Source organism: Callithrix jacchus, chromosome 5 (assembly GCF_049354715.1).
Source record: "Callithrix jacchus isolate 240 chromosome 5, calJac240_pri, whole genome shotgun sequence".
In the NCBI taxonomy this organism is placed as follows: Eukaryota; Metazoa; Chordata; class Mammalia; order Primates; family Cebidae; genus Callithrix; species Callithrix jacchus.
The window spans coordinates 70239913-70310534 of NC_133506.1; the positions used below are offsets into that span (position 1 = coordinate 70239913).

Sequence of the window (70622 nt, forward strand, 5' to 3'; positions counted from 1 at the left end):
TGGCTCACTGAGGCAGGGCAGAGCTTCAGCTGGGGGTAGGGCCTGGGGGCCAGACACCTGGGTTTCTGAGCTTCCCTGGCTCTGCCTCACTCTCTCGTGGCCTCAGGAGGGGCTGGAGCCTCGCTGAGCCTCTGTAACCTCCAGGAGAAGCCGGCTGCCCTAGGCATGAAGATACACAAGTTCTGATAAACACTGTATAGCTGATGTATATATAGACCCTCCCACCTGGTTTCCAAAAGGATTTGCAACAGCTTTCACAAGAGGCAAAGAAATGAGCATTGACAGTGAGCCAGGGTTTACACATGGGGCCCTCACGTCACAGGCCTGGGGGACTAGAACAGGGATAAGAAGATAGAACCCGGGGAGGACTCAAGATGGCACTGTGAGAACAACCCAGGATTGGAGCTCGCGTTGAATCCACAAACGGTGAGTCAGAGCTGCATTTACAGACTGATCTTTGTTGCCCACAGAACGGGGAAACTCCCAAGTATAAAAAGACAGGGGACGCCAGGCAGTAGGTCTGCCTGGCAAAGCCGGCAGCCAGGGCGGTGGCGGCCAGCCCTACCCAGCAATCCCCACAGGGCGTGCTTGTCCGGGTGCCCTGTTGAACTGGCAACCTGAGACTTGAGAGGGCTGGACTTGAGACTGAACGAGACTTGGACAGTGGCCCAGCCCAGGGGATTGCAGAGACAGATCGTTTGGGATACCCAGTGGGATGAACAAAACCGCGATTTCAAACTATCCCGAGCAGACGGTCCGAGACGCTCTGTGGGGGAGGGGCGTCCACCACTACCGAGGCAACCAGCCCCAACTGAGAGACACGCCCACTGCTGACGCAGCCAGCCGTTGCCGAGGCAACCCGTCCCTACTGAGATACACGCCCACTGCTGACGCAGCCTGCCGTTGCTGAGGCAACACGCTACAACGAAGAGACTCCACCGCAGGGCGTGGCGGAGACCACAGCAGAGCCTGCAGGAACAGGGCGAATCACAAAACAGCAGGGAGGAGCCTCGGCAGCCAAACAGTGGCTAGTCTGCCTTCCAGCTGGACAGGACACCTCATCGAACATCCAAAAATAAAGCCCAAACCCCTCAACACAGAGCATTTGAGAAAAAAAAAAGGGGGGTTTTTTAATGAGCTCTGTTGCAGCAGAATCAAACATAGCAGCCTAACAGCCCTGAATGAACAACAGAGCTCACAGCTCAGCAATTAAGCCCATATAAAGTACAAACTGTCTCCTCAAGCAGCTCCCTGACCCCTCTATATCCAAAAGACTGACATTAGGCAGGCATCATCCTGGGACAAAGATAGCAGAAAAAGAAACTGGTAGCATCCCTCACTGTGCCACAGCTGCTAGAGGTGCACCCCAGACAGGCAGGGCCTGGAGCGGACCTCAGCAGTCGTACAGCAAAGGGGCTAGACTGGTAGAAGGAAAACCAAGCAACAGAAACACTTCATCAACATTCCGGGTGTCCACTCAGAGACCCAATCGAAAAGTCAGCAACTACGCAAACGACCAGCGGACAAATCCGCAAAGATGGGAAGAAACCAGCGCAAAAAGGAGGAAAACACCCGAAACCAGAACACCTCGCCTCCTAGAAAGGACCAAAACTCCTCACCAGCAAGGGAACAAAGCTGGACGGAGAATGACTGTGACGAAATGACGGAATTAGACTTCAGAAGATGGATAATGAGAAACTTTTGTGAGCTAAAAGATCACGTATTAAATCAATGCAAAGAAACTAAGAACCTTGAAAAAGGATTTGAAAAAAGATTCGAGGAAATGATAACAAGAATGGATAACTTAGAGAGGAATATGAATGAATTAAAGGAGCTGAAAAACACAATACGAGAACTTCGAGAAGCAAACACAAGTTTCAATAGCCGAATCGACCAAGCAGAAGAAAGAATATCTGAAGTCAAAGACCAACTCAATGAAATAAAACGAGAAACCAAGATCAGAGAAAAAAGCGCAAAACGGAATGAACAAAGTCTCCAAGAAATGTGGGACTATGTGAAAAGACCTAACCTACGTTTGATAGGTGTACCAGAAGGGGACGAAGAGAATGAATCCAAGCTGGAAAATACTCTTCAGGACATCATCCAGGAAAATTTCCCCCACCTAGCAAGACAGGCCAACACTCAATTGCAGGAAATAGAGAGAACACCACAAAGATATTCCGCAAGAAGAGCAACCCCAAGGAACATAATCGTCAGATTCAACAGGGTTGAAATAAAGGAGAGAATACTAAGGGCAGCCAGAGAGAAAGGTCGGGTCACCCACAAAGGGAAGCCCATCAGACTCACAGCAGATCTCTCAGCAGAAACACAAGCCAGAAGAGAGTGGGGGCCAATATTCAACATTCTTAAAGAAAAGAACTTTCAACCCAGAATTTCATATCCAGCCAAACTGAGCTTCAGAAGTGAAGGAAAAATAAAATCCTTTGCGAACAAGCAAGTACTCAGAGATTTGTCACCACCAGGCCTGCTTTACAAGAGCTCCTAAAAGAGGCACTACACATAGAAAGGATCAACCAGTACCAGCCATTCCAAAATCACACTGAATGCCAAAGAGCTTCAACATAATGAAGAATCTACAACAACTAACAGGCAAAACAGCCACGTAGCATCAAAATGGCAGTATCAAATTCACACATAACAATATTAACCCTAAATGTAAATGGACTAAATGCACCAATCAAAAGACACAGACTGGCAAATTGGATAAAAAGCCAAAACCCATCAGTGTGCTGTATCCAGGAAACCCATCTCACATGCAAGGATACACAAAGCCTCAAAATAAAGGGATGGAGGAAGATTTACCAAGCTAATGGAAAGCAAAAAAAAGCAGGAGTTGCAATTCTCATCTCTGATAAAATAGACTTTAAAGCAACAAAGATCAAAAGAGACAAAGAAGGCCATTACATAATGGTAAAAGGATCCATACAACAAGAAGAGCTAACGATCCTAAACATATATGGACCCAATGCAGGAGCAACCAGATACATAAGGCAAGTTCTTAATGACTTACAAAAGGACTTAGACTCCCACACAATAATAGTGGGAGACTTTAACACTCCACTGTCAATACTAGACAGATCAACCAGACAGAAAATCAACAAGGATATCCAGGGCTTGAACTCAGACCTGAAACAAGCAAACCTGAGAGACATTTGCAGAACTCTCCACCCCAAATTCACAGTATATACATTTTTCTCAGCACAACATCACACCTATTCTAAAATTGACCGCATAATTGGAAGTAAAGCACTCCTCAGCAAATGCAAAACAACTGAAATCATAACAAACAGCCTCTCAGACCATAGTGCAATCAAGTTAGAACTCAGAATTCAGAAACAGACCCAGAACCGCACAGCTTCATGGAAACTGAACAACTGGCTCTTGAATGTTGACTGGGTAAACAACGAAATTAAGGCAGAAATAAAGAAGTTCTTCGAAACCAATGAGAACGAAGACACAACGTGCCAGAACCGCTGGGACACATTTAAAGCAGTCTCTAGAGGAAAGTATATAGCAATAAGTGCCCATATGAGGAGAATGGAGAGATCCAAAATTGACACCCTATCGTCAAAATTGAAAGAGCTAGAGGAGCAAGATCAAAAAAACTCAAAACCCAGCAGAAGACAAGAAATAACTAAGATCAGAGCTGAGCTGAAGGAGATTGAGACACAAAAAACCCTTCAAAAAATCAGTAAATCCAAGAGCTGGTTTTTTGAAAAGATCAACAAAATAGACAGACCACTAGCCAGATTGATTAAAAATAAAAGAGAGAACAACCAAATACATGCAATAAAAAATGACAAAGGGGAAATCACCACAGATTCCACAGAAATTCAAACCATCATCAGAGAATATTACAAACAACTCTATGCGCATAAACTAGTAAACCTGGAAGAAATGGATAAATTCCTGGACTCCTGTGTCCTCCCAAGCCTAAACCAGGAGGAAGCTGAAACTATGAATAGACCAACAACAAGGTCTGAAGTTGAGGCAGCAATTAAGAGCCTACCACACAAAAAAAGCCCAGGTCCAGATGGGTTCACAGCCGAGTTCTACCAGACACACAAGGAGGAGCTGGTACCATTCCTTCTAAAACTATTTCAAACAATCGAAAAAGAGGGAATCCTTCCCAAATCATTTTATGAGACCAACATCATCCTGATACCAAAACCCGGCAGAGACCCAACGAGAAAAGAAAACTTCAGGCCAATATCCATGATGAACATAGATGCAAAAATCTTCAATAAAATATTGCCAAGCCGATTGCAACAGCAAATCAAAAAACTTATTCATCATGATCAAGTAGGATTCATCCCAGGGATGCAAGGCTGGTTCAACATACGCAAGTCTATCAACGTAATTCATCACATAAACAGAACCAAAAACAAAAACCACATGATTATCTCAATTGACGCAGAGAAGGCATTTGACAAAATTCAACAGCCCTTTATGCTAAAAACCCTCAATAAACTCGGTATCGATGGAACGTATCTCAAAGTAATAAAAGCTATTTATGACAAACCAACAGCCAATATCATACTGAATGGGCAAAAACTGGAAGCATTCCCTTTGAAATCTGGCACTAGACAAGGATGCCCTCTCTCACCACTCCTATTCAATATAGTACTGGTAGTTCCAGCCAGAGCAATCAGGCAAAAAAAAGAAATAAAGGGTATTCAAATAGGAAAGGTGGAAGCCAAATTGTCTCTATTTGCAGACGACATGATAGTATACCTAGAAGACCCCATCGCCTCAGCCCAAAAACTCCTGAAACTGATAAGCAACTTCAGCAAAGTCTCAGGATATAAAATCAATGTGCAAAAATCACAAGCATTCGTCTACACCAATAACAGACTTAAAGAAAGCCAAATCAAGAGCGAACTGCCATTCGCAATTGCTACAAAAAGAATAAAATACCTTGGAATACAACTCACAAGGAACCTAAGGGACCTCTTCAAGGAGAACTACAAACCACTGCTCAACGAAATCAGAGAGGACACAAACAGATGGAGAAACATTCCATGTTCATGGTTAGGAAGAATTAACATCGTGAAAATGGCTATACTGCCCAAAGTAATTTACAGAATCAATGCTATACCCATCAAGCTACCATTGACTTTCTTCACAGAACTGGAAAAAACCACCATGAACTTCATATGGAACCAAAAGAGAGCCCGCATAGCCAAGTCAATTCTAAGCAAAAAGAACACAGCGGGGGGCATCACACTACCGGATTTCAAACTAGACTACAAGGCTACAGTAATCAAAACAGCATGGTACTGGTACCAAAACAGAGATATAGACCAATGGAACAAAACAGAGGCACCGGAGGCAACACAACATACATACAACTATACAATCTTTGATAAACCCGACAAAAACAAGCAATGGGGAAAGGATTCCATGTTTAACAAATGGTGTTGGGAAAACTGGCTAGCCATGTGCAGAAAGCAGAAACTGGACCCCTTCCTGACACCTTACACTAAAATTAACTCCAGATGGATTAAAGACTTAAACATAAGACCTGGCACCATAAAAACCCTAGAAGGAAATCTAGGCAAAACCATCCAGGACATAGGAGTAGGCAAGGACTTCATGAACAAAACACCAAAAGCATTGGCAACAAAAGCCAAAATAGACAAATGGGACCTAATGAAACTCCACAGCTTCTGCACGGCAAAAGAAACAGTCACTAGAGTGGATCGGCAACCAACAGAATGGGAAAAAATTTTTGCAGTCTACCCATCTGACAAAGGGCTGATATCCAGAATTTACAAAGAACTCAAACAGATTTACAGGAAAAAAACAAACAAGCCCATTCAAAAGTGGGCAAAGGATATGAACCGACACTTTACGAAAGAAGACATATATGAGGCCAACAATCATATGAAAAAATGCTCAGCGTCACTGGTCATCAGAGAGATGCAAATCAAAACCACATTGAGATACCATCTCACGCCAGTTAGAATGGCGATCATTAAAAAATCTGGAGACAACAGATGCTGGAGAGGATGTGGAGAAAAAGGAACACTTTTACACTGTTGGTGGGAGTGTAAATTAGTTCAACCATTGTGGAAGACGGTGTGGCGATTCCTCAAGGCCTTAGAAGTAGAAATTCCATTTGACCCAGCAATCCCATTACTGGGTATATATCCAAAAGACTATAAATCATTCTACTATAAGGACACATGTACACGAATGTTCATTGCAGCACTGTTTACAATAGCAAAGACCCGGAATCAACCCAAATGCCCATTGATAATAGACTGGATTGGAAAAATGTGGCACATATACACCATGGAATATTATGCAGCAATCAGAAATGATGAGTTCGTGTCGTTTGTAGGGACATGGATGAATCTGGAAAACATCATCCTCAGCAAACTGACACAAGAACAGAAAATGAAACACCGCATATTCTCACTCATAGGTGGGTGATGAAAAATGAGAACACATGGACACAGAAAGGGGAGTACTAAACAGTGGGGTCTATTGGGGGGAAAAGGGGAAGGCCAGTGGGAGGGGGAGGTGGGGAGGGATAGCCTGGGGAGAAATGCCAAATGAGGGTGAAGGGGAGAAGAAAAGCAAAGCACACTGCCATGTGTGTACCTACGCAACTGTCTTGCATGCTCTGGTCATGTACCCCAAAACCTATAATCCAATGAAAAATTAAAAAAAAAAAAAAAAAAAAGAAGATAGAACCCAGATCCCTCCAGGAATCGAATGTGTATGAGAGTGAGCTCCCCATCAGAGCAGCTATGCAAGCAGAGGCCAGCAGGCCCTGGTGGGGCTATGGTTGAGGGGACTGGTACATCAGGGAGAGGTGTGGTCAGATGTGAAGCCCATGTTGGAAGATGAGATGACTGGTCCTGCCTGCCCACCACAGCCCTTCTCCACAAGTAAGCCAGGATGAGATAATGCTGGCGTTGGGGACCTGTCTTCATCAGTTTCATTGTTGCTATAACAAAATACCACAAACTAGGTGATTTGTTCTTCTTTTTTCTTTTTTTGAATCAAGACAGGGTCTCAATCTGTCACCCAGGCTGGAGTGCAGTGGTGATCACCACTCATTGCAGCCTCAAACTCCTGGGCTCAAACTGTCCTCCCACTTCAGCTCCTGGTGTAGTTGGGACTACAGACATGCACGACCACACCTGGCTTTTTTGTAGAGATAGGGTGTCGCTATGTCACCCCAGCTGGTCTCAAGCTCCTGGGCTCAAGCGATCCTCCCACCTTGGCCTCCCAATGTGCTGTGATTACAAGTGTGAGCCACTCCCTCCCCTGAACACACCACCCTGGCCCTAGCCCAGAGGCAAGGGTCCCTCAAGGCACCACAACCTTCCCCGAGTAAGAGTGGGGCTCGCAGGTGTCACGTAGACTCACACAACCTTTAGTCCTTATCTTTTTTTAATTAAAACAGCAACCAGGTACCTGCCCCAACCCAACAGAAAAGGACCCGGGATGGGCAGTCCTTTTTTCAAAAAAATATATTTTCTTTTTTTTTAAAACACCACCAAAGCAAATCCATAGCCCCTATGGAGCCAGTCCTCAAGGAGAGTAAGCTGGAAGGCTCCCCTTGCACTTCGCTGAGCAGAGACTTGGGCCCCTCCCACTAGACCCCAGCTGGAGCAGTGTGAGGCTCTGCCTGCTGGTGCCTTAGGGGATGGGGGAGAATTGATCAGCTGCAAACCATGCAAGAAAAGCCAAACCCAGAAAGCAAAAGAAAAAAATCAACAGGATAAATTTTTAAAAATCAAAAGATGAAATGACACCCGTAAAGGTGGCGGGCAGGACTGGGTGTCCCAGTGTGCTCTGAGGAGGCCCTGTTCGCCCGTGCCAGGGGAAGGCCTTGGGCAGCTTGGGAGGCCGAGGCGGGTGGATCACTAGGTCAAGGGATCGAGACCATCCTGGTCAACATGGTGAAACCCCGTCTCTACTTAAAAAAAAAAAGAAAGAAAAAGAAAACCTTCCTGAGGCTGGCATAGTGGCTCTCTGGCTCTCGCCTGTAATCCCAGCACTTTGAGAGGCTGAGGCGGGTAGACCACTTGAGCCCAGAAGTTCAAGACCAGCCTGAGGAACATGGTGAAACCCCGCCTCTACTAAAAATACAAAAATTAGCTAAGCGTGGTGACAAGCGTCTGTATTAAGTCCCAGCTACTAGAGAGGCTGAGGCAGGAGAATAGCTTGAACCCGGGAGGCGGAGATTGCAGTGATCCAAGATCACACTACACTGGACTCCAGCTTCGGGGAGATTCACACTACACTGGCCTCTGTTTGCATAGCTGCTCTGATGGGGAGCTCACTCTCATACACATGCGATTCCTGGAGGGATCTGGATTCTATCTTCTTATCCCTGTTCTAGTCCCCCAGGCCTGTGACGTGAGGGCCCCATGTGTAAACCCTGGCTCACTGTCAATGCTCATTTCTTTGCCTCTTGTGAAAGCTGTTGCAAATCCTTTTGGAAACCAGGTGGGAGGGTCTATATATACATCGGCTATACAATGTTTATCAGAACTTGTGTATCTTCATGCCTAGGGCAGCGGGCTTCTCCTGGAGGTTACAGAGGCTCAGCGAGGCTCCAGCCCCTCCTGAGGCCACGAGAGAGTGAGGCAGAGCCAGGGAAGCTCAGAAACCCAGGTGTCTGGCCCCCAGGCCCTACCCCCAGCTGAAGCTCTGCCCTGCCTCAGTGAGCCACCTGCCAAGCCAGGTTTAGCTGCAGCCACCCTCTCTGTCCTCGAAGAAGCTGTGGGCCACTCTATTCCTGTTCTGGGCCAGCCTTATTGGGGACTAGAGTTGGAGAGGCCTGGGGAGGCAGCGGCAGCTGCAGACTCTGGTTGGGGATAGGGGAGTTACTTTGTGCACTAGCCGAGGAAGTTCATCCCTTCTCTGCCTCCCAAGCCCTCCATGGCTCCCTATTCTCACAACATCCAAGGAAAAGGAGATACAGCATGAACTTGACCGCAGGGCCCTGTCTGGGTGGTTCTCCACAGGGCTTGGCCCATGGCACGTATTGTCTGAGCCCCTCATATGTGCCAAGTTGTATTCCAGAACTGGAGCTGTCCAGTTGTATTTCTATTTTTCGTTGTTTATATTTTTGAGGGAGAAAAGTTACCCGGGCGCGGTGGTGCATGCCTGTAGTCCCAAGTAGTGGAGAGGCCGAGGCGGGAGAATAGCCTAAACCCGGGAACTGGAAGTTAGAATGAGCGGAGATCGCGCCACCTCCACTCGAGCTTGGGCAACAAAGCGAGACTTGACATGAAGAAAAAGGAGAGAAAAGAACCCTAAGAACAGAAGTAACCGGAACGTTAGATAACGGGGAAGACTAAAGAAAATCGCTTGCTACCTAAGTAATTTCTTTTCTTAACGTTTTAGCTGCATGAGTCCGAAACTGGTGTGTTACATTAACAGCAACGAATAGTTGAAGTCCAAAACAGAATAACACTGCAGCCTTTCCTCATCAGAGAACCTTCACTCACCGCCAAGCAGAAAAGTTTACTGGGGAAGAACTTAAAGACGTAACAGGAAGTAGTCTATTTTCAGGAACACAGCAGTTTACCCTCGAGGGGGTGCACCGTTCCTGGAAGTACTGCAATACCAGGTCGATGCGTGGAGAAGATGGAGCAAGCTCCTATTCCAATTCCTTGCGCCAAAAATCCATTTAATATGTTGTCCTCGGATAGAGGACGTATCAGATATTAAACTGATAAGAACAGATACTACACTTGATCTTAGCCAAAAGGCCGAGAAGCGATGCTGTCGTTCTCGTCCCCGCCGTCACCGTCCCGCCGTCATCCACATTACAGTCGCGGTGAGAGCCCCAGCCTCGCTCCTCGCCTCATTCTCGTTGTCACATCCACATCGCTATTCGCGCCATTACACACTCGGGCTGATTTTTTTATTCTCCACGTTTTAAAAGAGAAATCTTATACCCTTGCTATTCCCGCGTTTCCGGGCTTTCATTTCAAATTTGCATGCCCCGCCCTCTCCCCCAGGAGGCGTGATCACCTCGTTTCACTCCGCCCCCTGGCCGCCTCCGCATCAAGGGCCGGGGCTCCGCTGGGGGCGACTTCCTTGTTCGGGTCAATCCAGCCAAAAGACAGAACCCAAAGAGACTGCGGGGCGAAGGCAAGATGGGTCTGTGGAAAAGAGCTGTTGGCGGAGAGCGGTCCACGTTTTCCTGGAGAAAGACGAGGTCGCAAGGCATCATCATAAGAGACCAGGCTGCGCTGGGTCTTTAGTTCGTCACCATCGGGTGGGGAGACCAGCCTCGTACCTGCTGGACTGGGGGCTCATTTCCCTCTGCCAGGCAGAAGGCTGACCACCAGATACCGGATGTAGGGAGGCGGCGCGTGGACGGCGAGGGCCCAGCAAGGATTCTCCCCAGCGCCCGCGCCTCCCGTGGCATCTGTGCACGGACCGTGTCCCGTGCCGTGTAGGGAAAGCTGCCTCTTTTCTTGGGACGCGGATTCCTCTCACCGCCTCCTCGCCTGACGCAGGTCAGGACGGGGCGAGGGAGGGGCGGGGGCCTGGGCGGGAGGGGCAGGGGTCTGGGATGTGACCGCGGAGGGCGTCGGATCTGGCCGGGCCTCGTGGGCTCCCCTCCCTCGGAGGGGGCGCCCTGAGGATGGGCGGTTGCGCCGTGAGCGCGACCACCACCTCCCTGGGAACGCGAGAGTTCGGACCGGCTACTGGGGCCTGGGCAGAGAAACGGGAAGGCAGCGAGGGCCTGGGCCCGGGTGGGGCAGTGCGGGGGCCGAGAGGTGGCCAGATGCTGGCTGTACTCTGAAAGCAGAGCTGACGGCCTTTGCGGAGAGTTGGGATGGGGGTGAGAGAAAGGAGTGGAGGGTGGCTCCAAGGGTGTAGGCCAGAGCGACTGCCGCATTCAGAGTTGGGCGAGGACTAGGTTTGTGGCTTCGGGATTGGGGGACTGGGGGGTTGGGAGTAGGGAGTGGGGGAGGGCGCGGGATGTCCTGATCGGTTTTGGAGAGGACGAGCTAGAGAGGCGGGAAGCCAGACGGCCAAGCAGAGGTGTCAGCCAGGCCGCTGGATGTGCCATTCTGGACTCCAGGCTGGGACTCTTTGGAGACCATGAGTCTGGAGGAGTGCCTCCCAACCAGAAAGAATGTGTAGCCGGAAGGCAGCAGAGGGGTGAAGAATGAGCCCTGGGGCTCTCCAAATCAAGGAGGAACTGGCAGAAGGAAAACCAGGAGGGCTACGTGTTCCGGAAACCAAGCCCAGAAGGTATGTCTGGATCCAGGGAACGCTCAACTATGTGGAAAGCTGTTGATGGGTCAAGGAAGTTGAAGCTTGACAAGTAGCCATTGGATTTAGGAACCTTGACGAAAGCAGTGTCGTGGAGTGCCGGGAAAAAGAACAAGAGATTTTCTGGAGTGGGTTCAAAAGCGAACAAGACCCCAAACGAGGATCTTTCTACAGAATACCATCCTGGGCTCTGCCGTGAACGTGGATGGTGGCCGGGAGGGTGGTTCACACCTGTAATTCCAGCACTCAGCACTTTGGGGGGCCAAGGCCGGTAGATTGCCTGAGTCCAGGAGAGGAGTCTGGCAAACATGGTGGAACCTCATCTCTACTAAAAATATAAAAATAATTAGCTGGTTATGATGGCTCATGCCTGTAATCCTAGCTACTCAAGAGGCTGAGGCAGAATTGCTTGAACCCGGGAGGTGGAGGTTGCAGTGAGCCAAGATCACTGCATTCCAGCCTGTGTTACAGAGGGAGACTCCGTCTCAAAAAAAAAGAAAAAAGGAACCCCAGACTTCTGAAGTTATTCAAAGATTAAAATAATTGAGGCCAGGTGTGGTAGCTCAAGCCTGTAATCCGTCCCCCTCAAAAAAAGGTTCTAGTAGTTTATTTGCTTGGTTAGCCGAAATAGGGGCTAAATGATGGCAAATGATTGCCCACTGTGAGGAAGCTGGAAATGCCTGATCTCCCGAGGTTTAATGTTGAGGAAGAGATCCAAAGGCTTAGGGAGATTGGGATGGTGGAGTGGATTAGTCACTTTAGACCTACTCATCCCAGCTGGGAGGGTCCAGAAGCTATACCATTGATCAATGCCTTGTGAAATAGATTTGTGAGGGCAGCACCTGCATTTTTTTTTTTTAAATAGAAATGGGGTTTCACCATCTTGGTCAGGCTTGTCTTGAACTTCTGACCTCATGATCCACCCATCTTGTCCTCCCAAAGTGCTGGGATTACAGGCTTGAGCCACCGCGCCTGGCCTTAGCACCTGCATTTTTTTTTTTTTTTTTTGAGATGGAGTTTCACTCTTGTTACCCAGGCTGGAGTGCAATGGTGCAATCTCGGCTCACTGCAACCTCCGCCTCCTGGGTTCAGGCAATTCTCCTGCCTCAGCCTCCTGAGTAGCTGGGATTATAGGCGCGCACCACCATACCCAGCTAATTTTTTGTATTTTTAGTAGAGACAGGGTTTCACCATGTTGACCAGGATGGTCTCCATCTTTCGACCTCATGATCTGCCCACCCCAGCCTCCCAAAGTGTTTGGATTACAGGCATGAACTTCAGCACCCAGCCGTTTACTGACAATTTATCCAGTGAATCTTTCTCCCATTCTTCCATAAGAAGACCTCCAGCATTTTACCAGGGTAACTGTGCCCTGGGGAAAGAGAAATGATCAGACATTTCAGGGACTACTGGACACTGGCTCTGAACTGATGTTGATTCCAGGGGACCCAAAACGTCATTGTGGTCCTCCAGTTAAAAGTACGGCTTATGGAGGTCATCTGGAGTTTTAGCTCACGTCCAACTTACAGTGGGTCCAGTGGGTCCCCAGACTCATTCTGTGGTCATTCCCCCAGTACCAGAATGCATAATTGGCATAGGCATACTTAGCAGCTGGCAGAACCCCCACATTGGCTCCCTGACTGGTAGGGTGAGGGCTACTATGGTGGGAAAGGCCAAATGGAAGTCATTAGAGCTGCCTCTTTCTAGAAAAATACTAAATCAAAAACAATATCACATCCCTGGAGGGATTGCAGAGATTAGTGCCACCATCATGGACTTGAAAGACGCACCTCAGCCGGGCACGGTGGCTCACACCTATAATCCAAGCACTTTGGAGGCCAAGGCAGGCGGATCACCTGAGGTTGGGAGTTCAAGACCAGCCTGACCAACATGGTGAGACCCCGTCTTAAAAAAAAAAAGACACACCTCATCCCCGTTCAACTCTCCCGTTTGGCCTGTGCAAAAGACAGATGGATCCTGGAGAATGACAGTGGATTATCATAAGCTTAACCAAGTGGTGACTCTAATTACAGCTGCTGTACCAGATGTGGTTTCATTGCTTGAGCAAATTAACACATTTCCTGGTATCTGGTGTGCAGCCATTGACTTGGCAAATGCCTTTTTCTCCATTCCTGTCTGCAGTAAGGCCCACTAGAAGCAATTTGCCTTCAGCTGGCAAGGCCAGCAGTATATGTTTACTGTCCTACCTGAGGGATGTATCAACTCTCCAGCTGTATGTCATAATCTTAATTGAAGACACCTTGATCACTTTTCACTTCTGCAAGATATCACACTGGTCATTACATGATGACATCATGCTTATTGGATCCAGTGAGCAAGAAGTGGCAAAAACACTGGACTTATTGGTAAGAAATTTGCATGCCACAGGATGGGAGATAAGTCTAAAACTCAGAGACTTTCTACCTCAGTAAAATTTATTTTTATGTATTTGTTCATTTTTGACACAGAGTCTCCCTCTGTTGCCAGGCTGGAGTGCAGGGTGCAATCTCTGCTCACTGCAGCCTCCACCTCCCGGGTTCAAGTGATTCTCCTGCCTCAGCCTCCCAAATAGCTGGGGCTACAGGTGTGTGCCACCACGCCCACCTAATTTTTTTAAAATTTATTTTAGTTAGAGACAGGGTTTCACCATATTGGCCAGAATGGTCTCGATCTCTTGACCTCATAATCCACCCACCTCGGCCTCTCAAAATGCTGTGATTATAGGTGTGAGCCACCTTGCCCCGCCTACCTCAGTAAAATTTCTAGGCGTCCGCTGGTGTGGGGCCTTGGGAGATATTCCTTCTAAGGTAAAGAATAAGTTGCTTAATTTGGCCCCTCCTACAACCAAGAAAGAGGCACAACATCTAGTTTGCCTGTTTGTATTTTGGAGGAAACTGATTCCTCATGTGGGTGTGTTACTCCACCTTATTCACTGAGTGACCTGAAAGGCTGTCAGTTTCAAGTGGGGTTCAGAACAGAAGGCTCTGCAGCAGGTCCAGGCTGCTCTGCCACTGGGCCATGTGACCCAGCAGATCCAATGTACTTGAGGTGTCAGCAGCAGAGAGGGATGCTGTGTGGAGCCTTTGGCAGCCCCCATAGGTCAATCACAGCAGAGGCCTCTAGGATTTTGGAGGGAGGCCCGCCATCTTCTGCAGATAAATACCTTACTTTTGAGAAATAGCTTTTGGCCTGTTACTGGGCTTGGTGGAAACTGCACATTTAACTATGGGTCACGAAATCACCATGTGACCTTAACTGCTTATCATGAACTGGGTGCTTTCTGACCCATCTAGCCATAAAGTGGATCATGCACAGCAGCATTCCATCATCAAATGGAAGTGGTGCATGATATACAGGCACCACCCAAAAGTGGACAGCTGTAGCACCACAGCCCCTTTCTAGGACATCCCTGAAGGACAGTGGTAAAGGGAAATTTTTTTTCTTTTTAAAGAGATGGGGTTTCTCCATGTTGGCCAGGCTGGTCTCGAACTCCTGACCTCAGGTGATCCGCCCACCTCGTCCTCCCAAAGTGCTGGGATTACAGGCATGAGCCACCGCACCTGGCCCAAGGGAAATCTTAGTGGGCAGAACTTTGAGCAGTGTACTTGACTGTGCACTTTGCAGGGAAGGAGAAATGGCTAGATGTGCGATTACATATTGATTCATGGGCTATAGCCAATGGTTGACTAGATGGTCAGGGACTTGGAAGAAGCATGATTGGAAAATTGGTGACAAAGAAATTTGGGGAAGAGGTTTGTGGATGGACCTCTCTGAGTGGTCAGAAACTGTGAAGATATTTGTATCCCATGTGAGTGCTTGGTGACCTCAGCAGAGGAGAAGTTTAATAATCAAGTTGATAGCATGACCCGTTCTGTGGACATCACTCAGTTTCTTTCTCCAGCCACCTCTGTCATTGTCCAATGGGCTCAGGAACAAAGTGGCCATGGTGGCAGGGATGGAGATTACACATGGGCTCAGCAACATGGACTTCCACTCACCAAGGCTGACCTGGCTGTGGCCACTGCTGGATGCCCAATTTGCCAGCAGCAGAGACCAACACTGAGCCCTCAATATGACACCATTCCTTGGGGTGATCAGCCAGCTACCTGGTGGCAGGTTGATTATATTTGACCTCTTCCATCATAGAAAGGGCAGAGGTTTGTCCTCACTGGAATGGACACTTACTCCAGATATGGGTTTGCCTATCCTGCACCCAATGCTTCTGCCAAGACTCCCATCTGTGGGCTCACGGAATGCCTTATCCACCATCATGGATATGCCTTATCCACCATCATGGTATTCCACACAGCATTGCCTCTGACCAGGGCACCCACTTTATGGCTAAAGAAGTGCGACAGTGGGCTCATGCTCATGGAATTCACTGGTCTTACCATATTCCTCATCATCCTGAAGCAGATTGATAGAATGGTGGAATGGCCTTTTGAAGACACGATTACAATACCAACTAGGTGACAATACTTTGCAGAGCTGGAGCAAAGTTCTCCAGCAGACTGTGTATGCTCTGAATCAGCATCCAACATATGGTACTGTTTCTCCCATAGTCAGGATTCACGAGTCCAGGAGTAAAGGGTGGAAGTGGGAGTGGGAGTGGGCACCACTCACCATCATCCCTAGTGATCTACTAGCAAAATTTTTGCTTCCTTTTCCCACAAAAATTATGTTCTGCTGGCCTGGAGATCTTAGTTTCAGAGAGAGGAATGCTGCCACCAACAGACACAACAACGATTCCATTAAACTAGAAGTTAAGATGCTACCTGGACACTTTGGGCTCCGCCTACCTTTAAGTCAACAGGCTAAAATGGGAGTCACAGCGTTGGCTGGGGTGATTGGCCCAGAGTATCAAGATAAAGTCAACCTACTACTCCATAATGGAGGTAAGGAAGAGCATGCATGGAATACAGGAGAACCATCAGGGCATCTCTTAGAATTACCACACCCTGTGGTTAAGGTCAATGGGAAACTACATCAGCCCCATTCAGGCAGGACCACAAATGGTCCAGACCCTTCAGGAATGAAAGTTTGTGTCACTCCACCGGGAAAAAAACCCACAACCTGTTGAGGTGCTTGCTGAAGGCAATGGAAATACAGAATGGGTAGGAGAAGAAGGTAGTCAGTACTAGCTACAGCCACGTGACCAGCTACAGAAATGAGGAATGTAATTGTCATGAGTATTTCCTCCTTTTGTTAAAAACATGTTAGTGCATGTATACACTTGTACTAAGAAAATATCCTCATTTTATTTCCTTTATCATGTGACGTAAGATTTATTGACTTCATATCAGCATTTAAGCGTTGTTAACTTTATGTAATCATATTTGGGCCGGGATTGGTGCATTTCCAGTTGTATGAAGGATAGTTGCACTGTTAGGCATAATTATGACCTCATTACTGTCTTTATTTGAAGATTATGTATGATCTCAGAAGATGCATATGGGTTCAAGTTGATAATGGATGGACTTGTGATGGTTAATACTGAATGTCAACTTGATTGGATTGAGGGATACAAAGTATTAATTCTGGGTGTGTCTGTGTGGGTGTTGCCAAAAGAGATTAATATTTGAGTTAGTGGGCTGGGGAAGGCAGATCCACATTTAATCTGGTGAGTAAAATCTAATCAGCTTCCAGGGAATATAAAGCAGACAGAAAAATGTGAAAAGGAGAGATGGGCTGAGCTTCCTATCCTACATCTTTCTACCATGCTGGATGTTTCCTGCCCTGAAACATTACACACCAAGGTCTTCAGTTTTGGGACATGAACTGGCTCTCCTTGCTCCTCAGCTTGCAGACAGCTTATCGTGGGACCTTGTGATCATATAAATTAATACTTAATGAACTGCCCCCCCTTTTTTTGAGATGGAGTCTGGATTTGTCACCAGGCTGGAGTGCAGTGGCTCAATCTCTGCTCACTGCAACCTCTGACTCCTGGGTTCAAGCGATTCTCCTGCCTCAGCCTCCCAAGTAGCTGGGACTACAGGCGTTCGCCACCATGCCCAGCTAATTTTTGTATTATATTCTTTCTTTTTTTTAATACAAAAATTAACTCAAGAATTTTGTATTTTTTTATACATTCCATCAACACCTAGTTTATTGAAGAATTTTGTATTTTTAGTAGAGACAGAGTTTCACCATGTTGGCCAATATGGTCTTGATCTCCTGACCTCATGAGCCGCCCGCCTCGGGCTCCCAAAGTGCTGGGATTACAGGCATGAGCCACTGCACCTGGCCTGAATAATGGGGATCTTATGACCAACAGTCAAACAAAGTAGGTCAGGTAATTTCTTTATGGCCAGTTTTTACAGATAGGACAGAGGGAAAATTAGAGTAATATTTTTAGGCTTGTCGGCTGGCTTTGGGGAAAAGGGCTTCTGGTTTCTATGACCTGCCTCGGGGAAGAGAGATTCTAGTGTATATGTCTCAAGGGAGAATGGGACTGAGAGACAGGAGGAGAGAGTCACAAAAAACTTTTTACTGCTGAGGCTGAGACTCAGACTGCTGAGACCTTCTTTTATTTTATTTATTTATTTTTTTTTTTTTTTGAGACAAAGTCTTAGTCTTGTCTCCCTGGAGACTGGAGTGCAATGGTGTGATCTCAGCTCACTGCAACCTCTGCCTCCTGGGTTCAAGCCATTCTCCTGCTTCAGCCTCCTGAGGAGCTTGTCTTACAGGTGCCTGCCACGATGCCTGGCTAATTTTTGCACTTTTAGTAGACACAAGGTTTCACCATGTTGGCCAGGCTGGTCTCGAACTCTTGACCTCAGGTGATTTGCCTGTCTTGGCCTCCCAAAGTGCTGGGATTTCAGGTGTGAGCCACCAGGCTCGGCCAAGACCTTCATTTTAGGGTATTGTTTTCTGAGCCCACTGTGTGCCACTGAGTATCTACGTTTTCTTTTTGGTCTTTCAACAATCCTAAATGCAGCCAGGTGCAGTGGCTTACACTTGTAATCCCAGCACTTTGGGAGGCCAAGGTGGGAGGATCACTTGAGTCTAGGAGTTTGATACCAGGTTGGGCTGAAGGTAGTGAGACCTCATATCTACAAATAATAATAATGCCAGGTACAGTGGCTCACACCTGTAATCCTAGCACTTTGGGAGGCCAAGTCAGGAGGATCACTTAAGCTCAGGAGTTCAAGACCAGCCTGGGCAAGTGAGACCTCATCTCTATTAAAAATAATAACAATAAACAAAATAAAAATTGCTGGGCATGTGGCTCACGCCTGTTATCCCAGCACTTTGGGAGGCCGAGGCGGGTGGATCACAAGGTCAAGAGATCGAGACTATCCTGGTCAACATGGTGAAACTCTGTCTCTACTAAAAATACAAAAAATTAGCTGGGCATGGTGGCGCGTGCCTGTAATCCCAGCTACTCAGGAGGCTGAGGCGGGAGAATTGCCTGAACCCAGAAGGCGGAGGTTGCAATGAGCCCAGATCACGCCATTGCACTCCAGCCTGGGTAACAAGAGCGAAACTCCGTCTCAAAATAAAAATAAAAATTAGCTGGGCATAGTAGTGCATGCCTGTGGTACCAGCAACTTGGGAAGCTGAGGCAAGAGCATCACCTGAGCCCAGGAGGTCAAGGCTGCCATGAGCGTGATTGGACCAGTGCACTCCAGGCTGGGTGACTGAGAAAAATAAATCCCAAATGCAACATGTTATTTATCCTGTTTTATACTTGATGAAATTGAGGCTGCCAAGACTGACTTCTCAACATCCTCAGCCTTCTTTCTCTTCCTCCTCCCAGAGTATAAAGGGGACCCCCCCACTTTTGGGTGGCAATTTTATATCTTTATTATCAGTGGATCTTTATTCCCATCCACCTAGAGAAAAGTGGGTCAGGGTTTATCATCTCCATTGAACAGATGAGAACGCTGAGCTTGAGAAAGGAAACTCGAGTTAACCAAATCGTCCAAGAGATTGACTTAGCTGTGTGGTACACATTGGAAACCCGGATGCTGAGGATGGAATGTGAAGAGCCTGGCACAACGTTTAAGATCACAAGGGGGCCCATGAGGAGTGGCTCATGCCTGTAATCCCAGCAGCATTTAGGGAGGTCCAGGTGGGAGGGTCGCTTGAGCCAGGAGTTTGAGACCAGCCTGGGCAACATACTGAGACACTATCTTGGCAAAAAACAAAAATATTAGCCAGGGAGGCCAGGCGCGGTGGCTCACACCTATAATCCCAGCACTTTGGGAGGCCGAGGCAGGTGGATCACGAGGTCAAGAGATCGAGACCATCCTGGTCAACATGGTGAAACCCCGTCTCTACTAAAAATACAAAAAAAAAAAAAAAATTAGCTGGGCATGGTGGTGCGCGCCTTGTAGTCCCAGCTACTCGGGAGGCTGAGGCAGGAGAATTGCTTGAACCCAGAAGGCAGAGGTTGCAGTGAACTGAGATCATGCCATTGCACTCCAGTCTGGGTAACAACAGCGAAACACCGTCTCAAAAAAAACATATATATAGATAGATAGATAGATATTAGCCAGGGGTAGTGGCACACACCTGTAGTCCCAGCTACTCAGGAGGCTGAGATGGGAAAATCGCTTGAGTCCAGGCATTCGAGGTTACAGTAAGCTGTGATCACACTACTGCTCTCCATCCTGGATGACAGAGCAAGACCCCATCTCAAAAAAGAAAAAAAATTCACCGGTTTATTGCCTATTAGAGATCAGTAGGAGTGCTGGGTCATCCGCAAGATCCGATTCTCTCCCTGTAGCAGCAGGGGGCAGCAGAGAGCAGCAAAGCAGCCCTTGCCTCTCAGTGTGTTATGGCCTCCCAGCTGGCCAGAGGAAAGGCATCATTCTGTGCTTATTTGGTCCATGAGAAAATTCAGGCCCAGAGAGGGAAAGTTTGGGGTAATCCAGGTGATGGAGACACCAAGGCTAAAGGCTCAGACTTCATGGTAAGAGCCACTAGATCAAATGACCACATTCCATGATGGTACCTGCTTTCTTTTTTCTTTTTCTTTTTCTTTTTCTTTTTCTTTTTGAGACAGGGTCTGCTCTGTCCCCAGGGATCAAGCAATCCTCCTACCTCAGCCTCCCGGGAAGCTAGAAGCTGGGACTACAGGTATGTGCCACCACACGTGGCTGATTTTTTTTTTTTTTTTTTTTTTTTGAGACGGAGTTTCATTGTTGTTACCCAGACTGGAGTGCAATGGTACGATCTCGGCTCACCGCAACCTTCGCCTTCTGGGTTCAAACAATTCTCCTGCCTCAGCCTCCCGAGTAGCTGGGACTGCAGGCGTGCGCCACCATGCCCAGCTAATTTTTTGTATTTTTAGTAGAGACAGGGTTTCACCATGTTGACCAGGATGGTCTCGATCTCTTGACCTCGTAATCCACCCGCCTCGGCCTCTCAAAAATTATAGGCGTGAGCCACCACGCCTGGCCCAATTTTTTTTTTTTTTTAAGATGGATTCTTCCTCTGTTGCCCAGGCTGAAATGCAATGGAGTGATCTCATCTCACTGTCACCTCACCTGAATTCAAGCGATTCTCCTGCCTCAGCCACCTGTGTAGGTGGGACCACAGGCATGCACCACCACGCACAGCTAATTTTGTATTTTTAGTAGAGATGGGGTCTCACCATATTGGCCAGGCTGGTCTCAAACTCCTAACCTCAGGTGATCCACCTGCCTCAGCCTCCCAAAGTGCTGGGATTACAGGCGTGAGCCACCGTGGCTGGCCAGTTTTCAAATTCTTTGTAGAGACGAGGATTTCCCTCTGTTGCCCTGGCTGGTCTCGAACTCCTGCCTCAAGTGATCTACCACCTTGGTCTTCCAAAGTGCTGAGATTACAGGTGTGAGATACCACGCCTGGATTTCATTCATTCATTCAGAGGGCACTTTTTTTTTTTTTTTCATATTTTTATACCTCAGAAACTGTGATGCATCTTACATCCAATGCTGGGAGAAAGCACTACAGCTGTTTATATGGCAGCACCTTTTTTTTTCCTTCCTTTCTTTCTGAGGGGGTACATAAAATGGTGCTTCTCACAATCTGTGACTTCTTGGTTGTTTTTTTTTTTTTTTTCTTTTTTGTAAGACAGACTCTTACTTGTCACCCAGGCTGGAGTGCACTGGCACAGTCTTGGCTCACTGCAACCTCTGCCTCTTGGGTTCAAGCCATTCTCCTGCCTCAGCCTCCTGAGTAGCTGGGATTACAGGTGACCACCACCATACCCTGCTCATTTTTCTATTATTAGTAGAAACAGTTCATCATGTTGGCCAGGCTGGTCCCGAACTCCTGACTTCAAGTGATCTGCCTGCCTTGGCCTCCCAAAGTGCTGAGATTACAGGTGTGCGCTATTGTACCCAGCCTTGTAGCTGATATTTCACAAGACTTAGCTGCTTGTGCTTCTAACCACACTTTGCTTCTTCCAAAACAGAAGATTCTGGGTCTTGAATAACAACAAACTTGCTTTATTTTATTTTATTATTTTTTGTAGAGATGGGGATTGGGAAATGGCAGGGTGGGGGTGCCAGCTGATGTGTCTTGGCTATGTTGCCTAGGCTAGGTCTGGAACTCCTGAGCTCAAATGATCTTCCCACCTTTGCCTCTAAAAATACTGGGATTACCAGCCAACACATCAGCCTACAGGCTTTATTTATTTATGAGACAGAGTGTTGCTCTGTCACCTAGGCTGAAGTGCAGTGGTGTGATCTCAGCTCCCTGCAACCTTCGCCTCCTGGGTTCAACAGTTTCTCCTGCTTCAGCCTCCCGAGTAGCTGATTACAGGGGCCCACCACCATGCCCAACTAATTTTTTGCATTTTCAGTAGGGGCAGGTTTCGCCTTGTTGCTCAGGCTGGTTTTGAACTCCTAAACTCAGGCAATCCGCCCACCTCGGTTTCCCAAAGTGCTGGGATCACAGGCATGAACCAATGTGGCCGGCCCAGGCTTTACTTTAAAATGCAAATGTGCAGCTGGGCATGGTGGCTGACACCTGTAATTGCAGCACTTTGGGAGGCTGAGGCAGGCGGATCATGAGATCCAAAGATTGAGACCATCCTGGCCAACATGGTGAAACCCTGTCTCTACTAAAAAATACAAAAATTAGTCAGGGCCAGGCGCAGTGGCTCACGCCTATAATCTCAGCATTTAGGGAGGCCGAGGCGGGTGGATCACAAGGTCAAGAGATCGAGACCATCCTGGTCAATATGTGGAAACCCCGTCTCTACTAAAAGTACAAAAATTAGCTGGGCATGATGGCACACATCTGTAGTCCCAGCTACTCAGGAGGCTGAGGCAGAAGAATTGCTTGAACCCAGAAGGCGGAGATTGCAGTGAGCCGAGATCGCGCCATTGCACTCCAGCCTGGGTAACAAGAGTGAAACTCTGTCTCAAAAAAAAAAAAAAAATAGTCAGCCATGGTGGTGTGGGCCTGTAGTCCCAGCTACTCCAAAGGCTGAGGTAAGATAATTGCTTGAACCCAGGAGGCAGAGGTTGCGGTGAACTGAGATTGTGCCACTGCGCTCCAGGATGGCGACAGAGTGAACCTCCGTCTCAAGAAAAAAAAAAAAAGCAAATGTGCAAATAGTTAAAATTAGTGACAGCATGGGGCACTGAGGGCCAAGACGAGTTAAAATCTAGATTTTAAGGGAGGGTGGAATGTGGAGCAGACTCCTAGAGGTAGAGCTGGGAGAAGCAGTGTGCACATGGGAGGTAGGAGGGACTCAGAAAGGGAGATGAGGCCGGGTATGATGGCCCTTGCCTGTAATTCCAGCATTTCGGGAGGCCAAGGTGGGAGGATCAATCATTTGAGCCCAGGAGTTTGAACCACCTTGAGCAACATGGTGAGAACCTGTCTCTACAAACAAAAAGGGCTTAGCCTTATTTTCTCTTATTGTTTGCTATCTAAACATTTTTAGAATTCATTTATAATAAGATAAATATGCTGTGAAGATAAACGTCTAGTGACAAGCCTCGAAGACATATTTTGCATCTGGAAATCCTCCTGTATCTACTCTTGTAGATGACATCTCTGTGCTGGGAGAAATAACTGGCACTCCTTTTTATAAGAGCAAGAGAGCCAGCAAACCTTAGTGCCCCCAGCAGCAGTGCTGGGACGTCTACACCACCTGGTCATAGCTGGGGGCCCCACTGTGAGGGCAGGCACTTTCCAAGCATTCTCTGGGGTGTTCTGACAACCTGAACAAGGAGAAAGGGCTTGGAGACACTGAGTGACGGACTGACTTGTCCAAATACCCCCAGCTGATAGGCGTGCAGGGTCCTCCAGTTCCTCCTGCTTTCTTTCTGTGTCCTGACCAAAAAGCAGAATGCTTTGCCTGCTTTGTGACCCAGCCCACTGCAAGTTTTCCCCCAAAGGCTTGAATCCAAACCAGGGCCTGGAACAGGCACTGACAAAGATAATACAGGTTTAAGAGGAGAAAAACACCAGGCGCGGTGGCTCACGTCTGTAATCCCAGTACTTTGGGAGGCAGAGGCAGGTGGATCACAAGGTCAGCTGCACTCCAGCCTCCTGGCGACAGAGCAAGACTCCATCTCAAAAAAAAAAAAAAAAAAAAAGGTCCTTAGCCAAATTCTTTAAACCTTTATATACACTTCATACCCTGACCCCTTCACTGCTGACACACCTAGGTAGGACATCACTTTTCTCGCCATCCACTGGAGGGTTGCCGCAGCACACTGTCTGTAGGAAAGTTCCCCTAATAAATGCTCTGTACCAATTGCTTCGGTGTTTAGTACTTTCTTTGGAATCCCATCTCAGGATGGTTTGGGGCTCTCCTTTGTGGGAACTCCCCTGCTGCTGCTTTTGGGGCAACTCCGGCTTCAGGTTTGGCAGGATGAAACAAGTGACACAGCCAGGATTGAACCTGAGTCTGTTTGACTCCAAAGCCCAAGCTGACTCCCCTACACTGGCTGCTAGAATGGACAGGCTCTCCTGGAACCTGTTGTTTTATTTTCAAATGTCTCCGCAGAATCAAATCATTAGACCTGTTCTGATTCAAGGGTTGCTCCCCACCCCAATCCCCACCACACTAGAGGCTGGATTTGAAGCATCCTTTTCACCTACACCCTTCCCCTGCCCCCAGCCCTGAAGCTGGATTCGGGCTCATTGCTTTCAGAAAGACTTATATCTCTGGGTAAAAGTGTGTGTATATATAGGAATAGGTCAATGGTCTACTTGGGGTGATTTTTTTTTTTTTTTTTGAGATGGGGTCTCTTTTTGTTGCCCAGGCTGGAGTGCAGTGGTGCAATCTCAGCTTACTGCAACCTCTGCCTCCCAGGCTCAAGCAATTCTCCTGCCTCCGCCTCCCAAGTAGCTGGGACTACAGGCACGTGCCTGGCTAATTTTTTTGTATTTCTAGTAGAGACAGGGTTTCACTGTGTTAGGATGGTCTTGATCTCCTGACCTCATGATCCACCCGCCTTGGCCTCCCAAACTGTTGGGATTACAGGTGTGAACCACCTCACCCAGCCACTTGGGGTGATCTTAAATGCACGGTCCCTATTCCCAAAAGTCTTCCTAGGCTTCAGAGAATAATCCTCTTACCTGCTCACTCCACCTGCTGTGGACACAGTTTCTGGAAGGATCAGATAGGATGATAATTCCAACCTGTAGCTAACAATTTTATACTTTATCTTTTACTTCACATCCATTATTCTATTTGATCCTTATACCAGCTGTGTGAAAGAAGGTAACAAGTTATCACTTACTCTACAGGCAAGGAAACTGATGCCCAGACACGTTAGGTAGGGTCTCCTGGATTATAGGAAGAGGTAGACTCTAGGCTTGAGTCCAGCATTAGAAATCTCCAGAGCTAGGGTGTTTCCTAATAAGCACCTTTGTTAGACCTGTTCTGGGGGCTGAGAACTCCGTGAGCTTAGTAGGATTTTGTATTTTCTTTCATTCTGACGCAGCGCATTTAGAGGGGAGATGGGAGTGGAGAGATTAAGAAGAAAAAGGTAATTCCAGAGACCTAAGTGGGGAGGGATCAGCAGAGGAAAGGCCAGATGATGATGCTGGAAGCCTCTGAGGAAGAGTGGGGGAAAGAAGCCAGAGAGAAAAAGACTACTGCTGAATTGTCCCTGGGGCCCACTGAGACTCAAAGCTAAGGTGGGAAGGGCTTCTATCTGCTCAGGACCCAGGAGAGAAAGGTACTTTGCAGATGTTCCCTAGAAGCCTTGTGAAAAACGCCTCCCTCCCTCAACAAAGCAGGTGGGGCCTGCTCAGTTGCCCTGGTAGTCACCACATTGTGAGGTGGTTCCAGTTAAAGGCAGAGGGGTCCAAGTGGGAAGAGACAGAGGTGGTGGGAGCAGTGGGCTCTGCCTGTCCCCACCCCAACCTGGGGCCTCACACCACCCCATGATCATGAGTAGTGCCTTCCACTGGGAGGCCCCACACCGGCAGATGGCTTTGGACCGAAGGAGGTGGCTGATGGCCCAGCAGCAGCAGGAGCTGCAGCAGAAAGAACAGGTGCATGAGATAGGCTGGGTTCTTCAGGGTCCTTTCTGGAGCAGGAAGGGAATGGAGAATGGAGACACAGCCCTAGGAAGCTGCTATTTGGTGAATGTTGTTGAGTAGGAGGAAAGCAAGGTCGTTTTGGCATTCTCTCAGATAGACTGTCTGTGTTGGGGGGAACACTATCACCTGACTCAATTTCCCTGTTATACTAGTCTGAGGGAGGGCAAGGGGTGTAGGCCTGGGAGGTTTAAAGGAGTTCTGTCCAACAGGGTAACCACCAGCCTGTGTGCTATATTGATCCTTGGAGTGTGACTGAGGAACTAAATTTTAAGTTTTATATAAATTTGGTTTTCAAAAATTTTATTTGGGTCAGACACGGTCACTCACACCTATAATCCAGCACTTTAGGAGGCTGAGGCAGGTGGGTCACTTGTGGTCAGGAGTTCGAGCCTGGCCAACATGGTGAAACCCTAAAATTAGCTAGGCATGGTGGTGCATGCCTGTAATTTCTGCTACTTGGGGAGGCTGAGGCAGAAGAATCACTTGAACGAGGGAGGCGAAGGTTGCAGTGAGCCAAGTTGGTGCCACTGCACTCCAGCCTGGGCAACAGATTGAGACTCTGTCTCAAAAAAAAATTTTTTTTAATGTATTTTATTATTGTAATAGAGACAGGGTCTCACTGTGTTGCCCAGGCTGGTCTGGAACTCCTGAACTCAAGCAATCTTCCCACCTCGACCTCCCAAAGTGTTGGGATTATGGGTGTAAACCACCGTGCCTGACCTTTAATTATTTATTTATTTATTTTTTGAAATGGTGTCTTGCTCCAGTCTTGAACCTCCTGGGTTCAAGTGATTCTCCTGCCTCAGCCTCTGGAGTAGCTGGGACTACAGGCACATGCCACCACATCTAGATAATTTTTGTATTTATATATATTTATATATATAATTTATATATATATAATTGTGTTTTAGGTTTTGGGGTACACGTGAAGAGCATGCAAGATTGTTGCATAGGTACATACATGGCAACGTGGTTTACTGCCTTCCTCCCTATCACCTGTATCTGGCATTTCTCCCCATGTTATCCCTCCCCAACTCCCCACACCCCGCTGTCCCTCCCCTAGTCCCCCCCCAACAGACCCCAGTGTGTGATGCTCCCCTCCCTGTGTCCATGTGTTCTCATTGTTCAACACCCATCTATGAGTAAGAACATGTGGTGTTTGATTTTTCTGTTCTTGTGTGAGTTTGCTGAGAATGATGGTTTCCAGGTTCATCCATGTCCCTACAAAGGATACGAACTCACCATTTTCTATGGCTGCATAGTATTCCATGGTGTATATGTGCCACATTTTCCCTGTCCAGTCTATCATTGATGGGCATTTGGGTTTGTTCTAAGTCTTTGCTTTTGTAAACAGTGCTGCAATGAACATTCATGTGCATGTGTCCTTATAATAGAATGATGTATAATCCTTCGGATATATACCGAAGCAAACCCAGTAACGGGATTGCTGGGTCAAATGGAATTTCTATTTCTAGGTCCTTGAGGAATTGCCACACTGTCTTCCACAGTAGTTGAACTAATTTACACTACCTCCAACAGTGTAAAAGTGTTCCTATTTCTCCACATCCTCTCCAGCATCTTTTGTCTCCAGATTTTTTTTTTCTTTGAGATAGAGTTTCGCTCTTGTTACCCAGGCTGGAGTGCAATGGCGCAATCTCGGCTCACCGCAACCTCCGCCTCCTGGGTTCAGGCAATTCTCCTGCCTCAGCCTCCTGAGTAGCTGGGATTACAGGCACGCGCCACCATGCTCAGCTAATTTTTGTATTTTTAGTAGAGACGGGGTTTCACCATGTTGACCAGGATGATCTTGATCTCTTGACCTCGTGATCCACCTGCCTCAGCCTCCCAAAGTGCTGGGATTACAGGTGTGAGCCACCGCGCCCGGCAAGACTGTTTATTGAGTTTGTGAAATCAAGGAGTGACTGCTATTCTAGAAGCAGTGAGTTGACATCTGCTCTAACATTGTTCTGAGACAAGAAAACCTTTTTATACTTTAACAGCCAGGGGTCAGAGTTTCTCAAATCATATATTTGCATGTAGCACAGAAGATGCTCTTTTAATAAAAACGCAGAAATTTGTTGTGCACATTATGTAATAGAAAACAGTATCAGATTAGAGCAACAACAGTGACACTTAACCTTTGCCCAAAGCTTGGTAAATGTTGATGGTCCCTGTGTATACCTTCAGACAGCCTTGTACTCTAACAGAGAGACTGATTTCAAACCCAGGTGAAGAGAAGACGCCTCTCCCTGCCTGTGCCTATATATTACTGTCAATGTCAATCAGGAAAGTGTGGCTTTGTTCCAGTTATTTTCTGGCTCCCTTTTACTTGCCATTCTTCTGTCTCCTGCTCTTTCGTACTGCACAGAGCTACAGAAAGTGAGTGAGTATAATGACAGTCCCTCTTTTGCAGTTGGTCACTGGCTGCCCTGGTACTCATCCTGTGTCTCCTGTCCTCTCCCCTCCAAATCCCCCTGATCCTCAGCTATCACCTCTGCTGATCCTGGTGGTTTCCCTGGTACTGTGAACTAAACTCTCATTCCTGAGGGGCCTATAGCCCTCAAGGCCACACCCTTCTCAAGTCAGGGTTCCTGCACTTGTCCATTCATTTCACAGGTAGACCTGGGAGTAACACGTGTCACCCAAACAGATCACCAGAGTCCACGAGTGTTCCACCTGCCCTCCCTGCATACGAGCACCACCGCCTCCTGAGGATGGATCAGGGTCATTAATCCCTGCCAAGATGGCAACTGCTCCTGCCTGCTGGTCCAACCTGTCCAGTTATGGCTGTAGCTTGAAGGCTTGAAGTTCAATGGGACCCATTTGTGCTTCCACCCTTCGGTTCTTTTGTTTTTATTTATTTGAGATGGGATCTGGTTCTGTCACCAAGGCTGGAGTGCAGTGCACAGCTTACTGCAGCATCCACCTCCCAGGCTCCATTGATCCTTCTGCCTCAGCCTCTGAAGTAGCTGGTTTGCAGATATTTGCCACGGTGAGCAGGGTTTCACTACATTGGCTAGTCTGTTTCTTTTGTGCTTTGTTTTCAGACAGGGCTCCAGCTCTGACACCTAGGCTGGAGTGTAATGGTGTGATCTCACCGCACTGTGGCCTCCTGGGCTCAAGCCATCCTCCCACCTGGGCCTCCCAAAGTGCTAGGATTACATGCATGAGCCACTGTGTCTGGCCTGAAGACAGCCTTTAGAGAAAGAAGCAGGGGGGAGTTTTGCTGAGGACAGACAAGATTCCTAGAGCTTGGAAGGGGTGGCAGATTGGGTCAGCAAAAGGAACAATTCCAATTATTATGTTGGGATGCAATTTATAGACACAAAGATGAGACCCAAAAGAGTCGGGAGAGATCTGTCATCATGGCTGCAAGGCAACTGCTAGTGGCTGATCCTTAAAATGACATACATACCTAGAATAGAGCCTAAAGACGCATCAGTAGCATGAAGTGCTACTTCATGCCCTGTATGTGACTAGCGGCCCTCCTATGTATTTTATCGCACTCCGCTATTTATTTTATTTTATTTATTATTTATTATTATTTTTTTAAAGACGGGGTTTCACCATGTTGGTGAGCCTGGTCTTGAACTCCCGACCTCAGATGATCCGCCTGCCTTGGCCTCCAAAGTGCTTGGATTCCAGGTGTGAGCCACCACACCTAGCCGCACTCCGTTATTTCTATCAACTACTCCACTTACTACCCTCCTGGGCAATCCTTTATCTCCCCCTCTGAAATCCCATCACTGAGGGCTGGGACCCTCGTCAACACTTATCCCCTTTTGTCCACACTAGTCTGGTGCCTGGCGAGTTGAAGGCACTCAATAAACCTTTGTGGAGCGGAAAAATGATGGATAGGCCTCGACGAGCACAAGACTCAATCAGAGAGGACGCAGTTAGGAGGCTATTGGCTTGGGACAGGGGTGAAGGGGGAAGATCGGGCTTGGGGTGGGAGGACACCAAAGGGCAGGGGTGTCTGCCAGGTGCTCTGGGGGAAGACAGGTGTCAAGGCCATCATTGCACATATGCACACAATGTTTGAACTCGAGTTCTGCTCCTGTGTGTTCCTCGATAAATAAACTACCTGTGCCTCGGTTTTTCCTGGGTCAAAAAGAAAGTTTGTAGCTGGTACGTTGGTGTCTGCCTTAAAATGCCAACTACTCCAGGGTCTGAAGTTTGGAAAGGGGTCCAGGTTAACGCCTGTAATCCCAGCACTTTAGGAGGCCCAGGCGGGTGGATCTCCTGAGATCGGGAGTTAGAGACCAGCCTGGCTGACTTGGCAAAACCCGATCTCTACAAGGAATACAAAAGTTAGCCACTCATGACTGTAATCTCAGCTATGACGGAGGCTGACGCGTCTTGGGAAACAGGTTGCAGCTAGCCGTACTGCAGCCTGGGTAAGAAAAACAAACCCATTTCAAAAAATAAAATAAAATTTTGAATCCAGCCAGAGCAACACTACCAGCACACCAATCCTTAAGCCGGATTACAAGTTTACAAAACGACTGTAATTTAAAAGCCAAAAGTCATGTACACAGTGTGTTTCCTACAAATTGCAAAACTTAGCATTAAAAGAAACATGAAAACGCACAAACTAGCGAGATAAACTAGAATCACACCAAAACAACAAAACAACAATCTGACGTTATAAACTCGTTATGTCCCCCGAGAGGGTGCACCGTTCCTGGAAGTACTGCAATACCAGGTCGATGCGTGGAGAGGATGGAGCAAGCTCCTATTCCAACTCCTTGCGCCAAAAATCCATTTAATATATTGTCCTCGGATAGAGGACGTATCAGATATTAAACTGATAAGAACAGATACTACACTTGATCTTAGCCAAAAGGCCGAGAAGCGATGCTGTCGTTCTCGTCCCCGCCGTCACCGTCCCGCCGTCATCCACATTACAGTCGCGGTGAGAGCCCCAGCCTCGCTCCTCGCCTCATTCTCGTTGTCACATCCACATCGCTATTCGCGCCATTACACACTCGGGCTGATTTTTTATTCTCCACTTTTTAAAAGAGAAATCTTACACCCTTGCTATTCCCGCGTTTCCGGGCTTTCATTTCAAATTTGCATTCCCCGCCCTCTCCCCCAGGAGGCGTGATCACCTCGTTTCACTCCGCCCCCTGGCCGCCTCCGCATCAAGGGCCGGGGCTCCGCTGGGGGCGACTTCCTTGTTCGTGTCAATCCAGCCAAAAGACAGAACCGAAAGAGACTGCGGGGCGAAGGCAAGATGGGTCTGTGGAAAAGAACTGTTGGCGGAGAGCGGTCCACGTTTTCCTGGAGAAAGACGAGGTCGCAAAGGCATCATCGTAAGAGGAGACCAGGCTGCGCTGGGTCTTTATTTCGTCACCATCGGGTGGGGAGACCAGCCTCGTACCTGCTGGACGGGGGGCTCATTTCCCTCTGCCAGGCAGGAGGCTGACCACCAGATACCGGATGTAGGGAGGCGGCGCGTGGACGGCGAGGGCCCAGCAAGGATTCTCCCCAGCGCCCTCGCCTCCCGTGGCATCTGTGCACGGACTGTGTCCCCTGCCGTGTAGGGAAAGCTGCCTCTTTTCTTGGGACGGATTCCTCTCACCCCCTCTTCCTCCTCGCCTGGCTATTCCTGACGCAGGTTGTCAGGACTCCGTTTGGGTATCACCCGTTCGGGAAGCCTCCCTTAATTAAGGGCCCTCCTCACCCCCCCATATGTGGCTGGCAGCCCTCCTATGTATTTCATCGCACCCCGTTATTTCTATCAGCTACTCTGCTCACGGCCCTTCCAGGCAGTCCTTTATCTCCCCTTCTGAAATCCCATCAATGAGGACTGAGACCCTCATCAACACTTATCCCCGTTTCCCCGCGCTAGTCTGGTGCCTGGAGATTTGAAGACCTTCAGTAAACCTTTGTGGAGCGAAGAAATTACGGATAGGCTGTGATAAGCACCACAGGCTCAGACGGGACACAGTTAGAAGGCTCTTGGCCCTGGCAGGCGTGAAGGGGGAAGATCGGGCTCGGGGTGGCAGGACACCAGAGGACTGGAGTGTCTGCCGGGTGCTCTGGGGGAAGATGGGCGTCAAGGCCCCCGGCAAAGTTGGGTAAGTCTCTTTGAGACACAGACTGCCGTCTGTAGCTTCTGCATTTACCTTTCCCGTCCTCCTTCCTAACACTACAGTGGAGTTGGGAGTTTATGGCTCTTTTATTTGATTTCGGAAAAGCAAGAAGCTATCATAGATCCGATAGTGACACTCAGCTAGTCACGCTCCCCCTGCAGGATGCCTGTTGAACAAACAACCAGGTCAAAAAATAAAAGCTATGCCTATCCCAATGACAGCCTCGGGCTGAGGGCTCTAATTCACTCAACCGCCTTAAAAGGTGGGCATTATTGTTAGCCACAGCCAGGATTAGGGTGAGGCCAGTCCTCCAGGGCTGAATTTCAGAAGGTGTTTCTCCTGAACCCTTCAGTAATCAAAGTAAATAATAGTTCAATGCAATATATCTTATTTCAATTATTAGATAATCAAGACATTTATCTGGATTGCTGAGTCTTGGTGCTCCCTTACTTTTTTTTTTTTCCATCTCAGCAAGGGTTTCCCTCATTTCACTTTACCCCAATCTCCACCCTGTCATTGTCATCTCTATTCTATTATCCTGAGAAGGACAATATGGCAGCCACCCATCTCAGCCTCCCTAAATGCTGGGATTATAGGCGTGAGCCACTGTGCCTGGCCTATGTCTGTCTGTCTGTATGTATGTATCTATCTATCTATCTTTTGAGATAAGGTTTCCCTCTGTTGTGCAGGCTGGAGTGCAGTGTTACAATCTTGGCTCATTCACCATACATCAAGATAAATGCCAAGTGGGTCAAAGATTTCAAAGTGAAAAAAATGGAACCATAAAAGTATATAAGGGCCAGGCAAGGTGGTTCATGTCTGTAATTCCAGCACTTTTGGAGGCCAAGGTGGGCGGATTGCTTGAGTCCAAGAGTTTGAGACCAGCTTAGGCAATATAGCATGACCTTCTCTCTACAAATAAGTTTAAAAATGATAATAAATAAAAATTTTAAGAAGGTGGACTGAAAAGACATATAGAGGAGGCTGGGGATGGTGGTTCATGCCTGTAATCCCAATACTTTGGGAGGACAAGGTGGGAGGATCACTTGAGCCCAGCAATTCAAGACCAGCCTGAACAACATAGGGATACTATGCAAAAATAATCATAGTAATAATAATAATAAATTAAAAATTAGCCAGGCGTGGTGGTATGTACCTGTGGTTATAGCTACTCAGGCAGGCTGAGGCAGGAGCATCACTTGAGCCCGGGAAGTTGAGACCAGCCTGAGCAACATAGTGAAATACCATCACTATTAAAAGGAAAAAATGCAGTAAAATATGAAGCTTTTTTCTTTCTTCTTCCTGCTCTCTCCACTTGTCTCGGTGTTTTTCACTTTCTTTCTTTCTTTTTTTAAATCATTATTTACAATAGCCAGGATGGTGTTTTTCACTTTCTCCTTTATGCTGCACTAGAGTGCAGGCTCTTGCAGGAGCCCAGAGCCCTCTGTCTCACAACTTACGATGGTCCCTGTGACCTCAAAACTCATTAGCGAAGGAGGAGGTCTGAGCTCCCAGTGGGGTAACCAGTCATCCCAGTTTGCTAGGGGATCAGGAGTTTCCTGGAATATGGGACTTTCAGAACTAAAACTGGCAAAGTTCCAGGCAATCCAGGGGAGTTGGTTACCCTAGACCTCTGAGCTGTAATAGACCTCAGAGTGGGCTCCAAATTTGGGGGGAAATTAGAACAACCATTCTGACAGTTCACAGGGGGCTATCCCCAAGGGTGGCACACGCTGAACGGATGTGGTTGGGGGGGCGGATGCAGCTGGTTTTCGGTGGCCTCAAGAACCTGCAGGGAGGCAGAGGACCCCCCCCCCCAACTGTGCACTTCTTGCCTTTCACACACCAAGTCCCAACAGCCCATAACACCTCTTGCACCATTAAGACCCTCATTCTGCTCCTCAGGAAGTCCTGGCACCCAGGCCATGAAAGCTGGTTCTGAGACAGACATACTTGCTGAGACTGAGGTGACCTCCTTTTACCCACACCTACGAGCCTGAGAGTTTCCTTTTGTGTCCAATAAGGACTAATCCTGGGTGGTCGACGGCTGCCTGTCTGCAAGGTCACAGAAGGACCTGACTGCCACCTCTCGTTGCTTTCCTGATAGCTCCCTTGGTCTCCTGGAAGCTCTCCAATGCCATCTCAGTCCTTGTTCAAGTCTACATTTTCTGGAGAGAACCCTTCTTGGCACTGTCGCCTCTGTTGCTGTAACTGTCCTCCAAATCTCCAGTCCCCTTCTCTAGCCACCCCTAGAAATACCTCTTGGGAACCCCCATCTCCAGGCTGTCTGAATTCCTTCTGGCCTCTCAGTCCCTGGATGCTGAGGGCCACTCCCTTTTCCTTCCTCAAGTCCTTACTTTCCTTGGCTTCGGGCACTTGCAGTTTTGTGGCCTTTTCAAGTCCCATGGTTTTCCTTGTGCTTCTCCAGATGCTGCTTCTCCATCCTTCACTCGATTTCCCTGCCTTGAATGTAGAGATGCTCATGACAGTGTTATGGGCCACTTTCCTTCTCTCACCCCATTTCTCCCTGGGGAATCCCACCCATCTCAGGGCTGGTGGGTCTGTTTCTCACTGACTACCCAGGTCCACCCCTCCAGCAAAGGCCTCCCCTGAGCTCCAGGCTCCTGAGAAAATGCACTCTGGACATCTGTCACCACATGGATAGCCTGCAGACATCACACCATGGCTGCAACTGAGCTCTTGAAAACCTTCCGGAGACTGGCGTGGTGGCTCTCGCCTGTAATCCTAGAACTTTGAGAGGCTGAGGCAGGTAGATCACTTGAGCCCAGAAGTTCAAGACCAGCCTGAGGAACATGGTGAAACCCCATCTATACTAAAAATACAAAAATTAGCCAGGTGGTGGCACATGCTTGTGAACCTGGGAGGCAGAAGTTGGAGTGAGCTGAGATCATGCTGCTGCACTCCGGGCTGGGTGACAAAGCAAGACTTTATCTAAAAAAAAGAAAATTAAAAAAAAATTAGCCAGGCATGGTGGTGCGCGCCTGTAGTCCCAGTTACTTGGGAGGCTGTGGTGGGAGGATCACTGAAGCCCAGGATGTGGAGGTTAGAGTGAGCTGAGATCACACCATTGCTCTCCAGCCTGGGCCATAGAGTGAGACCCTGTCTCAAAAAAAAGAAAAAAATGCTTCCCCACCCTGCAGCCATCTCCTGCCTGCCTCAGTCAGTGTTCCCTGGACCTATTATTAGACTATGTAAATTGATGGAAAATGTCATCAAAATTAGAATTTCTGCTCAAATAACGTTCATTTTGATTTAGTATCACTCACACACTACAAACTTGAAGAGGGTGTTTTTTGTTTGTTTTTGTTTTGTCTTGTCTTGTTTTTTTGAGACCAAGCCTTGCCCTGTTGCCCAGGCTGGACTGCAATGGTGATCTCGGCTCACTGCAACCTCAGCCTCTCGGGTTCAAACCATTCTTGTGCCTCAGCCTCCAGAGTAGCTGGGATTACAGGCGCCCGCCACCACACCCAGATAAATTTTGTATTTTTAGTAGAGACAGGGTTTCACCATGTTGGCCAGGCTGGTCTCAAACTCCTGACCTCGTGATCTGCCTGCCTCAGTCTCCCAAAGTGCTGGGATTACAGGTGTAAGCACTGAGCCCGGCCTGAAGAGGATGTGTTTTCTTTTTCCTTATTCTTTTTTTCTTTTTTTTTTGATACGGAGTCCCACTCTGTTGCCCAAGCTGGAGTGCAGTGTGGCACGATCTTGGCTCACTGCAACCTCTACCTCCCAGGTTCAAGCAATTCTCTGCCCCAGCCTCCCGAGTAGCTGGGATTACAGGCACACGACACCATACCCAGCTAATTTTTGTATTTTTAGTAGAGACAGGGTTTCATTAGCTTGGCCAGGCTGGTCTTGAACTCCTGACCTAGTGATCCACCCACCTCAGCCTCCCAAAGTGCTGGGATTACAGGCGTGAGCCACCGCGCTCGGCTGGTGTATTTTTTAATATCCAATCTGAAACTGCAGGAAAGGCCCTGTCTGAAAGGAAGACTTCGGAAGCCGAGACAAAGGAACCTGAATTAACTTCACCCTCGGCGACTCAGCTGTTCTTCACCAATCGGGCAGTGACAAATATATCCACCAGGGGGCAGCATCTGCTCATTTCTAGCCCTTGGCTCCACCCTGGGACTTGATTTTGGGATGGTTGCCAGGGAAAGAGCTCTTGGTTGGGGAGAAGGATATCTTTGGGGCCCTTTCACACATTTTCCTTCCACACTCAGAGATAGGTTCGGTTTTCTTCATTTTGTTCATGAGGAAACAGAACTGGGATTTGAAAAATTGGTCTTCGTTATTCCCGAGCTTATAACTGCTCCTTGGAGTCATTCCCCAACCCCACCCCCCTACTCCTGCAGACTCCTCTTTCCCTCGTTTGTTCACGAAGACAGGTACTTAAGATGCTGCAGAGACAAGCAGCCACTTCCTAGGCGAGCTCCACTCAACCTCCTACCCTCCTTTACTCCAGAGCATGGACTGTTATGGGGGAAAGGACCTGGAAACATCTAAGCCCCTCATTACATCATTACATGCTGAGGAAACCGAGGCTTCCAGGAGGGGAAGTGACTTTTTTTTTTTGAGATGAAGTCTCCCTCTGTCACCCTGGCTGGAGTGCAGTGGCATGATTTCGGCATACTGCAACCTCTGCCTCCCTGGTTCCAGCTATTCTCCTGTTTCAGCCTCCCAAGTAGCTGGGACTGCAAGCATGTGCCTCCATGTCCTGCTTTTCATTTTACTTTATTTTTTTTAAAAAGGCCGGGCATGGTGGCTCACGCCTATAATCCCAGCACTTCGGGAGGCCGAGGCGGTGGATCACAAGGTCAAGAGATCAAGACCATCCTGGTCAACATGGTGAAACCCCGTCTCTACTAAAAATACAAAAAAATTAGCTGGGCATAATGGCACATGCCTGTAGTCCCAGCTACTCGGGAAGCTGAGGCAGGAGAATCGCTTGAACCCAGGAGGCGGACGTTGTGGTGAGCCGAGATTGTGCCATTGCACTCCAGCCTGGGTAACAAGAGCGAAACTCTGTCTCAAAAAATAATAATAAATAAATAAAGATGGGGTTTCACAATGATGGCCAGGCTGGTCTTGAACTCCTGACCTCAGGTCATCCACTCACTTCGGCCTCCCAAAGTGCTAGGATTACAGGCGTGAGCTACCGTGCCCGGCCTTTTTTTTTCTTTTGAGACCGAGTTTCACTCTGGTTGCCCACACTGGAGTGCAATGGCGTGATATCGGCTCACTGCAACCTCTGCCTCCCAGTTTAAGTGATTCTCCTGCCTCAGCCTCCTGAGTAGCTGGGATTATAGGCAATTGCCACCACGTCTGGCTAATTTTTTGTATTTTTAGTAGAAACAAGGTTTCACCATGTTAACCAGGCTGGTCTCAAACTCCTGACCTTAGGTGATCCGCCCACCTCGGCCATCCAAAGTGCTGGGATTACAGGCATGAGCCACTGAACCCAGCCTGCCCTGCTAATTTTTTTTATTTTTAGTAGAGACGGGGGTTTCATCATGTTAGCCAGGCTGGTCTTGAACTCCTGACCTCAGGTGATCCGTCCACCTAGGTCTCTCAAAGTGCTGGAATTACAGGCATGAGCCACCACGCCCAGCTGGAAGTGGCTTCTTACTTTTTCAAGCCACTCTATTAGTGAGGGATGGAATAATGGGACTCACGTGCTATCAGCCCGGGTTCCAGCATGCCCTGAGGGCAACCTCTCTGTCCAGTGTCATCCCCATCTTTGGCCCTGTTTTTCTCTTTAAGATCCTCCTCATCAGTAAGGCCTAAGAGTTCTATACTACTCAGACACTGCCTAGAAATGCAAGGATGGTAGGAATTATTGGCCAACCCAGTATCAACAGAACCCCAAGGGCCCAAGGACCTCAGGCTGGGAAACTCCCAAGCTAAGGGTGGAGGTTTGGCTCTTATACTTAGGGAGCCCTCTGAGGACATTTACTCCATCACGCATTCATTTATTCACACAAGATTTTCTGACTGCCTGTGTGTGCCAGGCATGGTGCCGGGCATGGTGGAGCTACAGATCAGAACCAGCTGCTTCCCTTGATGGCTTAGTCTGGTGGAGGAGACAGTTCTGAGGAAGAATGATGCTTATCTGACTTGGTGTCACTTAAACCTTGGCTCAGTGTCCCCTCTTTGAAAGGTTCTCCAGTACACTCTTCCTCCAGTCTAAAGTAGTTCTCTAGCCACATGTGGTGGCCCGTGCTCAGGAGTCTGAGGTGGAGGATCTCTTGAACCCAGGAGCTCAAGGCTGCCATCATCTATGATCTCGCCACTGCACTCCAGCCTGGGTGACAGAGCGAGATCTTGCCTGTAAAAAATAATAATAATAATTTTTATTTTGAAAAAATATGGAATGCTTCACAAATTTGCATGTCATCCTTGCGCAGGGGCCATGCTAATCTCTGTATCATTCCAAAAAAAGAAAGATTGCTTAATGTACAAATGTTCAGATGGTCTCAGCAGTATAGGCTTATAGCTTAGTGCTACCTGGGCAAGCCGGGTCCCTTTCTTCACCCTCCCCAGCCCCACCTTCTGCTTCCCATTTGTTCATTAACACCTTTTCTGGCAAACATGAAAGACTGAAGGGTGGGATGGGATTGTCAGTTTCATTTCCTTTATCAGATAAGTGACAATTTCTGTCTTGGGTGTGAGTCCCAAGATATATTAGAGGAGCCATGTTAAAGAAGCTTCAAAGATTGTGGCCAAAACAAGGGAACTTGTGTGTTTTCAGTTTCTGTGTGTTTTCAGTCTCATAGACATTATAACATCAGTTTCTAGCTGGATGACCTTCAACAAATTACTTAATCTTTCTGTGCTTCAGTTTCTTCCTTTTAGACTAACCATACTTACTTCATGGGGTTGACTTGTGTATTTTTTTTTAAGACAGAGTTTTGCTCTTGTTGCCCAGGCTGGAGTGCAGTGGCGCGATCTTGGCTCACCACAACTTCCACTTCCCAGGTTCAAGTGATTCTCCCGCCTCAGTCTCCCAAGTAGCTGGGATTACAGGCATGCACCATCATGTCTGGCTAATTTTTTGTATTTTTAGTAGAGACGGGGTTTCTACTAAACTAAACCCCGTTGGTCAGGCTTGTCTCGAACTCCCGACCTCAGGTGATCTGCCCACCTTGGCCCCCGAAAGTGCCGGGATTACAGGCGTGAGACACTGCACCTGGCAGACTTGTGTATTAAAAAAGGAAAAGTAAGCAAAGTTCATAGACCAGAGCCTGGCGCCCAGTGGCTACTCAGCAATGCAGTGTTTCTTAACCCCTGGGCCTGCTCCGTCTTCCCCTCTCCTAACTTCACCATGCTCAGCTCTATCACTGGAACATTAGCTGCTGCTGCAGTCTGTCATGCTCCAACTTGGGTGTAACAAACTAATTTCCTAAGGTCTTAATCTTAGACTAATTTCCTAAGGTCTTTAGGGATTTGGGGAGGCTCCCTGCGTTGCTGGAGAAACCAGGTGGCTGGTTTTGTAGTGCAGGGGGAAAAAAGGAGGTGGCAAGGCATGCTGGTGACAAACAGATGGGAAGCTTATTTATCAGCACTTGATTGAGGAGGGTGGGAAGGAAAAGGCTGGGCCCTGCTGTCTGGCAGTGACTTCCCTTCTCCTTTTCCAATCCCTCTCACACATAGCTTTTTAAAAAAAGGTTAATATTGAACTATACAATAAATCAATGAATCCAACCTCCAGGCAAAAATGGGAATATTAAAGTTACAACGTACAACTTCATTCTTCTCTGATTTGCCCTCCCCCTCCCCCGCAATTCCACCTAATTACTGTTGTCCTTTTGGTCACAGTGCCCCTTTGTGACATCTCCTTCCTTTCAGGGCTGCCGAGACTGTAGCAGGCTGCAGTGGCTGGGGAGACTCCACTTGTTCCTGTGCCCCTCCTAACCAGTCCTACACAGGGCTAAAGAACTTCTGTGAACCTTTCCAGAAGCTTCCAGTTGACATATTCTCTCTCTCCTCTGAAATCCTACAAGTGCTATCTCATGATTTACAAAGACCCAATATATGTGCTGTCTCATTCTACCCTGCTAGTGATCAGTCTTAAGCCCTCTGAGGCCTGGTTCTACAGCCGAGACAGCCTCTATTTTTCCATGGTCTCTCTGTCTTACTCAGAGCACACAGTATGAATGAGATCAGTAAACATACTGGTTTTTTGTCTGTTTGTTTTGTTTTGAGACAGAGTCTCGCTCTGTCGCCCAGGCTAGAGTACAGTGGTGCAATCTCAGATCACTGCAACCTCCACCTCTGAGTTCAAGCGATTCTCCTGCCTCAGCTTCCTGAGTAGCTGGGATTACAGGCCTGTACCACCACAACCGGCTAATTTTTGTCTTTTTAATAGAGACGAGGTTTCACCCTGTTGCCCAGGCTGGTCTCGAACTCCTGAGCTCAAGTGATATGCCTGCCTTGGCCTCCCAAAGTACTGGGATTACAGGTGTGAGCTACTGCACCTAAACACACTGTTGAGTGATAAATAATTCTGTCGCTGTCAATCTATTTTAACAAGGAAGGCCTTTGAGGGGTCTGCTGCTGGACTAAACTCAGCTGGCAATTGAGGGATTTCTATTGAGGATGCTTAGCCCTACAGCTTCCCTGATAAGAGAGGAGGGAAAGCCAAGTGGTGAGGGGCCCAGGCTCTGGACTCAGACATCCTCGCTCAGCCACTTACTAGCTATGTGTAACCTTTGATAAGTCATTTAACCCTTCATGGCTTTGTTTATCTGTAAAAGGCAGACAGTCCCTAACAGGCTCTTGTGGGTAATGGTCTTAGCACTGCGAAGCAGCTGCTTTGTGCGGTTCCAGGTTCACAGAGGTTTGACAATTGAATTATGAAGGATAAAGGAGAAAGACTTGTCAGCCTCTATATGGAGTGGTATTTCTGCCTGGGGGAGGGGATGCGGTGATAGTCCAAATATTAGGGTATTCATATATTTCCTCCGGAGTCAAACGCTGCCAGGCATGTTCCTTTTGCCCCTCCCACCCTTCATTCCGGATTAATTTCAGGTTTAATTCCAAATATTCGAATGCGATTGAAAAAAATCAAATAGAGCGACCACAAATTGGGAAAGCGTCTCTTCACTTGCGGCGGGGGCTGCAGCGCCAGTAGCTCCACGCTCCACCCCGCCCCGCTGATTGGTCCGCGTCTCGTGACGTCACACGCGAGTTTTTAAGGCCGAGCCCTAGGCAGCCTCCTCAGAGGCGGCGGTAGAGGCGCGCAGGGTGCTTGCAGGGGTCTCGCGGGGCGGATGCAGTGTTTGGCCGGGAAAGGAGCGAGGAGAGCGCGGCTCACAAGAGGTAAGCGGATACTCCAGACCGTGCTGAGGCGGTCCCGGTGGGGGCCGCTGGAGCTAGTGTTGGCGATCCGAGGGGGGCGGGCGGGCAGGGGAGTGTCGCGGGGCGGTGGGGCGGGGGTCGCGGAGTAAAGAAGGGCACCCTGTCAACGGCTTGGGGTGCGGAGGGCCGGTGGGAGCCAGACTCAATCTCCGGCCTCAGCGTCTGCGCCCCAACTCTTAGTTTGGGGACACTGTCGACTTCCCGCGGGGATCTCGCCTGGGGAATGGCGCCATAGGCTCTGGTAAGAGGCTCTAGAAGCCCATCGTCCATGGATCGAGCCCTCACTCCCAGCTTGAGTGGCCCAGGACCTGGGGGTCTCTCTAGGTCCCATCGCCCCCCTCATGACACCCCAGAGAGTTGGGGGGCACCTCTGTGACACCTGCAGCTTAAAAATAAAAGGCAAGGAATTTTTAAAAGCTGGCTGATTTAGAAAGGGATCAAAAAGTTGCAAATCTTGTGTGTGTTATTAAACGTCTCCTCTTTCTCCCATGACTTTATATTGGTTCGGATAACCCAGGAGTGCACCCTGGAACCTGCCATTTCAAGGCCTCCTCCCTGCCTCTGCTAGGCGCCTTAGTTCACTATGGGGAACCACTTGACTGAGATGGCACCCACCGCCTCCTCCTTCTTGCCTCACTTCCAAGCCCTGCATGTCGTGGTCATTGGGCTGGACTCTGCTGGAAAGACCTCCCTCCTTTACCGCCTCAAGTTCAAGGAGTTTGTCCAGAGTGTCCCCACCAAAGGCTTCAACACCGAGAAGATCCGGGTGCCTCTCGGGGGGTCGCGTGGCATCACCTTCCAAGTGTGGGACGTCGGGGGGCAGGAGAAGCTGAGACCGCTCTGGCGCTCCTACACCCGCCGGACAGACGGGCTGGTGTTTGTGGTGGACGCTGCGGAGGCCGAACGGCTGGAGGAGGCCAAGGTGGAGTTGCACCGAATCAGCCGGGCCTCGGACAACCAGGGTGTGCCCGTGCTGGTGCTGGCCAACAAGCAGGACCAGCCCGGGGCACTGAGCGCTGCTGAGGTGGAGAAGAGGCTGGCAGTCCGAGAGCTAGCAGCCGCCACTCTCACCCATGTGCAAGGCTGCAGCGCTGTGGACGGTCTGGGCCTGCAGCAGGGCCTGGAGCGCCTCTACGAGATGATCCTCAAGAGGAAGAAGGCGGCTCGGGGCAGCAAGAAGAGACGGTGACCCGAGCCCTCCACCTCCCTTGCCCCCCACCTAGTAGGGATCTGCACACTTGGACAGCAGGGTGTGTGTGGCCAGCCTGTGACCTCTCAGTCAGCCTGGGTGCAGGACCCTTCCACCTCTATGAAGGATAGAGGAACATGGAGGGGGGGTCCTGTTTGGTGCCACATTGGGTTGGGGATGGGAGATAGGATGGCTTTGCACATCTCTCCCTCATCCTCTCTTGAGAAGTGGGGGCTGCAGGAATGTGGAGGTGTAAATGTAAACTGTGACTCTACCTCTACCCCGTTCCTCGTTTTTGTTCTCTGGCTTTTTAATTGGATGTGTTTTGGTGGGGATGGAAAGTGGCTTGGAGAATGTGTTTGGGATGAAAACGGTCTCCCCGTCCTCTGTCCCCCCAACTGGTGAGTCTCCCGAGGCTGCTTTTCTAGGGATACCAGTCACATAGTTTTTATTTTTGTGTCTGTGAAAGTCCCCCATATTTGTAGATCCATGACCCTTTTTATAAGCCGTGTGTGTCCTCTGTATTATTATTAACTGTTTTTTAGCACTTGCCTGTAAGTTATTAAAGACTGATAACGCTGTAGCTCTTACTTTGGTCTGGCATTTTCCTCTCCTTATCTTGCCTTAGAGATAGTGCCAGATTTCTATGTGGCATTGGGGGGAGGGGAGGAGGGAGATTTCTCTTGTAGCTGAATTTGCAAAGGAAGCACTTAGAAAACTCAGCTTCTGTGTTATGGATGGCTAGTGAAAGTGATAGGGGGAGTTGAAAACCCTTCGAGTTATTGCCTGAACTCTGTAGCCTTTTGGGTGGGGTCACTTCCTTTTTCTCTGATTTAACACCCTTCCCCTCATCCTCTGGGTCTTACTTGTCCCTTATATCAACTGCTCCTTGCAAATTTAACTTCAAATTTTGCTCTTGTGAGCTGCTCCTAGGTTTTTTAATTATTATTTCTTTTTTTAACTTTTTTCAATTAAAAATATTTTCTTCTTTTTTTTTAAAGACAGGGTTTCACCATGTTGGTCAGGCTGGTCTTGAACTCCCGACCTCAGGTGATCCGCCCACCTTGGCCTCCAAAGTGCTTGGATTATAGGCATGAGCCACCACACCCGGCCGCTCCCTAGGTTCTTGACCTTGGGGACACCTAAGTCTATATAGGTAAGTCCTGAAAGAGCCATTCTGTTCCCATCCTGCCCACTTCCCCAGTCTCAGGTTGATTTTTTTCCCTCCTTATAGGATGTGGTGAGAATGGAAAGTAATTCCTCCCTGGCCTTAAGTCACCTCTGTGTACTCAGTCCTGCTGACTGGCTCAGTGGCATGATGGCAGCGGCTGGTGCTGGGGAAGCCTAGGCTGGATTGAGCCAGCTTGGCCCTGGTGACTAAGCCATGAGTTTTCCAGCTTTGGAATGGTAGCTCTTCCCAAGGGAGAGGGAGAAGTAGTAGCTGTCTGTGGTTGGTGGCAGTGAGGACTGCCAAACATACACCCTTCAAGACAGAAGGGGGAAGACATAAGCCCCCAATGTTCCTGGTGATTGTAAGAATAAAACACTAACATCTCAAGGGCTTGAGTGCCCCTACTCAGCAGCACCAGGGCCAGCTATGTCTGATAATGCAGAGCAATTAGATCCTCTTAGTCTTCTGGTGGGAGCAGGGAGTAAAAACCGAGCACAGGGCTGGGTGTGGTGGTTCACGCCTGTAATCCCAGCACTTTGGGAGGCTGAGACAGGAGGATAGCTTGGGTCCAGGAGTTCAAGGCCAGCCTAGGCAACATAGGGAGACCATGTCTCTAAAAAAGAATAAAAACGAGCACAATTATTTCCAGTTGCCCAGACCTCCAGTTACCCCCTGCCACCCTTTGTGCAAAGGCAGACTCCTAAGAGCAGGTTCATCATTCTCCACACCCCCACTTCCCCCCCGCCAACCTCTGCCTCCTCTTCTCTGGAGTCAGATGAAAGGACCTGGGGAGAAAGAGAAGGTGCTGGCAACCCCCACTTCTGCAGAAGATTTCCTAAGGAACTTGCTTCTTCCTACCCAGCACTGCCAGAAACTCAGATTTGTTCCCCTCGCCATCCCTGTGGCTGGCAGGATTGGGGTGGGTGTGTATTGATTCGGAAGGGTGCCCAAGTGTGTATCAGTGCTGGGGCCTACTTGACAGAACTGCTGGGCTGGTTCTGCTGGGAACATGTGCTACAGGCCCCTCCCCCAGGCACACCTGTGACTCTTCTCTCCCAATCTTTTGGGGCTGAGTCCTATAGCCCAGGGACAGGTTGAGGCCCCAGGCCAGGCTGGAAGGGAACTGGCCAGAACTGACCCTCTGTCCCGCCAGGAGCTCTCTCCTCCCCACCCCACCCCGCCTAAATTCTGCTTTTCTGTCTTCAAATCTTCAGGGATATATTTTCATTTCTTGTCACTTGGTGGGCTTATGTCTCCAGATTTGGGGGGAGAGGTGCAGAGGTGTCCCCCATCCCTAGCAGAGGGGCCTCCAAGGTGTCAGCTCCTGATTTTGGCTCTTCCAACCACACTCCTTCCCTAGCTGGTTAGAGCCCTCCCTGTCTGCAGGGGATGAAAGAGGGAGACAGAACCTCCCACTGAACAGTCCTGCCCAGGGATTCTGCATTTTGAACTCAGGGCAAGGGCAAGGAATGAGGGTGTGGTCAGGGTGGAGGGTGAGGTTGTACTTCCCCTGGACTGGCTTCTCTGTTAAGTAGGATTTCTTTGAGACCCTGGCATGGGTGCCAAGGAGAGCTTCCCCGGGGGCCCCAAGTGGTGGCTGAGGCTGGATGCCTGGGAAGTTCAAGAAAACCTGTAGACCCAGAGTTCTAGGGTTAGGGCTTTTTTTTTTTTTTTTTTTTGAGACAGAGTCTTGCTCTGTCATCCCGGCTGGAGTGCAGTGGTGTGATCTCGGCTCACTGCAACCTCCACCTTCCGGTTCAAGTGATTCTTCTGCCTCAGCCTCCCGAATACCTGGAATTACAGGTATTCACCACCATGCATGGGTAATTTCTGTATTTTTTGTAGAGATAGGGTTTCACTACGTTGGTCAGGCTGGTCCTGAACTCCTGACCTCAAGTGATCTGCCTGCCTCGGCCTCCCAAAGTGCTGGGATTATAGGCGTGAGCCACTACGCCCAGCCCCAGAGCTGGGGCTTTCTTCTGAGCTGCCCGTCCCCATCCAGCCATCCCTTCTTGCATAGGTTGGAATGTAAAATCCAGATGGAAGCCTTCCCTTCTGGAGCTCCTCATCATGAGGGCAAAGATGCCAGGGGTCCCCCACTTTCCCATGCCCTTTCCAGTCCTCTCCATGCTGCAAGGGCTCAAGGAAGACAGAGGAAGGAGGAAGGAAAGAAGTCCCTAAGGCCCAGATTGGGCAATGACTTGCCCACAGATACACAGCTACTTAGCAGTGCATCCAACTCCTTCCTCCCAGGCCAGCTCTTTTTATTGCCAGGGCAGGGGACAGGAGGTAGGAGACAGGGAGCCAGCACAGCATCTCAGAGCTGTGATTCCTCCTCCCTTCTCCCTCTCCTTGATTAGATTAAGGACCAGTTTTCCGCTCCCACTCCCCTTCCTGGGGAGTGAGAGCTTTATCTTCTAAGCCCAGCAGAGGTCTGGTCTCCAGTCTGGCCAGAAGTTCCCATCCCCCTTTCATCCTGACCACATGTCATTGCAAGTCTTTCTTGAGATGAACACCTCCACTACAGCCTGGGAAGTACGGAGTTCTGCCCAAGTGCTAGGAGCACACAGGACAGCATGTTCTCTAACACAAGCTTGTTTTGAATGGGGCCAATGGGTAGAGGAAAGGGAGGGAGTAAGGGATGCAAGGGAGGCCCAGGCCAGCATTCAGCTGGAAGCGGTGGGCAGTGTGGCGGGTGGCACTTCATTTCCAAAGCCATCTGTTGGGCTGTTGGGGAGTTTGTGGGTGGATGCATGGGACCTCCTCCCCTGGATGAGCCAGAAGAGGGTATTTGCTGTTCCCTTAAAAAAAAAAAAAATTGAACATGTTAGATGTTCCTATTCTTTTTATTTTTCATTTTTGTAGAGATGAGGTCTACCCTCTTGCCTAGGGTGGTCTCGAACCCCTGACCTCAAGCGATCCTTCCACCTTGGCCTCCCAAAGCACTGAGATTACCAATATGAGCCACCAATCACCACACCCAGTCATGTTCTATGTTCCTTTTTTTTTTTTTTTGAGACAGAGTCTTGCTCTATCGCCAGGCGCCAGGCTGGAGTGCAGTGGTGCAATCCCAGCTCACTGCAACCTCCGCCTCCCAGGTTCAAGCGATTCTCCTGCCTCAGTCTTCCCAAGTAGCTGGGACTACAGGTGTGCGCCACCACACCCAGCTACTTTTTGTATTTTAGTAGAGACGGGGTTTCATCATGTTGGCCAGGATGGTCTCAATCTCTTGACCTCGTGATCTTCCCACCTCGGTCTCCCAAAGTACTGGGATTACAGGCGTGAGCCACCGCGCCTGGCTTTTCTTTCTTTAAATTTTTACTTTTTTTTTTTTTTTTTGAGATCGGCTCTCACTCTGTCAGCCAGGCTGGAGTACAGTGGTATGATTTTGGCTCTCAGAAACCTTCGCCCCCTGGGTTAAAGTGATTCTCCTGCCTCAGCCCCCTGAGTAGCTGGGATTACAGGCATGCGCCACCATGTCCACCTAATTTTTTAGTATAGACAAGGTTTCTCCATGTTGACCAGGCTGGTCTCGAACTCCTGATCTCATGTGATCCACTCTCCTTGGCCTCCCAAAGTGTTGGAATTACAGGCATGAGCCACTGTACCCAGCCAGTTCCTCCCCATTCCCCTTTCCCTCCTTTTCCCCCTCCCCTTCCCCCTCCACTTCCTTCTTTTGAGGAGTTTTGCTCTTGTTATGCTGCCCAGGCTGGAGTGCAATGGTGTGATCTTGGCTCACTGCAACCTCTGCCTCCCAGGTTCAAGCGATTCTCCTGCCTCAGCCTCCCAAGTAGCTGGGATTACAGGCACCTGCTACCACACCCAGCTAATTTTTTTTATTTTTTTTATTTTTAGTAGAGATGGGGTTTCACCATGTTGGTCAAGCTGGTCTCTAACTCCTGACCTCAGGTGATCCACCCTCCTCAGTCTCCCAGAGTGTTGGGATTACAGGTGTGAGCCACCATGCCCAGCCATTCCTTCTTTTTAAAAAGAAAAAATTTCTCCCCATCATTGCAAAAGTAATAGATCTTATAGATCTCTATGTGGAAGAAATCTATAGAGAATGAAGAAATCTAAACTCGCAACTTGTTTAATGAAAAATTCAAAAAAAAGAAAATGAAGAAACTGGCTCTGCACAGTGGCTCACGCCTGTAGTCCTAGCACTTTGGGAGGCTGAGGTGGGTGGATTCCTTGAGCTCAAGAGTTCAAGACCAGCCTGGGCAACATATCGAAACCCTATCTCTACAAAAAATACAAAAATTAGCCATACATGGTGGCACATGCCTGTAGTTCCTGCTACTCGGGAGGCTGAGGCAGGAGCATCTCTTGAACCTGGGGGGTCAAGGATCCTATCAGCCGAGATTGTGCCACTGCACTCTAGCCTGGGGGGCAAAGTGAGATTCTGTCTCAAAAAAAAAAGAAAAAAGAAAAGACACTTTATAATCTCAACTTTAGAGCTAACCATTGCGAATAGGTTTGTTTGTTTGTTTGTTTATTTATTTATTTATTTTGAGATGGAGTTTCGCTGTTGTTACCCAGACTGGAGTGCAATGGCACAATCTCGGCTCACCGCAACCTCCGCCTTCTGGGTTCAGCAATTCTCCTGCCTCAGCCTCCCGAGTAGCTGGGACTACAGGCACGCACCACCATGCTCAGCTAATTTTTGTATTTTTAGTAGAGACGAGGTTTCACCTTGTTGACCAGGATGGTCTCGATCTCTTGACCTTGTGATCCACCCGTCTCGGCCTCCCAAAGTGCTGGGATTATAGGCGTGAGCCACCGCGCCCAGCCTATTTATATTTTTTAAATATATAAAGACAGGGTTTCTCCATGTTGGTCAGGCTGTTCTTGAACTCCTGACCTCAGGTGATTCGCCTGCCTGAGCCTCCCAAAGTGCTGGGATTACAAGCATGAGCCACCTCGTCCGGTGTTAACAGGTTTTTATGTATTCTTCTGGATATATTTTTCTCTCTGTATGTACAAAAAAGGTATGTCTATAGAACCTACATGGGATTATATGCAGCAAATAGTTTTGCTTTTCTCATGTATATCTTGGACATTATTCCATGATACCACTGCCATCTTTGCCCTCATGAGGAGGGACTTCAGAAGGGAAGGCTTCTATCTGGATTTTTCTCATTATTTTTGATGACCACATGAGATTCCATTGTATGAATGAACCATCATTAATTAATTAAATCTCATGTCTGCCCACACCCATGGTCCTCCTTGCATATTATTTTTTGGTACACTTGGGGAAGCTTTCCTATAAGATATATTCCTAGAGGTGCAATTGTTGTATCAAAGGGTATATGTATTTTCTTTTGAGACAGAGTTTCTCTTTTGTTGCCCAGTCTGGAGTGTAATGATGCAATCTCAGCTCACCGCAACCTCCATCTCCCAGGTTCAAACCATTCTCCTGCCTCAGCCTCCCAAGTAGCTGGGATTACAGGCATGTGCCACCATGCTCGGCTAATTTTTTGTATTTTTAATAGAGACAGGGTTTCTCCATGCTGGTCAGGCTGGTCTCAGACTCCCGACCTCAAATGATCCCCCCACCTTGGCCTCCCAAAGGGCTGGGATTACAGGGGTGAGCAACCGCGCCTGGCTGGGCATATGTATTTAAAGTTGTCATAGATACTGCCAAAGTATATGTGTTTGTGCAGAGGTTTGGGTGGAAGGGAAATTTAATCCAGCTTCCTCTTTCTCCATCTCCAGATTTCCAGGCTTCTTCAAGTTGAGATGTGTGACATTAGGAGAGACATTACAGTGCTGTTGCTTTTCTTCTTCTTCTTGATTGATTGATTGATTGATTGAGACAGAGTCTTGTTCTCTCACCCAGGCTGGAGTGCAGTGGCGTGATCTCAGTTTACTATAACCTCTGCCTCCCAGGTTACAGTGATTCTCCTGCCTCAGCCTCCCAAGTAGCTGTCTCTACAGGTGCACGCCACCACACCCAGCTAATTTTTGCATTTTTTTTTTTTTTTTTGGAGACGAAGTTTCGCTCTTGTTACCCAGGCTGGAGTACAATGATGTGATCTCGGCTCACCGCAACGTCCGCCTCCTGGGTTCAGGCAATTCTCCTGCCTCAGCCTCCTGAGTAGCTGGTATTACAGGCACATGCTACCATGCCCAGCTAATTTTTTATATTTTTAGTAGAGATGGGGTTTCACCATGTTGACCAGGATGGTCTCGATCTCTTGACCTCGTGATTCACCCGCCTCGGCCTCCCAAAGTGCTGGGATTACAGGCTTGAGCCACCGCACCTGGCCAATTTTTGCATTTTTTAGTAGAGACGGGGTTTCATCATGTTGGCAACGCTGGTCTCGAACTCCTGACCTTGTGATCTGCCCACCTCAGGCTTCTGAAGTGTTGGGATTACAGGCGTGAGTCACCACATCTGGCCATTTTTTTTTTTCACCAGAACTGCCAGTAAAGGTGCCCTTGCTTTGGGAGGCAAGGAATAGAATCACTAACAACTCAGCAGAGGATTTGTAGAGACAGTGAGTGAGCTTGGGCTCACTTTCTGGGGCTAAAGATTGAGCGCCACCTGGGACTGCCTGGCTGGTGGTGGAGGTAGGCAGATGGTGAGGACTCCCTAGCACCCAGCTTGTCACAGACGTCAGGCAGAGTGGGCGAAACAAGTCCTGAAATAGATTCCCGGGACTTGGCTTAGGGAAGAAGTAAGGCTGAGACCAAGAGTGTATGTTCTGAAGGGAACACAGAGGAGGAAACTTTAGCCCAAAAGAATTGGGCAGCAGCGGAGCCCTGGACCTCCCCCAGACAGACACCCTACCGCCATGTAGGGACTCCCACCAACTGCTGTAGCTCAAGAACTCTTGGAAAAGGAAGCAGAAGCCTGAAATAGCAGATGTCTTGGTCACTCTGGAGTGTTTAGGGCTTGGCTTCTGCTTGGGTCACTCAGGCTCCTGGGATAATCCCGGGTCTATGCCCCTCCTCAGTGGAGTGGGGTGGAGGGGAGGTGGGGAGGTGGGGAGGCCAGAGGGCTCATCTCTTTAGCGTTCCCCACTTCTTCCTATTAAATCTGCTAAATCTCATGAGAAATGCCTTGGAGGAGGGTGGGGGAACAGCTGGGTTTCAAAAGCTTGTTGTTGAATGTGGTTCTGTGCTTTTGATTGTGTTTGTTTTTATAAGATTACCATGCTTTCCATTCCAGATGCCTCTCTTATCCTTAAGGGGAGAGAAGACAGAATTGCTTACTCACTCTCTGGAACCCTCCCAGCCTGATGGGGGAGGAACAGAGCCACCAGTCTGACTATGCAGCACCCCAAACAGTAGCCCACAAGGCAACATACGACTTAAGACTTGGCTCTGCCACCAACTTCTGCGAACTTGACCAAGTCATTCCTAGTCTCCCGGCCTCAGTTTACTCATCTGTAAAGTGAGGGGACTGAGTAGGCAATATCAGATCTTTCCCAGTTCACTTTCTATGGTTCTCAGTACAAGGTGGGCATGGGAAACTCTTTCATAGTCTTTTTTCATCCCTTTTTTTTGTTTTCAAGACAGTGTTTTGCTCTGTCATCCAGGCTGGAGCACAGTAAAGCAATCCTGACTCACTGTAGCCTTGACCTCCCGGTTTCAAGAGATTCTCCCATCTTAGCCTCCCAAGTAGCTGGAACTACCAGCGTGTGCCACCATGCCCAGCTAATTATTTTATTTTTTTTAGAGATAAGGTCTCTATCAGTTAAGATTGGAGAGTTTATCTGGGAAGGCTTCCTGGAGGAGGTAAGGAAAAGAACTCAACTTGGAGCCAGAATTAAGTATTCTGATTAATGAGGGACTTGGAGCATTGTGGGCTTTGGAGCACTTTCCTGGCTCCAGCTACTGCTCAGGAGGAAAGGCTCCAGTTTGAGGTTTAATAGACACAGTTTCCTTCCTCCCTTCTCTGTAATTACCTGGCCTGGGACACTCCCAGACTCTGTCTACTACTCCTCTCCCCAAACTCCTCCCACTGTCATCTGAGGATATGCTGTATCTAGATCCACATTCTCTGCCTCCTACCCCAGAGGAGTACGTTGTAGGGCACATGTCAGGGAAAGGACTCCCAAGCTCTAGACCTGGGGTGTCCAATATGGCAGCCATGAGCCACACTTGGTGATTGAACGTGGGCAGTGTGGCTGGTCTCAACTGAGATGTGCTGTAAGTGTAAAATACACAACAGATTCAGAGCCTTAATATGAAGAAAGAATGTAAAAGTTCTTATTGGTACTTTTTATATTGGTTATACATATGTTGAAGTGATGATTTTTTTTATATAATGAATTTTAAAAAATGGTTAAAATTACTTTTTGTTGTTTCTTTTTAACCTTAAAGTGTGGCTATCAGAAATATTAAAATTACATATGTGGCTCACATTCTGTTTCTATGGATAGTGCAGGTCCACAGATTTGGGGGAAGGCACACTATGCACAAAAAAAGAGAAAGATTTGCTGGTCTACTTTTTGTCTGAAATCAGAAGAAAAACAGGGCCGGGTGCAGAGGTTCACATCTGTAATCTCAGTGCTTTGGGAGGCTGAGGCGGGAGGATTGCTTGAGCTCAGAGTTCAAGACCAGCCTGGGCCACTAAACAAGACCCTGTCTTGTTAAACAAAATAAAAAGAAAAATTAGCCAGATGTGGTGGCACCTGTGGTCCCAGCTACTCAGGAGGCTGAGGGAAGATTGCTTGAGCCCAGGAGGTTGAGGCTGAGGTCGTTGTGTTCAAATCACTGCACTCCAGCCTCAGTGACAGAGTGAGACCCTGTTTAAAAAAAAAAAAGGAGATAAACACACCAGAATTGCAACAGCCTGGAAGGAAGATAAACTGTAGGAAGCCCTTGATAGGAATGACTAAAAAACCTGAAAAATCCACATCCTTCTTTTCCTGGAAAGCTTTCAGAATCGGAGAGGACTTTGCATATCCTAAATCATTTTAAGTATCCTCTTATCATACTATAATTCTCAGTGATCCGAACCTGGTTACTTAGCAGGTGATTTTCCTGGCCTTGTTCAAGGTGTTTTCACCAAACAAAAGGTCTTAATTTTCTACTTGTTAACCGAAACCTTCAACCCTTATCTGCCCTTGTCCTGCTTGATGATAAGCCCAGATACCTGGAATCCACAGAAAATTCCTAACATGATTTTACCCCATAGTTTCTGATCTTTCATCAGACTGCTGAGGCAGCAGCAACGGTGTTGACAGCCTGAGGTTTCACCATCCAGCCCTCCCCTGCTAACTGCTTCTGCCTACCCCCTACTCCCGGGAAGGTGCTGGAGCAGAGGTAGGGTTCAGGTCGGCTATAGGCTATATTGAGGAGGAACATGCCAGCTGGGGGTCTGGATAATCCACAAACTGGATTATCTGTCTTTGACTTTGCATAGACATAAGCAGGTGGCTAATATGTAGACGGGATGTACTGGGATGAGCCATGGAAATCTGGTTAGTGTGTGTGTGCGCGCGGGGTGGGGGTGGGGGGGCGATCCTACAATAAATTCCCCCACCTACTTATCACCCATCTAGAGATTAAGTCAACCAATCACTCAATTAACCACATATACTATGAATATTTAGCATTATTTACTGCAGTAGCATAGTGAGAGACTACAATTATTTATTTATTCATTTAGATGGAGTCTTGCTCTGTCACCCAGACTGGAGTATATTGGCGCAATCTTGGCTCACTACAACCTCCGCCTCCAGAGTTCAGGCAATTCTTCTGCCTCAGCCTCGCTAGAAGCTGGGATTACAGGTGCATACAACCAGGCCTGGCTAATTTTCGTATTTTTAGTAGAGACAGCGTTTCTTCATGTTGGCCAGGCTGGTCTCGGACTTCTGACCTCAGGTCATCTGCCCACCTCGGCCTCCCAAAGTGCTGGGATTACAGAAGTGAACCACCACGCCAGGCCGAAATTTTTTTTTTTTTGAGACGGAGTTTCACTGTTGTTACCCAGACTGGAGTGCAATGGCACGATCTCGGCTCACTGCAACCTCCGCCTTCTGGGTTCAGGCAATTCTCCTGCCTCAGCCTCCCGAGTAGCTGGGACTACAGGCGCGCACCACCATGCCCAGCTAATTTTTGTATTTTTAGTATTGACAGGGTTTCACCATGTTGACCAGGATGGTCTCGATCTCTTGACCTCATGATCCACCCGCCTCAGCCTCCCACAGTGCTGGGATTATAGGCGTGAGCCATCGCACCCTGCCTCAGGCCAAAAAATTTTTAAAAACTCATTATTGTGTACTGAAGGCTGATTAGGGGCCAACACAGCATCCTAGGCACTGGAGCTAAGGTGCAATTTGTACTCAGAGAAGTGTCTTAGATCTGGTTCCCTCAATGTGGAGACTGAGATGGGGATTTGGGGGCACGTGGTTTATAGTGGAACAAACTCTTAGGAGAGAGGAGGAAGGGAAGTGATAGGGCAGGGAGTGGGGAAGCAGGAATGTGCTTCCTAGCTGAGTCTGGTTTTGGCTTGATTCTGTGGGAAGCTCTGGGTGGACAATTGCATGACACAAAGGTCCCACCTGAAGCAGAGAGGCTGGTCTTTTATGCCCCTGTCAGTCAGCTAATTGGCTGCCCTCTAGGCCAACGGCAAGTCCAGAGATGGCCAGCCATCAGCAGCGAAAACGCACAGTCAGTACCGGGAACCTGGGTGGAGCACCAAGGCGTCCATTCAGGGTGTCGCCTGACATGAGAAGAGCGAGCTGACCTGGGCAAGCTTGGCCCTGATTGTTATCCACGTTTGGCAACCCAGTCCTCCTCTACTCTCACTCTCAGCCTGGCCTCAACCCTTATCTACCCTTGTCCCGCCTTGTCTCTCCCTCTGTTTCTTTTTCTTTTCTTCTTTTTTTTTTTTTTTTTTTTTTTTTGAGACAGCTTCTCACTCTGTCACCCAGACTGGATGCAATAGCATGATCATGGCTCACTGCAGCCGCAAACTCTTGGGCTCAAGCAATCCTCCCACCTCAGCTGGGACCACAGGAGCACACCACCATGCCCGACCATTTTTTATAGAGACGGGGTCTCACTATGTTGCCCAGGATTCCTACCTCTGATCCTGCCTTGTCTGTCTTGAGAAGGTTTATCAGGTTGAAACCTTGAGTTTCTTTAAGAGTCTCAAGGAGGCTGGGGCTACTGAGTCATTCCTGTTGATCTCTTTCCTTGCCTATGGGTCATCCGAGCCCCACTGCTCCCCTAGGCAGAAAGCTTTGGTATCTTTGGGGACATGCAACCTAACCCCTTCCCTTGCTCTTTCCTCTTTACTGGGTATACCCATCCCACCTCCTGTGGTGGAGAAAGGACAGTTCAAGAGAAATTCAGCCTTAAGGCTTGATTCCTACTTAAACATCACAGGATACATTCCCTAGAAGAGGAGGGTACATATGGACTGGCTTCCTCAGAAACATCAGGACAGAAAGACACCTCCTTTCCCTACCCCCTCCCTAATTCAAACAGGGGCTGGGAGAGAGGAAGAGTTTATTGTTTCAGGGGGTGGGGGTTGTGGATGGACTGACCACTGAAACTTCCTTTTCTCCTGGCACAGCCCTATTTGTAGAAGTGCCAGAGTCCTGAAGGGAAAAGCAAGACAGGGAGAAAAAGAACATTATTTGAGAGCATTTGGCTGCAATTTTACAGTCAAGATCAGAGAAGGGCCAGCATCATGCCCTCCCCATCCTTCTGTCCCTAGCATGTGGATGTCCTGTGGTATGTCTCATAAACGCATGTAAACACACACACACACACACACACACACACTTGCACTGTTGAAACCAGAGCTGCTGGCTCCAAGGAGGGGAGTGAAGAAGGAGCTGTGGACAGGTGTGGGTGGCCACATACCTGTCCTTCCGGGAGGTGACACTTTCATTACACCTCCACAGGTTTCATGTTAACCTCACCCTAGTTTTGGCCCAATGTTGTAAGGAGGGGCAGAAAGATGGCAGAGTTAAGCTGACCCAAAGCCAACAAGCAAAGAGTTCTCTGCAGGCCCTTGAAGTGCCAACAAATCAGTCCCCTCAAGGACCAAATCTGGAGAAAACTTAGCTTAAAGCACAGTGGTAGCCGACTGGCTCAAGCAACACATGTACTGAAATTGGAATGATATAGAGAGGATTCGCAGGGCCCCTGCTTAAGGATGGTAACACAAATTGATGAAGCCTTCCATATTTTTCAGTTTGTCAAGCATTTTATTCTTTAGAATAAAACCAACATGTCTATAACTTAACAAAAAGACAGAGATTGGGCCTAGATCACTGGGTGAACTTCAGTGATGGCTGAGAGAAGCGCCCTAGAGACTTCTTGAGGGTTGGGGGAAGCTCTGTCTTCCCTGAGGGATTGTCTGAGGGCAGGGTGCAGGCCCAGGATAAAGGTCGGGTTCTGGACTGCAGAAAGTGACCCTGGTAGACCAAAACCTTTGGCATTGCTGAATCAGGAGAAGGGATTACCTGACTGGCCTCATGTCACCCCCAGTAGGCTGGGGCTGGGCTGTAATTGGCTGTAATTTGTTGATGAATGCAGTTTGCAGCTGCCTGCTCTCCCTGTGACAGGCCTCAATTAGAGCCGCCAGAGGGACTGAGGGTGGGAGGAATTGCTTCAGCACTCTGCCGCAGCTCCAAACAATCAGAGGTTCTTGAGGCCAGTTAATCGTCCCCCCACTTACAGACAGTGATATAATTTCACAACACAGGGAGAGTGAGAAAGGCCTTTTTGCAGGATGGTCTGGATGCTGTGGATTTAAAAACTTGACCACATTTCGTGTTTAGTATTTTCTTTTCTTTTCTTTTCTTTTTTTGAGACAGAGTTTCGCTCTTGTTACCCAAGCTGGAGTGCAATGGCGCGATCTCAGCTCACCGCAACCACCGCCTCCTGGGTTCAGGCAATTCTCCTGCCTCAGCCTCCTGAGTACCTGGGACTACAGGTGCACACCACCATGCCCAGATAATTTTTGTATTTTTAGTAGAGACGAGGTTTCACCTTGTTGACCAGGATGGTCTCGATATCTTGACCTTGTGATCCACCCGCCTCGGCCTCCCAAAGTGCTTGGATTATAGGCATGAGCCACCGCGCCCGGCCTAGTATTTTCTTAATTATTTTAGAGCTTCTGAAAATTCTATAGGATAGAAGACTTTTGAGCTAAAAATCTTAATTTCTATCTTATAGTCCTTTCACCCTCTTACCAGATAAAGGGGAAAAAAATCAGAATGATGGAAAAGAGAGAGAGAAATAAAGCAATGGAGAAACCCTATCTCTACTAAAAATAAAAAATTAGCCAGGCGTGGTGGCACATGCCTGTAATCCCAGCTACTTGGTAGGCTGAGGCAGGAGAATTGCTTGAACCCAGTAGGCAGAGGTTGTGGTGAGCCAAGATCATGCCATTGCAGTCCAGCCTGGGTAACAAGAGTGAAACTCTGTCTCAAAAGAAAAAAAGACCCCCCTTTTATGAAGCCTTCCTTGGTTTCTCTAGAAAGCATTGTATTCTCTGTCCTAATTATTCTTTTTTTTTTTTCTTTTTCTTCTAATTATTCTTTTAGAGTACTTATTAGGTAGAGTTATTTTTCTTTTTTTTAATTTTCTCTTGGAACTCTTTTTTTTTTTTTTTTTTTTAAGATGGGGTTTCACCATGATGGCCAGGCTGGTCTTGAACTCCTGACCTCAGGTGATCCACCCACCTCGGCCTCCCAAAGTGCTAGGATTACAGGCGTGAGCCACAGCACCCGGCCAAACTCCTTATAAAACCAAAGAGTTATTTTTAATCTTGGGTCTTTTCATTTAGACTGGAAGTTTCTTGGTTCCAAGTCCCATTTGTTTTTGTGTCCCTCAGCACCTAGTGCAGTGTCTGGCATTGAGTAGGCACTCAAAGATGTTTTTAGATAGATGGATGGATGGACAGGCGAACAGACGGATGGACTTGGAGGATGGGTGGATGAAGAGATGATGGATAGATGAATGGATGGATTGGAGAATGGATAGATGGAATGGATGAGTGGAGAAAATGAGGGATGAAGAGAAGGCTTGGTGCCTTGCTGAAGACAGTAGAATGAAACGATTCGGAAGTTTCTAGGCAAGTTCTTCTTGGATCAGTTCCCCCCTATGACCATTTTCCCTGAATTCAATTTTTGGAACATCTAACGCACCTATGTTCAGATGCAAGGAACAGAAAAAACTTCCCAAGCCAATTAGAGGTCATTTCAATGTGTCATGTTTGGATTACCTGTGCCATTGCTTTCCTCTACAGAATGATATGGTTTAGCTACACAAATACAATATTTGATAAAAATGCCTCAAATAGGCAGCTGATGGCAATGACGAAGCCTGTCTGAAAATAAAACAGCTTGAAACTATCTGACAGTGGAGAGTGTAGGAGGCAGGGAGAGAGAGTAAACCATTGGTGTATATAGTGAGCAAGACAATCAGGACTTGAGGACTGGAAAGGCTGGAATCGTGATAGGAGGATTGAAGACACACATCAGAAGGACTTCCCAGTTATGTTTGGTAGCAAAACATTAGACTAAATGCTTATTCATTATTTTATTAAATTTTATTTTTGGCCAGGCGCAGTGGCTCACTCCTGTAATCCCAGCACTTTGGGAGGCCAAGGCGGGCGGATCACCTAAGGTCGGGAGTTTGAGTCCAGCCTGACCAACATGGAAAAACCCCATCTCTACTAAAAATACAAAATAAGCTGGGTGTGGTGGCATATGCCTGTAATATCAGCTATTTGTGAGGCGGAGGCAGGAGAATCGTTTGAACCTGGGAGGTGGAAGTTACGGTGAGCTGAGATGGAGCCACTGCACTCCAGCCTGAACAATAAGAGCGAAACTCCATCTCAAAAAAAATTTTTTTTTCTTTTTTTGAAACTGACAGCTTCAAATTTTTTTAAAAAATTATTTTTTTCGAGACAAAAAAATACTGGAGTCCAGTGGTGGGATTATAGCTCACTGCAGCCTCGATCTCCCAGGCTCAAGTGATCCTCTCACCTCAGCCTCCTGAGTAGCTGGGACTATAGGCACATGCCACCATGCCCAGCTATTTAAAAGAATTTTTTAGTAGAGATGAGTTATTGCTATATTGCTCAGGCTGGTCTTGAGCTCCTGAGCTCAAGTGATCTTACTGCCTTGGTCTCCTAAGGTGCTGGTATTACAGGCATGAGCCAATGCACCCGGCCTATTCATGATTTTTTTTTTTTTTTAAACACGGGGTTTCACCATAATGGCCAGGCTGGTCTTGAACTCCTGACCTCAGGACGTGATCCACCCACCTCGGTCTCCCAAAATGCTAAGATTACAGGCGTGAGCCACCGTGCCTGGCCTATTCATGATTCTTGACCTACTACTCACTCGACTAACATTTATTGAGCAACCATTCTGACCCATACATTGGACTAAGCACTTTCACTTATATTACCTCAGCCCATCATGCCTAGGGACAGGAAGATGGAGTTCACACACTCTTGATGTGCACATTTTTCTTGGGCGATCTCCACACCCATGCTTTTAACCACAGTAGCTACTTTGACTGTCAAGTGTTCCATCTCTGGTCCAGATCTCATCTAGTTCCACAGCTTACCCTACCCCGCTGCTGACTCTCTCCCCCAAGATGTCTGCAGGTGCCTCCAACTCAAGAGACTCCACACAGGTTTCATCTGTTTCCCCACCAAACCTTCTCCTCTGCCCAGATTCCCCATCTCTACTCATGGCACAAGGCAAGAGGATTGCTTGAGCCCAGTAGTTTGAGACCGGCCCTGACAATATAGTGAGACCCTATCTCTACAAAAAATCTAAAAATTAGCTGGGTGTGGTGTCACACTCCTGTAGTCCTAGGAGCTTGGGAAGTCCTGTAGTCTCTGAATCCTTGAGCCTGGGAGGTCTGGTCTCCAGTGACCATGGTCACGCCATTGCAGCCTGGACGACAGAGCAAGACAATGTCTCAAAAAAAAAAAAAAAGTTAAAAAAAAAAAAAACCTAACAGAGTCAACAATCAGAATACGAATTCATTCTAGATTGGTTTCGGGTCTCTCACTTGACCCACTCAATACCCAAGTCAGAACATGGGCATCTGCTCCTTCTCCCTGCCTAGGCACCCCATGCGGGTCCCCATGTCCAGTAATTCTACTTCCTAAATGCCTGTGTTTTCCTTTTCCTTGCCTTGGGAGCTGCCCTACATTCAGGTTCTCACCATTCTCACTGGGCTACTCCCCTAGCTTCCTTGTGCTCCTCTTCTCCCCCATCCCGTGTTCTGGGAATCCATTCTTCACTTAGTTGCCAGACTCATTTTTCCAAAATGCAAATCTGATCAGTCACACACCCTCCAAGTCTTTTGATGATTCTCTAGCTGTTTTTAAAATAACATCCAAAATCCTTAGCTTCTGCAACAAGAGCCTTCATACTCTAACCACTCCTCCTCTTAACCCCTCACTGTGCTGCACCAGATCCCAGTACTTGCTGGCCTATGCTCTTTCATTCCCATGCCTTTGCACAAGCGATTCCTGCTACCTGAGAATGTCTTTCTTCCCATTTATGCCAATAGAATTTCTCCTCATTCTTCACTATTCAGTGTGTTGGGTGTCACCTCCTCCAGGCAGACTCTCTGACTGCCCTTCTGCGCCTGATTCTGAGCGAGCTCCCCATCCTCTGGCCTCTCACTGTGTCCAGTGCTTTTCTCTTCTTTAGTGCTGATTACACATATTACAGTTGCCTGTTTCTGCGTCTGTCTCTCCCACTCAAATGTGAGATACTCCAGGACAGGTAGGCTGTCTCTAACATCTGCATTCTTGGTGCTGCCTGTGTTGCCTGGCTCGTAGTGTGCCCCATAAATGTTTGTTGAGTGAATGTATGACTGGTAGTTCTCTATCATCTATGGGCCTTTGATCTCATTCTCTCTCATGGGGAAGCCAATTCAGTACAATTTCAGATAGGACTCAGGAAATGATGTGGAAATCAGTACATTTTTCTCTCTCCTTCCCCCATCTCTCTCAGAATTCGCCGGTGGCCACACCCTTGGTACAGACATAGGCAGCTCTGTCTGCAGAACGTCAGCTGGCAGCGAGCAGCCCTTCCCTTCCTCCCTAGCTCTGTCTTCGCGCTCAGCACAAATCATTTTTCCTTTTTGGGTGTTCAGAGCTCTGATAGCAGAGGGCTGGGTGGGAGTGTGGCAGAGCGGGCTGTCTGCAGGGAGGCAGAAAAGCAGGGTGCGGGGGAGCCAAGATGGGCGTGGAAACATTGCTCTGTGGCCCTTTAGAGGAAGAAAGAAAATTTAGCTCTTTGGGGCTGCTTGGGACAGAGCAGCTGGGATGTGCTTGACCCCTTTTGCACTCTGGGGGCTGGGATCACCGTATGGATATTTAACTTCCTCCTGAGCATTGGCAAGCCTTCTGAGCGGGAGCGGCAATGACAGAGGAAGCGATTATGGATTTTCAAAACTGGCCCAGTATATTCCCTTGATACCAAACCACTGGGCAGAATCTTGCGGGTCAGGCTATTGCTGTTTCCTTGTTTTGGAGAACATAGGAAAAGAGAATTTGCCACGTACCTCATTCATTCATTCATTCATTCATTCAGTATCTGGGTGATGGCAGACACTGGAGACATAGATGAATAAGGCCCAGTGCTCCTCCTAGGGCTCACAGTGTAAGGGGTATGGGCTTATAAGGATACAAGTTACAAGTGGGCTGGTGTGGTTGTAAGAGGAAGGGCTTGGCAGGCTTAGAGGAGAAGAGGACACTCCGTCCATGGAGAGGCACCAGCTAAGAAGGGGATGATGGGCCTCTGGAAGTGATTTCTGTACAGCCTTGTACTCCAACATCAGCCTCCAACATCAATTCCTCAGAGGAGACTTTGTTTAACTCTTTTTTTTTTTTTTTTTTTTTTTGAGACAGAGTCTTGCTCTGTCTCCCAGGCTGAAGTGCAATGGTGCAATCTCTGTTCACTGCAACCTCCTTTTCCCAGGTTCAAGTGATTCTCCTGCCTCAGCCTCCCAGGTAGCTGGGATTACAGGCGCCTGCCACCGCACTCAGCTAATTTTTGTATTTTTTAATAGAGATGAGATTTCACCATGTTGGCCAGGCTGGTCTCGAACTCCTGACCTCAGGTGATCCGCCTGCCTCGGCCTCCTGAAGTGCTGGGATTACAGGCGTGAGCTACTATGCCTGGCCTCTGTTTAACTCTTTGTGAAGACAGCAGTAGCAGCTATGGTAGAGAGTATGGAATTTGGAGCAGATAATGTGATTTCAGATCCTGGCTTACCACTTCATTAATTCATTCTCTCATTCATTTAGTAAATGCCTGGATCCACTGTGAACAACTGACATCAGTTCTCTGAGCCTCCGTTTTGTCATTTATATAACTGGGATAGTGGTGACACTCACCTCACCATTCTGTTGGGAGGATTACATGAGCTGATAAAAATGACAATGCTTTGTAAACTGGAAAGTGCTGGGGAAATACCAGATGCTAATTACCCTTCCATTTATTCAATGATTCAGTCAACAAGTAACTATAAAGTGCACTCTTCCAAGAGCGTGACAAAGCCCTTTTTGAGACAGAACCTGTTTCGTGCATGTGCATGTGTATGTGTGTGGGGTGGGTCGCTGTGAGTGACCCTAGCACGCCTTCATTAAGCGGCAACCATCTGCTCTGTCTGAAGGGAAGTCCTAGCTTCCCCAGCCCCCAGCCCTTGTCCCCAGTGCCGGCAGGCAGGGACACGTTCTGCAGTCTCCCTGCTGAGGGATGCTGCTGCACAGAGGAGGCTGGCAGGGCCTGTGAATCACCAGCCTGAGTCACCACTCTGCCTACGGGGCTTCTCTTCCCTACCAGATGACGGATCCAAAATAAAAATACGGCTGAAGAGCGAGTTAGCATTCCAGGCTGTCTCTGAAAGGCGTCTGAGCCACCAGGAAGGGAGCTGAATGCACTATTTTGCACTTCTCCCAGCCCCCAACACTCACATCAGGAGCCTGGGTAGCCTCAGAGCTGGGGGGCAGCAGAGAGAGGGACGCCTGGCTTGGTGGTGAGGGTGGGAAACTGAGGCTGGCTTTCCTCACAGTCACTGTCTCAGCAGGTCCTGTCCAGCCACATTACCAGCTCCAACTTGTGCACAGTGCTTTGTAACTTACAAAGTGCTTTCATACACTTTCTCTCATTTGATGCTCATGAAAACTGGGAGGCAGAATAGCCTGGGGGTCCAGTGCATGGCTTCTGGAGCCCAACCTGCCTGCCTTTGAATCTGTTTTTGCTGCCTACTGGCTGTGGGAGTCTGAGCAAATCCCTTAGCTTTTTAAAAAAATTCATCAATTGGCTGGGTGCGGTGGCTCACACCTGTAATCCCAGCACTTTGGGGGCTGAGGTGGGTGGATCACAAGGTCAAGGGTTCAAGACCAGCCTGGCCAACATGGTGAAACCCAGTCTCTACTAAAAATACAAAAGATTAGCCGGGCATGGTGGTGCACACCTGTAATCCCAGCTACTCTGGACGCTGAGGCAGGAGAATCACTTGAATCCAGGAGGCAGAGGTTGTGGTGAGCAGAGATCACATCATTGCACTCCAGCCTGGGCAACAGAACAAGACTCCACCTCAAAAACAAAAATGCATTAATAATTTTTGTAGAGATGGGATCTCACTACATTGCCCAGGCTGGTCTTAAACTTTTGGCTTCAAGCCACCTGCTGCCTCAGCCTCCCAAAATGCGGGGATTACAGGTGTGACCCACCATGCCCAGCTCCTTTAGCCTCTTTATGCCTCAGTTTCTTCTTTTTTTTCTTTTTTTTGAGACAGAGTCTCACTCTGTCACCCAAGCTACCATGCAGTGGTGCAATCTCACCTCACTCCAATATCCACCTCCTGGGTTCAAGGAATTCTCCTGCCTCAGCTTCTCTAGTTACAGGCACCCACCACCACGCCTGGCTAATTTTTGTGTTTTTAGTAGAGATGGGGTTTCACCATCTTGACCAGGCTGGTCTTGAGCTCCTAACTTCAGATGACTCACCGCCTAGGCCTCCCAAAGTGCTGGGGTTATAAGTGTGAGTCACCTCGTCCAGCCCAGTTTTCTCATTTTCAAAATGGAGGTAATGGCCGAGCATGCCTGTAATCCCAACAATTTGGGAGGCCAAGGCAGGTGGATCACCTGAAGTTAGGAGTTCAAGACCAGCCTGGCCAACATGGTGAAACCTCATCTCTACTAAAAATACAAAAAATTAGCTGGGCGTGATGGTGTGTGCCTGTAATCCCAGCTACTCAGGGAGGCTGAGGCAGAATTGACTGAACCTGGGAGGCGGAGGTTGCAGTGAGCTGAGATCGTGCCACTATATTCCAGCCTGGGTGACAGACTGAGACTCCATCTCAAAAAAATAATAAGAAGAAAATAAATAAAATGGAGATACTAATAGTACAGTTTTTATAAGGTTAATAGCTTTTAAATCTGTTTATTGTCTGTCTCCCTATATTAGAGCAAAAGCCATAGTAAAGAGGGATCTTTGTTTTTTAGGACACTGCCTGACACAGGGAGGTTTGCAATAAATATTTGTGCAATGAATGAATAAGAGGCTAGAACAATGCCAGGCACATAGTATACACTGTGTATGCTAGCTATTATTATAGGAGTTTTTCCATTTCGGCAATGTAGAAACTGAAGTTTAGAGAATTTAAGTGAATTGCCTGAAGTCACAAAGCTAAGACAGGCAGATTTGGAGCTTTAAATAAAGCTGCTACTCTAAAATAAGGGCCCCTCCTCCCACACTGTGACTACCCCAGTTCTTCCTCTTCTTTCCTTTCTTTAATCTCTTTCCTTACCTTCCCCAGATACTCATTAAAATTGAGCGACAGGGTTAATCCACTTCCTTGTCTGCAGTATAGAAAGCTGTAGAACTTGCCAGGCATGGAGGCTCCATCTTGTAATCCCAGCACTTTGGGAGGCTGAGGCGGGCAGATCACCTGAGATCAGCAGTTCAAGACCAGCCTGGCCAACACGGTGAAACCCTGTCTCTACTAAAAATACAAAATTAGCTGGGCATGGTGGTACATGCCTGTAATCCCCGCTTTCGGGAGGCTGAGGCAGAGGTTGCAGTGAGTCGAGATCCCACCATTGTACTCCAGCCTGGGCAACAAGAATGAAACTTCGTCTCAAAAAAAAATTAGTTACACATGGTGGTGCATGCCTGTAGTCCCAGCTGCTCAGGAGGCTGAGGCAGGAAGATTGCTTAAGCTAGGAAGGTCAAGGCTGCAGTGAGTTGTGTTGGAGCCACTACACTTCAGCCTGGGCAACAAAGCAAGGCCCAGATATGACTTCTAACTCCCCACCATAGCTGGGGGAACTTGGACTAATCACTGTGAGACTTAGTTTTCTAATTTACAAAATGGAAATAAGAAAACTTAATCTCGGGCCGGGCACGGTGGCTCACGCCTGTAATCCCAGCACTTGGGGAGGCTGAGGCAGGTGGATCACGAGGTCAAGAGAGCAAGACCATCTTGGTCAACATGGATGGTGAAACCCCCTCTCTACTAAAAATACAAAAAATTAGCTGGGCATGGTGGCGTGTACCTGTAATCCCAGCTACTCAGGAGGCTGAGGCAAGAGAATTGCCTGAACTCAGGAGGTGGAGGCTGCGGTGAGCCGAGATCGCGCCATTGCACTCCAGCCTGGGTAACAAGAGCGAAACTCCGTCTCGGAAATAAATAAATAAATAAATAAATAAATAAATAAATAAAAACAAAAAAACTTAACCTCACCAGGTGTGGTGGCTCACCCTTGTAATCTTATCACCTTGGCTGGAAGATTGCTTGAGTCCAGGAGTTTGAGACCCACCCTGGCTACATGAGTGAGACCCTGTCTCTACAAAAAATAAAAAATTAGCTAGAGTGTGGTGGCATATGCCTGTATTCTTAGCTACTTGGGAGGCTGAGATGGGAGGAGGATCACTTGAACCAGGAGGTTGAGGCTGCAGTGAGCCATGATTGCACCACTGCCCTCTAGCCTGGGTGACAGAGACCCTGTCTCAGAAAAAAAAGAAAGAAAGAAAGAAAAGAAAAGGATAAAGAGAAAACCTGAAAATGAACTGAGCCAACACGCAGCACCAGGGCTGGTGGACAATCAGTGCCCAATAATTGGTAGATTGGGGACACACCAAAGGGATGTTTTGGACAAATGTTAAATCAGTATTTGGCTAAGGCAGAAGAAAAATATCATTACCATATAATAAAATTCTCAGCTGGGCCTGGTGGCTCATGCCTGTAATCTCAGTACTTTGGGAGGCTGAGGTGGGTGGATCACTTGAGGTCAGGAGTTCAAGACCAGCCTGGTCAACATGGTGAAACCCCACCTCTACTAATAATACAAAAATTAGGTGGGTGTGGTGGGGCACACCTGTAATCCCAGCTGCAGAGGAGGCTGAGGCATGAAAATCACTTGAACCTGGGAGGCAGAGGTTGCAGTGAGCCAAGATCTCACCGCTGAACTCCAGCCTGTGCGGCAGAGTAAAACTGTGTCTCCAATAAAATAAAATAAAATAAAATAAAATTCTCAGGGTCAAGAATAAATCTTACGTTTTGTTAAAGATTTAGTTACTGCTGCAAGTTTATTATTTTAAAAATTTATTAGCCATATTCTAAAGTTTGTCCCAATGCAGAAATAGTATTTTCTCAGCACATTCAGCACCTGAGCTGTTTCTTTGGTCACTATTGGCACATTTAGGTTACAAGTAGAAGCTCACTTTCTTTTTCTTTCTTTCTCTTTTTTTTGAGACGGAGTTTCACCCTTGTTACCCAGGCTGGAGTGCAATGGCGCGATCTCGGCTCACCCCAACCTCCGCCTCCTGGGGTCAGGCAATTCTCCTGCCTCAGCCTCCTGAGTAGCTGGGATTACAGGCACGCACCACCATGCCCAGCTAATTTTTTGTATTTTTAGTAGAGATGGGATTTCACCATGTTGACCAGAATGGTCTCGATCTCTTGACCTTGCGATCCACCCGCCTCAGCCTCCCCAAGTGCTGGGATTACAGGCATGAGCGACTGCGCCCGGCCTTTTTTTTTTTCTTTTTCTTTTTTTTTCTTTTATTTTAAATACGGGGTTTCATCCTGTTGGTCAGGCTGGTCTTGAACTCCCGATCTCAGGTGATCCGCCCGCCTTGGACTCCAAAGTGCTTGGATTACAGGCATGAGCCACTGTGCCCGGCCCTCACTTTCTATTATTATTATTATTATTATTTTATTAGTTTTTGAGATTCAGTCTTGCTCTGTCACCCAGGCTGGAATGCAGTGGCACAATCTCAGCCCACTGCAACCTTCACCTTCTGGGTTCAAGTGATTCTCCTGCCTCAGCCTCCACGCCTGGCTAATTTTTGTATTTTTTTGTAGAGACAGGGTTTTCCATGTTGGCCAGACTGGTCTTGAACTTCTGACCTCAAGTGATCTGCCCCTCTTAACCACCCAAAGTGCTGGGATTATAGGCATTGGCCACCGTGCCTGGCTGATAAGTAGAAGTCCACTTTCATCTGGGGTTAATGGGGGGGTCAAAACATTTTGTGGATACCTCATTTATCTCTAACATTTTCTTCTTTATTTCCTTTATTGCAATTGGATTGAATGAAACATGTTAATGGATGTGGTGTATATTGTCTCTTCCTGAAATGTTGAAGAGACAAAGTTGACATTTGCTTTTGGTGCAAAACTTTACGAAATATGGAAATTCTCAAATAGTCTTTTCTTAAAGACTTGTGGACTAAATAAGTAAGGATTACAACACTCAAAGTTTATTTTGCTTAAGGTTATAAATGCTACTTCACCAAACAGTTTGACTAAGACTAGAATTATGATATGGTAACTATTAGTTTGTCTTATATTATGATTTAAATTTTCATAAATGTTTCATGGCCTAAAAAGGCTGTCATATTTTCCCTAAGGTTTCTAGCTCAGAGTCATTCCATATAGGTCCTCAGACTAGCAGCATCACCAAAACACTGATGTTTGTTAGAAAGGCAAATTCTTGGGCCAGTCCAGAGACCCACTGAATGAGAACATTTGGAAGACAAGTTCTTGGAATATGTATTTTAATCAGCTCTCCAATGATTCTGATTGTCCCTACCTTTGAGAAACACTGATCTAGCCAACACACACTTAAGGTAATCACATAATTGTCCATCTATTTTTTTTTTTTTTTTTTTTTTCAGAGAGAGTCTTGCTCTGTTGCCAGGCTGGAATGCAGTGGCATGATCTTAGCTCACTGCAATCTCCACCTCCTGGGTTCAAATGATTCTCCTGCCTCAGCCTCCTGAGTAGCTGGGACTACAGGCATGTGCCACCATGCCCAGCTAATTTTTGTATTTTTAGTAGAGACGGGTTTCACCATGTTGGCCAGGATGGTCTTGATCTCCTGACCTTGTGATCCTCCCGCCTTGGTCTCCCAAAGTCCTGGACTTACAGGTGTGAGCCAACGCTCTTGGCTTGTCTACCTATTTTTTATATCACCATTTGAAAGTTCCAAATCGTTTTTGTACATAGATCACCATTAAATATTACAACATTTTAAGTCTTGAGACAATCATTTCAATACATCGAGAACACAAGGAGATTTTTCACTTTTATTTGCATTGGGAACGCTTACCTACATTGAATTGAATGGAATATTCACATATATCAATAAACAGAAATTACATGCCCTGTTTGGATTAACCACATTCTTACAGTTGCAAAACATGGTGGCCAAATGTACAGCAACACAATTACTCATTGCATGTAAGTTCTGAAATGCCACTGAAATAGATATTTTGCAGTTTAATCTCCCAAAGGCCAAGGATAAGGCTGCAGCAGAATAGCAAATCTGGTCATATATTGAGATCGAAGCTGAAGTTTGAAGCATTCTTAGTAGTTATCATTAGCTATTAAAGTGACATTATGGCCAGGCATGGTGGCTCACATCTATAATCTCAGCACTTTGGGAGACTAAGGCAGGCGGACCACTTGAGGCCAGGAGTTGGAGACCAGCCTGGCCAACACAGTGAAATCCCATATACTAAAAATACAAAAATTGGCTGGGTGTGGTGGCACACATATGTAGTCCCAGCTACTTGGGAGGCTGAGGAAGGAGGATTGCTTGAACCTGGAGATGGAGGTTGCAGTGAACCAAGATTGCACCACTGCACTCCAGCCTGGGCAACAGAGTGAGACTCTGTCTCATAAATAAATAAATAAATAAATAAATAAATAAATAAAGTGACGTTTTGTTCCCTAGATTCTGACACTGTCATCCATTTAGTTGTCCAAGCCAGAAACCTCTCATTCAAGAAGAAATCCTAACAATTCCATGTCTTAACTTTCTGCTGTATCTACCTCTTTCCCTGATCTGAGCTGTTATTTTTTATAGCTTTCACTCTTACCACCCTATAATTTATTTCTTCACATAGCAACAGGGAGTAAATATATGTAAACCAGATCCTGGTATTCCCCCTGCTGAAACTTCTCTATTGGCTTCTGATCATTTTCAGTATGAACTTCAACCTCCTTATTCTGGCCTAGGGGTTCTCCTGGCTCCTGCCTATTTTGCCAACCTCATCTAGAATCGCCCTGTTTGCTGGGTCCTGTAATCCCAGCACTTTGGGATGCCAAGGCAGACAAAGCGCTTGAGCCTAGGAGTTCCAGACCAGCCTGGGCAACATGGTGAAAACGTGTCTCTACAAAAAATACAAAAAAAAATAGCCAGGAATGGTGGCGCACACCTGTAGTCCCAACTATCTGGGAGGCTGTCATTGCTTGAGCTCAGGAGGTCAAGGCTGCAGTGAGCCATGATGGCATCACTGCACTCTAGCCTAGGCAACAGAGTGGCACTTTGTTGCTTAAAGAAAAACCCAAAAAATGAAAAAACTCCTTCCTTCTGAATTGAAGTTGCCTAGCTAAATAGGACTCATTTCTGTTCCCTGAATATCCTCAGTGTATTCATGCTCTGTAACTTTGCGCATGATCTTCTGTCTACCTGAATGCTTCCTGCTGTTGTACCTTGCTGGCTCCTTTTCATCCTTCGACTCTATTAAATGTCATTTTTTAAAAAGAGGTATTTTCTTTCTTCCTTTCCTTTCCCTTCTCTTTTTTCTTTTTGAGACAGATTCTGACTCTGGTGCCCAGTGTACAGTGCAGTGGTGCCATCATGATTCACTGCAGCCTCTACCTCCTGGGCTCAAGCAGTCCTCCCACCTCAGCCTACCGAGTAGCTGGGACCACAGGTGCAAGGCACCATGCACAGATAACTTTTTATTTACTTTTTTTTTGGTAGAGACAGCATCTCATTATTTTGCCTAGGCTGGTCTCTAACTCCTGGCCTCAAGTGATCCTCTCACCCGAGCCTCCCAAACTGCTGGGATTACAGGGGGTGAGCCACCGCCAATTTACAGGTGTGAGCCCAACCAATGACAATAAATGCATATTTATATATCGAAGGACTTATTTGTCTTCCTATTAGGCAACAGGTGCCATGAGAAAAGGAACCGCTCTGTTTTGTTCCTCTCTTTATCTCCAGTGCCAGCACATAGTAGAAGCTCAATAAATACTTGTTGAATGTTAGGCAAGCTCTTGTCTTGAGCCTGAACCCTGGGCACACTATGGGGTGGTACCAGGCTGTCTGTGGAATGGAAAAGAAAAATGGAATACACTGGCAAGTGCCAAGCATTCTCCAGGGTGGTCTGCTGCTCCCGCAGCTATAACTTCCATAAGAGGTTTGGTCACAGAACAGCACCTTTGCTTCTCAGTGCTGCTTACAAAGACTCCACTGACCCTAGATAGAGTGTCTCCTGGGAGGTTGGATCAACATGGCACCTGGAAGCATGAGGCTGGATACAAGCTCTATCATGAATGCCCAGCAGGTTTGGGCTAAAAGTGAAGAAACCCAGGCAAAGCATTTGGGGGATGAGTTCAAACTCTCTACCGAGCAGCTTTGCTCCTCCTTGGGAGGTACCATCTTTGCAGAGGAGAAGATGCATTTGCTAATTGAAAATACCGTTCAAGGGGCAGACGCAGGGTGAGCAGAGGAGTG

General features: G+C 47.8%; 2 protein-coding genes, 2 non-coding genes and 2 pseudogenes across 9 annotated transcripts; 2 read left to right on the forward strand and 4 right to left on the reverse strand.

Annotated features, from left to right (window-relative positions):
- Positions 1–7410: 7410 nt before the first annotated feature.
- On the reverse strand, positions 7411–10922 carry LOC128931979 (uncharacterized). Its single transcript, XM_054255017.2, has 2 exons — positions 10295–10922; positions 7411–10198 (listed from the first exon to the last, which is right to left on the reverse strand). Exons 1-2 carry the CDS (start codon positions 10901–10903, stop codon positions 9983–9985), a joined length of 825 nt encoding a protein of 274 aa, XP_054110992.1. The 5' UTR covers positions 10904–10922; the 3' UTR covers positions 7411–9982.
- On the reverse strand, positions 9583–9773 carry LOC118154100 (U2 spliceosomal RNA). The gene has a single exon (XR_004744024.3). It is a non-coding gene; the product is annotated as a U2 spliceosomal RNA (small nuclear RNA).
- A 19531-nt stretch (positions 10923–30453) lies between the features above and the next one.
- On the reverse strand, positions 30454–30644 carry LOC118154099 (U2 spliceosomal RNA). The gene has a single exon (XR_004744023.1). It is a non-coding gene; the product is annotated as a U2 spliceosomal RNA (small nuclear RNA).
- A 255-nt stretch (positions 30645–30899) lies between these two features.
- On the forward strand, positions 30900–43043 carry ARL4D (ARF like GTPase 4D). 6 transcript variants are annotated; one of them, XM_054255686.2, is made up of 4 exons: positions 30900–31327; positions 31640–31868; positions 34467–41225; positions 41782–43043. In XM_054255686.2, exon 4 carries the CDS (start codon positions 41848–41850, stop codon positions 42451–42453), a length of 606 nt encoding a protein of 201 aa, XP_054111661.1. In that variant the 5' UTR covers positions 30900–31327; positions 31640–31868; positions 34467–41225; positions 41782–41847; the 3' UTR covers positions 42454–43043. The 6 variants fall into 6 exon arrangements, with proteins under 6 accessions (XP_054111661.1, XP_078231631.1, XP_078231633.1 ...); XM_078375505.1 differs by having other exon boundaries at positions 30900–31868; XM_078375507.1 differs by having other exon boundaries at positions 30900–31868; positions 39753–41225.
- LOC118154247 (U6 spliceosomal RNA) lies at positions 38267–38366 on the reverse strand (annotated as a pseudogene).
- Positions 43044–55674: 12631 nt separating the features above from the next.
- On the forward strand, positions 55675–55787 carry LOC118154276 (U6 spliceosomal RNA; annotated as a pseudogene).
- Positions 55788–70622: the final 14835 nt, after the last annotated feature.

Excerpts from the sequence above, each read along its gene's own strand:
- LOC128931979 (XM_054255017.2), bottom strand. The coding sequence starts at position 10,903 with ATGCGGCAGTCGCTCTGGCCTACACCCTTGGAGCCACCCTCCACTCCT. Across the intron at positions 10,199-10,294 it reads ATGAGCCCCCAGTCCAGCAG|GAAAACGTGGACCGCTCTCC; the intron begins GTACGAGGCTGG and ends GTCTTTCTCCAG.
- ARL4D (XM_078375505.1), top strand. The coding sequence starts at position 41,848 with ATGGGGAACCACTTGACTGAGATGGCACCCACCGCCTCCTCCTTCTTG.